Here is a 72089-nt window from a genome sequence, read left to right as displayed (position 1 = left end):
GGATGTGAGTCTGAGTGAACTCGGGGAGTTGGTGATGGACAGGGAGGCCCGGCGTGCTGCGATTCATGGGGTCGCAAAGAGTCAGACACGACTGAGGGACTGAACTGAACTGAAGGATTTAAAACAATATAAACCTTATCCATATTTATAGTGTTAATCTTGATTAATAATAAATACAAATGTGATTAAAAAATGAATATATTGTAGAAACAAAAATAAATTATTAGAGAATTTAATCTTACAAAATAAAGTCATATTAGTTTTCCTTGTATCTAAAATACTGTTTTGAATCTGTTTTAACATTTTTTCATATGTATTTGTAGTTGTTACTTATTTTCATCATTGAAGTGTTATTGATCCCATACTTTATATCACTGTGGATTTAATTTTAATTTTTCTAAAATAAAGCAATAGGAATAAAATTTTTAAAGAAAAAGATTTGCAATAAATTTTTTTTCACACCTAATTATCTCACATTAACATTTTCCCATATGTTTATATCTTTGTTCTTCAATATAACCTAGAAAATCTGCATCTGGAAGGTGATAATTCCCATATCCACATTTCAAAGCAAAGCAAATTAAGGTGCTAATTGCAGAAATCTAATTTCAGTTATCACCATATACTTAAAAATGCAAACTTCACATAAAGAGCAAATATCACTAGATTTCATTTAGGAATATAAATATTCTAGAATTCTCTTTTAAAACTTTTTTCATCTACTTGTCCTGAGATCCCCTGGGAAAAGTTCATTAGGCAAGAGTGTTTTTGAACTTTTAACTTATTAAGTACACATTAATGAAATGCCAGAGAAAATATGGGAGGAAAGAGAACACCACATGAATTCATTTTTTATTTGACCATAGCTAAGTTTATCTGATGGCTTTATGTGGAGGTACCATGCTTCAGAAGCCACATTTCCTCCTTTTCAGGATTATCCTGCAAAGGGAAGAGGGAGAAAGAATTGATTCACCTGCCTATTTCTCCCATTGTTCAAAGCTTTTCTTCATGGTGGTAACTTCTCTGAACTTCTATACTGTTGCAAGTGTGGCTGGGTCCTGAGATTTACAGTAGTGAGGTCAGCAGGGAGTGTTAGGGGCATGAGGTGAGAGGAGATCAGATTACATATGTGTTATGCTATGGGCACCACATAAACAGAATTTACTGCTATGCTGGTAGTTGGTATTGCTTCTTCACAATACAGTGGGAGTCTTCCTCTAGAGAAACACTCTTAATTGCAAGGAATGTGGATAAAATTACTATTTTGTTGACAAAATGGGACAGCATAAAATTTTATAACACATTAAATCCAAATATTAGAGGCTTCCAGTTTCTGCTTCAACTTATAAACAGTTTGGTATTTCTCACTCCCATTCTCATCACAAAAATAGCTAATCACACTAAAAAAACAACAACTCTTATTAGACCCATTAAAGAACTGAAGTCACTTAGCAAACTGCTATCCTGAAAGCTGGAGAGAAAGGCAGAAAGAAAGAACCACAGCTTACCGGGCAGCAAAAAACCAGGAGCAGAAACAGCTTGTATTTAGTACCCATAGAAACACAAACTGCGATTTACAGATTATCAGATGCTCAGAATGGTACTGGCCTACAAACATAGACCAGTGGAAGATAACAGAGAGCACAGAAATAAATCCAGACATAATGTGCTCAAATAATTCTTGACATTGATGACAGGAATACATAATGAAGGAAGAATAGTCTCTTCAATAAATGGCACTCAGAAAATAGAACATTTGCATACAAAAGGATGCAACTATATGTACCCTTATCTTACATCACACACAAAAATCAGCTCAAAATGGATTGAAGACTTAACTGTAAGATTGGAAATCATAAAACTTCTTAGATAAAAACATAGAGGAAGATCTTTCGATACTGATCTTAGCAATGATTTTTTGGACATGCTACCAAAAGCACAGGAAATAAAAGCAAAAGTAAGATATGTGGTTTACATTTACCTAAAAAATTTCTGGTGAATCTTATGCTCAGTCATGTCTAACTTTTTGCAACTCCATGGACTGTAGCTCGCCAGGCTTCCCTGTTCATTAGCAACCCCCAGAGCTTGCTCACACTCATGTCCATGAAGTCAGTGATGCCATCCAACCATCCCATCCTCTGTTATCCCCTTCTCCCTTTTTCTAACCATTAGCAACCCTCATTCACTTTGCTTCTTTGAGTTCAGCTATTTCAAATTCATCATATAAGTCTTATATAGTGTATGTCTTCTGTGTCTGGCTTATTTTACTTAGCATAAGATTCACCAGGTTGATCCATATTGTTGCAAATGATGGGACTCCCTTACTTCTGAAGGTTGAACAATATTTTACTGTAGTTATTTTACTGTAGGTAAGACATTTTCTTTATCCACTCGTCTGTCAATTCACATTTAGTTGAAAAGATTAATGTGAAAGTATTAATCACAAAGTACAAAGTTTCAATTAAACTAGATGAAACATCCTATGATCTACTGTATAGCATACTGCCTATATTTAACTATACTATATTCTATACTTAAACATTTGCTAAAGGGATTAATCTTACATTAGGTGTTCTTGTTACTCACACACACACACACACACAATGATGAAGAAAGAGGCAACTTTTAGAGATAATGAATATGTTTATGGCATAGATGACAGTGATACTTTCATAGATGTATATTTTACCTACAAATTCAGCAAGTGGAATACACCAAGTATGAACAGCTCATATTGGGTCATACCTCAATAAAGTAGTTTTAAAAGAAAAAATAAAATAAAAAACAAACTAGTCCTCATATCAACAGACTAAAGAGCAATGATATGATTACTTTTATTGATGCAGGAAAAAAAAATTTAACAAAATTCAATTGCCATTCATGATAAAAACTAGACTAACTAGGAATAGAGGGAAACTTCCTCAACTTAATGCCATCTACCCAAATCCTTCAGATATCAGACTCAGTAGTGAGAAGCTAATTGATTTCTTCCTAATACTGAGAACAGGCAAGCATTCCCCGATTCACATCTCTGTTGAATATTATATTGGATGTCCTAGACTGTGAAATAAAGAAATAAAAGGAAATAAAGTAACACAGATTGGTAAGGAAAATAAAACTGTGTTCAAAGGTGACACAACAATCTATAGTTTAAAAAAAAGGAAGAAAAAAATTTGTAGCATCACTATGAAGAAACCTGGCAGAACTACTTCAGCCACCCATCTTAAATTATATAGATAGTACGCTCTCTTGTATAACATGAAAATAGAAGTTTGGCTATGATCTTTTCTCAAAAACCCTGTAACTCTAGTCTAACCATGAGAAAGAGTTCAGATAATATTAACAGAATTTCATTAAAAATTTATATCATTATTATTTTTATAAAGAAGTATAAAGAAATATAAAAGAGTATAAAGCTAAGGAGAATACATTATGGTTAATGACTAGCTAAATATAGTATTTTCAGTTATTCAATTTAACTGTCTTTACTTAAATTTGGTAGCAGAACTCTAAATTAAATCTAAATCAGTGTGTGATAGTCACTCCAATTCATTTTATAAATAGAAAATATTAAATTGATTGAAATCAACTAAAACAATTTTGACAGGTCTTGATGAAGTCTTTGTCAGCTTTCATTTCAATGCATTGAATGAAATGAAATCTAAATGAAACAGAATATCAAAAGAAACTTTAAATCCAAGTGAAATTTTATAATCATAACTGCTGTATCAATGTGAAGAATATGATACAATCTAATTCATGCCCAAATAGGTCCATTTTAGAGCACACAATATGCACCCACACAGTATGAAACTGGGTGAAATTTCCCTTTGAAATCAGGCTATTACATGGTGAGTGAACTATTTAAAATATTTTCATTAACATATTGTGTTTTGATAATGTTTAATTTAGGCACACTTTTCATCATCACAAACAGAAAAACTGTAATACAGGAATTTTTTTAACAACAAAATAAATTTCTTATGATTAAAAGGAAAATGAAAGGGGAGATCCTGGTAAGGATATCCTTTACATTGCTTAAGGAAACTGTCGTTAGCAAATAGAGAAATGCCTACTCAGTACAAGTCTTTCAGTAAAAATATTTGAATAATAAAGAAATTCAATTATGTATTCTCTCTTTTGAGAAAAATATACTTTTCCATGTGGATAGGTTTTTGAGGAGATAAAATTTATGAAATATGTTCTTTTAAACAGAGGAAATGAATAAACAAAAGCTCAGATTCCAAAATCTAGCTAAATGATCAAGTGGTAAGGTTGTGCGGGGAGAAAAAACAAAGTGAAAGAGGAATAAACTACAAACTTCAGTCTGAAAGAGGGAGCATCTCTATAGGCCCTGCAGACATTAATAGACTAATAAAATAATATAATGAAAATTTTTATTTCAATAAATTCAGCCAGTCAAATGATGTTATGGGTTAAATTGTGTCCCATCAAAAATCATGAAATTCATGTGTTGATGTCCTAACCCCTAGTATCTTGAAAGTGTTAGTTGCCCAGTTGTGTCTTACTCCTTGTGATGCCATGGACTATAGCCTGCCAGGCTCCTCTGTCCATGGAATTCTCCAGGCAAGAATGCTGGAGTGGGTAGCCATTGCCTTCTCCAGGGGATCTGCCCAAACCAGGGATTGAACCCAAGTCTCCTGCATTGCAGGGAGACTTTTTACCCTCTGAGCCACCTGGAAAGCCCTAGTGCCTTATTTATAGCCTTATTTGAAAGTAGGGTCATTTAGATATAATTACTTAAGATAAGGGGCTTTTCTGGTGGTCAGTGGTAAAGAATTAGCCTGCAATGCAGGAGGAGCAGGAGACATGGGTTTGATTCCCATGGTTGGGGAAATCCCCTGGAGGAGGGCATGGCAACCCATTCCAGTATTCTTGCCTGGAGAAGTCCATGGACAGAGGACCCTGGAGGGCTACAGTCCATAGGATTACAAAGAGTTGGACACTACTGCAGTGATTCAGCATGCATGCACACAGTTAAGATGAAGTTGCATTGGAATGGGTTGGGCTCTTAATTCAGTATAACCGGTGTTCTTACAAAAAGAATATCATTTGAAGAGAAAGAGTCATGTACAGAGGGAAAATGATGAAAAAACATACAAGTTCTAGTACTAGTCATGGTTACCTACAAGATAGGGAGGGAGGCATGGGGCAGATCTTCTCCCACAACATTCAAAGGAACTAAAACTGCCAAATCTTGATCTTGGACCTGTAGTCCCCAAAAGTATAAAAGAAGAGATTTCTGTTTTCTAGGTCACCCAGATATGATACTTTATTATAGCAGTCCTAGCAAACTAATACAGATGAAATAGACTCATTTTTTGAAAGACTAAAGTTACCAAAATTAGAAAGAAGAAACATCAAAATTGAACAGGGTGATATCAATTTAAAAATTTACTTTAGAATTAAAGTCAAAAGTAAGTTCTTTGAAAGTGAAGAGATCTTTACAAATTTATAAAATTGATAGGGTACTAACAAACTTATAAAAAATCAAAAAGTAAATATTAGCAATATTAACAATAAAACATTGGATTTTACTACAAACATTGACACATTATTGAGTGGATAGTATACATATACACAATTTGATAAAATATATATGAAAAATTAGATAATGTGAATTGCTTCCTTGGTGTAGCCTATTAAATTACCACCTAAGTAGAAAATATGAAATATTAACAATTCTATATTTTTAAACTAATATAATTGATATGAATATGGTGAGAAAGAAGCAAAACTCTATTTAAAGGTGATATGGTTGCATAAGGAAATCCAAAAGAATGTACAAATAACTGGATGCATAAGTAGCTTTTGCAATGTTATCAACTCTGAAATCATAAATTCCTAGGAATAAATCTACTAAAATATTCAGAAGATATTGAAACCTATAAAATACTGCTGAGACTTTCATGCACTAGAAAACTCAATATTTACACATAAATCTCACAAATTGATCTATAGATTCCAAGCAATCCCTATTAAACCCCCAGGAGCAGTGTGTGTGTGCATGTTTTTGTCTTTGCCTGTGTGTTAAAATTAATAAGCTGAACCATAACTCCACATGAAAATGCAAAGATAAAGCATAGCCAAAAATAAATCTGGAGGACTTTACCACTAAAGTTTAGCATCTATTCTATAATAGAATATAACTATGTGCTATTAACATAAGGAAAGATAATAGGTTGATGAACAGATACAGAAATAAATTCATATATATCAACTCACTTATGTTTTCACTGGTTTATAAACACAGAAAATTGGTCCATTTAATGTATGCAACTTGATGAATATGCATACACCTATAAAGCCATTATATAATCAAGGTAATAAAGATATCTGTCACCTTCAATATTTCCTTAGCTCCTTTGTTTACTTTTTATGGTAAGACTACAACTTGAGATGTACTCTCTTATAAAGATAGGCGTGTACATCTTACTTTTATAAAAATATAAAATACTGAATTGCTAACTGTATTCACTCTTATGCTAGGGGTCCTTTGAATTATTCATTTTGTGTAACTGAAAATTTATATCTGTTGAACAGTAAGACTCCATTTTCCCATCCCCCTTCACCCTAGCAGTCCCCATTCTGTTGTCTGCTTCTTTAAGTTTGACTATTCTAGGTGCTTCATGTAGGAGGAATCAGGTAGTATTTGACCTTTTGTGATTCATTTCACTTAGCATGTCTTCTATGTTGTTGCAAATGGTATCATTCCTTTCCTAAGGTTAATATTCTATTGTTTGTTTATACCACATTTTCTTTTTTCATTCACCTGTCCATGGACATTTCAGTTGCTTCCATATCTTCATTAGGTACTGTGAATAATGCTGCAATGAATTCAGGGGTGCAGCTATCACTTCAAGATTCTGATTTCAGTTATTTCGAATTTATATGCAGATGTAGGCATGCTGGATCATATGGTAATACTGCTTTTAATTTTCTGAGGGACCTCCGTAATGTTTTTATCATAGCTGCAGCATTTTACATTCCCACCAACAGTACAAAAGAATTACAATTTCCCCACATTCTCATTTAACACTTATCCTTTTTATTTTCGTAATAGTCAAATGAATAGGTGTGATGTCATATTTCATTGTGGTTTGCATTTCCTTGATGCTTAGTGGTTGTTGAATACCTTTTCATATACCTGTTATATATCTGTAAGTCTTTGGAAAAGTGTTTACTCATTTCCTTTGTCCATTTATTTTTGGCCCAGATTTATTGAGAAATAACTGAAATAAATCACAAATAGTGTCATCTGCCTATTTTGTAATCATGTTATTTGATTTTGTGCTATTAAATTTTAGTAATTATATACTTAGGATTTTGACTCTTACTCAGATATACAGGTACTATACTGAAAGCACTGGCAACAAAAACAAAAACAGACAAGTAGGACAACATCAGTCTTTTCTGCTCATCAAAGGAAATCATTAGCAGAATAAACCAGCAGCTTATGAAGTAGGAAGAAATATTTGCACACTGTACATTGGATAAAGAGCTAATATCTGAAACATAAAAGTCACTAAATTTACAACAAAGCTGCCACTATAATTTATGAGGGAAAAATAATTATTTAAATAAGTGATGACAATTTTCTAATCCTCTCTGCTTGGAAGATGGTCATGTGTCATAATTTTTGCATTCTCACAAAGTCTTTTCCAGCTTCTTAATGACTATATTACCAACTGAATGCTCATTTAATTTTTCTTCCTATTTCTTTCGTTCTGTTTTCTTTCCCATTTTCTTTTGTATCTTTCTGTATACCCTTTCCCCTAGAGTTTATATTTTTATTTTTATATTTTCATTTAAAATTGTGTTCAATTGGTAGTTCACTGCCACCTACAAGAATTTCTTGATTCTATTTTTTTATGGGAGCTAAAAATGATTGATCCTACTATAGAATTATTTCCAAAGCAGTAGTTTGGTGATGATGATCCAAAATCATTACATTTTCTTAAACGATTACACAAAATTTATGGAACTATTCCATGTTCTTTAAAAACCTGAGTTAAAGTATATGCATGAACACTAAATCATGTGATTTTATTTATTAGTATAAGTATGCTAATTTAACTTGAAATAATATTACCTTCCTGCACTATGTTTCTCAGTCAGTAAGTTCCTTCTTTTATAATCTATGTAGTATTCATATATTTTTCACCCAAGGCGGGGCGGGGGGGGGGAGGGGTGGTGAGGTGGGGAAAGAAACAGGCAATACATACCTAAGTGGTGTTTGATAACATCATTACCTGTTAACATGCCATTAATAATAAATTCTTAGCCTTGATAACAAGTCATTTTTAAAGCCTGAGGCTTTAAGATCTGATCCAATCAAGACTTTAAGTAACATATAATTCCATATTGGAGAAGGGAATGGTTACCCACTCCAAGATTCTTGCCTGGAGAATTTCATGGACAAAGGAGCCTGGTGGGCTATGGTCCATTGGGTCACAAAGAGTCCAACATGACTGAGGCTACTAAGCACACACATAATTCTATATATGATATATATCATATAATAAATTAACACTTTTAATTTTTCTAGTAATCATTTTATATAAATTACAATAAGGATCCTACTTTTACATTTATTTGAAGGGAAAAAAAAAGACTAAAAACTGTGAAAGTTAGACAGATGCATATATACTCTTTCTATTGTATTTACACTTTAAAGGGAATTTGAAATGATATTGACCATGCCACAGTTTTGGAATGAGTTAAAACTTAAGTTCCTTTTACTATTCAACTCTAAATTCATATCAAGACATTTTGCTTTTCAAACAAAATAGACCCAATCCGTCATAATTACCAAAATTTTTCATATTTGTCTGTATTCAAAGGCAAAAAAATGCTATAATGTATTTTATTTAAACTTAGAAACAGCTGTTCTGCCATATGTTTCATCATTTTGAAGATGCCCTGTACATTTTTATCAGAGAGAACAAATACCATGACATCATTATCAGCCAGTAAGATTTTGCTCATCAAATACATGCAGGCAAAAAGGAATATACATATTGCTTAATCATTTGTTTAATCAAGGCTTAAGGCAGGCATTGAAGAAGATATCAAAATTCCTTTACAGTTATAATACCTTATATATCCATTGACATACTCAAATTATACTCTAACTTTTCCTCTTACGTATTCCTCATCCCAATGTTTCCTTTAAGCATTTAGTCTTCCTTTAAACTTGTACATATACCCTGCTTGTCATGCTTTTAATTTACTGTAAGCTCTGTCCAAATAAACTATCCTTTCACATTTCTGTCAATTCCACAAACTGAGTTACTCTCTCAAATTCCTTGATAATTTGACACTTACACCATATTCAGCCCATCATCATGGGTACATAAAAAGTCTATATCTGTGTCCTATTGCTCATTATTTATTGCCTTTTAGTTACTATCTTCAATGATAACTGCTGGCACACCGTTCTAGCCACCTGTACCTGTGGCCACAATGTCAAGCTTGAAATTCTCTGAAAATATTTTCATTTTGTCCTTCATAGATTTTCGCTGGAAATATTGCCTATTTTTCAGGTTACACAGTTTCTATTCCAGTCTCTATTGCAGTTACAGAGTTTCTATTTCAGCACTCCAATAGTGGAGTGCTTGAATTAAGGCCCCAAAACTAACTCTCGGCACACTGTTTTGAACATTGAAACTAATCTATGTCGTATTTTTCAGATTTATCATCAATATTTAGCCTGACAATGTCACATCTTTCATCAGAAAAGCAACGAAAAAATGGGCTAATAGACAAAATAAATAGTTCATTCTAAACTCCTGACTTTCCACATAATCTTCTGGTTTTGAGAGTTAGAATGCGATGTTATGGGGAGGGAGGTGGGAGGGGGTTTCATGTTTGGGAACACATGTAAGAATTAAAGATTTTAAAATTAAAAAAAAATAAAGTTCTAAAACTGAAAAAATAAATAAATAAATAAAAGATACATGCACTCTTTGTTCATAACAACAACAACAAAAAATTTGGATAAAACCTTCTTCATCTCCTTTTGCTCCACACCTAAATGAGGCAGTCCGGTTACTCAATGTGCTATCAGCCACTTCCTGAGTAATAATGAGGAAAATGGAGTGAATATATACCCTGTTTGAAATTTCAGAATTTCATCCAATATTTTCTGCCCATGATGTTTCTTTATTTCTTCTAAAGGCAACGCTAGCCTACCCTGTTGTTACAACCAACAGGAGGTAGCTTAGGAAAAGCAAGCTTAGGGCACTGAATTTACTTCTGGTTTAGCTGCTTGTGTGCATACTAACTCACTTCAGTTCAGTTCAGTTGCTCAATCACGTCCGACTTTGTGACCCCATGAACCGCAGCACACCAGGCCTCCCTGTCCATCATCAGTTCCTGGAGTCCAACCAAACCCATGTCCATGTGTTGCTGATGCCATCCAACCCTCTCATCCTCTGTCATCCCCTTCTCCTCCTGTCCTCAATCTTTCCCAGGATCAGGGTCTTTTCAAATGAGTCAGCTCTCCACATCAGGTGGTCAAAGTATTGGAATTTCAGCTTCAACATCAGTCCCTCCAATGAACACCCAGGATGGATCTCCTTTAGGATGGACTGGTTGGATCTCCTTACAATCCAAGGGACTTTCAAGAGTCTTCTACAACACCACAGTTAAAAAGCATCAATTCTTCGGTGCTCAGCTTTCTTTATAGTACAACTTTCACATCCATGCATGACCACAGGAAAAACCATAGCCTTGACTAGATGGACCCTTGTTGGCAAAGTAATGTCTCTGCTTTTGGATATGCTGTCAAGATTGGTCATAACTTTCCATCAAAGGAGCAAGTGTCTTTTAATTTCATGGCTGCCATCACCATCCGCAGTGATTTTGGAGCCTAGAAAAATAAAGTCTGACACTGTTTCCACCGTTTCCCCATCTATTTCCCATGAAGTGATGGGACCGGATGCCATGATCTTCGTTTTCTGGATGTTGAGCTTTAAGCCAACTTTTTCACTCTGCTCTTTCACCCTCATCAAGAGGCTCTTTAGTTCCTCTTCACTTTCTGCCATAAGGGTGGTGTCATTTGCATATCTGAGGTTACTGATATTTCTCCCTGCAATCTTGATTTCAGCTTGTGCTTCTTCCAGCCCAGCGTTTCTCATGATGTACTCTGCATAAAAGTTAAATAAGCAGGGTGATAATATACAGCCTTGATGTACTCTTTTCTTATTTATAACCAGTCTGTTGTTCCATGTCCAGTTCTAACTGTTGCTTTCTGAGCTGCATATAGGTTTCTCAAGAGGCAGGTCAGGTGGTCTGGTATTCCCATCTCTTTCAGAAGTTTCCACCGTTTATTGTGATCCACACAGTCAAAGGCTTTGACATAGTCAATAAAGCAGAAATAGATGTTTTTCTGGAACTCTCTCGCTTTTTCAATGATTCAGTGGATGTTGGCAATTTGATCTCTGGTTCCTCTGCCTTTTCTAAAACCAGCTGGAACATCTGGAAGTTCATGGTTCATGTGTTGCTGAAGCCTGGCTTGGAGAATTTTGAGCATTACTTTACTAGCATGTAAGAGGAGTACAATTGTGCAGTAGTTTGAGCATTCTTTGGCATTAACTTTTTAGGGGATTGGAATGAAAACTGACCTTTTCCAGTCCTGTGGCCACTGCTGAGTTTTCCAATTTTGCTGGCATATTGAGTGCAGCAGTTTCACAGAATCATCTTTTAGGGTTTGAAATAGCTCAACTAGAATTCCATCACCTCCACTAGCTTTGTCTATAGTGATACTTCCTAAGGCCCAGCTGACTACACATTCCAAGATATCTGGCTCTAGGTGACTGTGATGATCACACCTTTGTGATTATCTAGGTCATGAAGATCTTTTCTGTACAGTTTTGTGTATTCTTGCTACCTCTTCTTAATATCTTCTGCTTCTGTTAGGTCTATATCATTTCTGTCCTTTATTAAGCCCATCTTTGCATGAAATGTTCCTTTGGTATCTCTAATTTCTTGAAGAAATCTCTAGTCTTTCCCATTCTATTGTTTTCCTCTATTTCTTTCCATTGATCACTGACAAAGGTTTTCTTATCTCTCCTTGCTATTCTTTGGAACTCTGCATTCAAATGGGTATTCTTACCTTTGCTACTTTGCTTTTCACTTCTCTTCTTTTCACAGCTACTTGTAAGGGCTCCTCAGACAACCATTTTATTTTTTTCATTTCTTTTTCTAAGGGGTGGTCTTGATCCTTGTTTCCTGTACAATGTCATGAACCTCCATCCATAGTTCATCAGGCACTCTATCAGATTTAGTCCTGTCCCTTAAATCTATTTCTGACTTCCACTGTATAATCCTAAGGGATTTGATTTAGGTCATTCCTGAATGGTCTAGTGTTTTCCCCCACTTTCTTCAATTTAAGTCTGAATTTGGCAATAAGGAGTTCATTATCTGAGCCACAGTCTGCTCCCAGTCTTGTTTCTGCTGACTGTATCGAGCTTCTCCATCTTTGGCTGCAAAGGATATAATCAACCTGATTTCAGTGTTGACTATCTGGTTATGTCCATGCGTAGAGTCTTCTCTTGTGTTGTTGCAAGAGGGTGTTTGCTATGACCTGTGTGTTCTCTTGGCAAAATTCCATTAGCCTTTGCCCTACTTCATTCTATACTCCAAGGCCAAATTTGCCTGTTACTCCAGGTGTTTCTTGACTTGCTATTTTTGCATTCCAGTCCCTTATAATGAAAGGACATCTTTTTTGGGGTGTTAGTTCTAGAAGGCCTTTTAGGTCTTCATAGAACCATTCAACTTCAGCTTCTTCAGCATTAATGGTCAGGGCATAGTCTTGGATTACCGTGATATTGAATGGTTTGCCTTGAAAATGAACAGTCACTTCAGTCATGACCAACTTGTGACCCTATGGACTGTAGGCCACCAGGCTCCTCTATCCATGGCATTCTCCATGGAATACTAGAAGTGGGTTGCTAGGCCTTCCTCCAGGGGATCTTCCTGACCCACAGATACAGTCTGGATCTCTTAAGTCTCCTGCATTGGCAGGTGGGTTCTTTTACCCCTAGAGCCAGCTGGGAAGCCTCTCTGGTTTAGCTACCTATATGCTTTTGTTGGATTGACATGATAATAGATAAAAAATAAAAAGAATAATAAGCACTTGGTTAAGAACTGTTCATCAAGTTCCATTATAGTGGTCCACATGGTCCAAAGTGGGGTACATAATGTGTCTCTGTAAATTTTATAAAAATGTTCTCAGCGTTTCTTCAGTTAACTCTTTTGAACAAGAAATACAGGTGAAAATAGGGATAATTGAGGAAAAGGTAAAGTTACAGGTACTGTAATGGCTTACATTGATTTTGGAATGGTGGAGAGAGAATAGGAATCCATTCACTGAGGAAGGGAATATCATAGATTTCTAAAAATATGAGGAAGGGAAGAATATTAATTATCTTTCGTAATTCAAAGCTATTTCTGGAGACTTCTTTAGGAGGAAAACAAATTGGATCTTACAAACTGTTTCAAGTACCTCAGGTATAATTCTTGGTTCTGCTATTCTAGTAGGATGGTTCTAACATGACTTGATAGGTAATGTTCCCTTAATGTTATAATCAGAAACACTAAGGTATGACCCCAGCTCTGGTATCTCTCACAGAAAACAAACAAACAATAAAATCATCACTGTACTCCACCAGATATTTTCCCTACTCCTATTCCTTAGACATCATTCATCCATTTTGTACAGCAATCAAATGCTGCAAATGTTGGGTATGGACAAATATGTGATTTGACTCCTGCCCATAGGGAGTTCCTCTAAGAACACTCAACTAGTTCAACTGAACTAGGAACTCTAAAACCTATCAGTTAGGAGGCTACATTTAAGGCACTATCAGCCTCTCAGTTCAGTCAGTCAGTTCAGTCACTCAGTTGTTTCTGACTCTCTGCGACCCCATGAATCGCAGCACACCAGGCCTTCCTGTCCATCATCAACTCCCGGAGTTCACTCAAACTTGCATCCATCGAGTCGGTGATGCCATTCAGCCATCTCATCCTCTGTCGTCCCCTTCTCCTCCTGCCCCCAATCCCTCCCAGCATCAGAGTCTTTTCCAATGAGTCAACTCTTCACATGAAGTGGCCAAAGTACTGGAGTTTCAGCTTTAGCATCATTCCCTTCAAAGAAATCCCAGGGTTGATCTCCTGTAGAATGGACTGGGTGGATCTCCTTGCAGTCCAAGGGACTCTAAAGAGTCTTCTCCAACACCACTGTTCAAAAGCATTAATTCTTCAGCGCTCAGCTTTCTTCACAGTCCAAATCTCACATCCATACATGACCACAGGAAAAACCATAGCCTTGACTAGATGGACCTTTGTGGGCAAAGTAATGTCTCTGCTTTTCAATATGCTATCTAGGTTAGTCATAACTTTTCTTCCAAGAAGTAAGTGTCTTTTAATTTCATGGCTGCAGTCACCATCTGCAGTAATTTTGGAACCCAAAAAATGAAGTCTGACACTGTTTCTACTGTTTCCCCATCTATTTCCCATGAAGTGATGGGACAAGATGCCATGATCTTTGTTTTCTGAGTGTTGAGCTTTAAGCCAACTTTTTCATTCTCCTCTTTCACTTTCATCAAGAGGCTTTTCAGTTCCTCTTCTCCCATTTTTAATAATTGCTATCAATACATTCTTTCTAAGGTTGTTATATGTACTCTCAGAATTGTGCTTTTATGTGGAATCCAGGCATTGCCTTCCTCCCCAAAACATAAGGGCTTGCACACTATGGGTTTTCATAAGAGACCATAAGTATTTACAGAAACACGACCTCTGCCATGGAAGACAGTTGAAAGTGAAAGTGAAAGTCACTCAGTCATGTTCCACACTTTGCGACCCCATGGGCTATACAGTCCATGGAATTCTGCAGGCCAGAATACTGGAACGGGTAGCTGTTTCCTTCTCCAGGGGATCTCCCCAACCCAGGGTTTGAACCCAGGTCTCCCACATTGCAGGCAAATTCTTTACCACTGGGAAAGCCCAAGAATACTGGTGTGGTACCCTATCCCTTCTCTAAGGGATCTTCCCAACTCAGGAATCAAACTGGGGTCTCCTGCATTGCAGGTGGACTCTACCAACTGAGCTATGAGGGAAGCCGTTTGGGTCAGCCTAAACTCACTGGACAGGGTTTCCTAGGTAGCTCAGTGGTAAAGAATCCACCTGCCAATACAAGAATCCATCTGCCAATACAGGAGATCCCCTGGAGTAGGAAATGGCAAGCCACTCCAGTATTCTTGCCTGGAAAATTCTATGCTCAGAGGAGCCTGGTGGACAACAATCCATGGGGTCGCAAAGAGTTGGACATGACTGAGCACACACACACACGAACTCCCTGGCCAAGTTTGTTTTGGGTATTAAAACTGCTCTACTCTTCTTCCCTGAGAGTCAAGGGAGCTTGTGATTTTTTTCATCTGGTTGGATCTGAGACAGTAGGTTCATGTTTGAGGTTAATAAGGCATGTCGACCTCATTTTTCCTTCAAATTCTATGAATAATAGCCTGAATTAAATGCTGCATAATATAAATGTAATGATTTTTGTTCTATGCTCTTTTAGTCTGATGAATTGGATTGGGTGATAAAGTAGCATACTCATGGGACAATTTTTTTTCCCCCAGAAACCAAGATATTTTAGAAAGGAGGATTGGATATTATTGGAAACAGTTCTCCATGGATCTCTCACCTTTTTGCATATCTTATAAAGAGAGACACTGTCTTGTTCTGAACTGTTGTGTTTTTTTTTTTTTTTTTCTATATCTTATACAGTAAAAATACTTAAAAGATAGAGATTTGCCTCCTTTAAAATTGAAAGTCAGTTTATCTACTGTAAGAAAGATAATGTCTCCAGCTGGGACAAAGTTCAGGTAGGTATGCTTGTGGCCCATAGGCCTAGGCATATACATAAACAGCATCTTTCTGGGCCATTCTGCATCACCCCGTAGTACTTGACAAAGAAAATGGGCATGAACTTGAAGATTATGCTGCCTACTCTGTAACAAGTAAGGAAGTTCTTTGATTCTGAGCCAGAAGTTCTGTGTTTTCTAACAGCATTTATGAACCAATAGCAGGCTAACATGTTAGCTTGTAAACAACAAAATTTCAGCCTCTCCACTGCTTTGGGCATTAACTTCATATATTCAACCTCAGTATTTAAGGGGGGAATTCACCATCTCCTGATATTAGGACATTTTATAGCTATGACTTACAAATATTTGTGGTGAAATATATGCAGAAGCAGGCTTCCCAGGTGGTGCTAATGGTAAAGAACCTGCTTACTAAAGCAAGAGACTCAAGAGATAAGATTTTGATCCCTGGATCAGGAAGATCCCCTGGAGGAAGGCATGGCAACCCACTCCAGTATTCTTGCCTGGAGAATCCCATGGACAGAAGAGCCTGGAGGGCTATAGTCCATAGAGTCTCAAAGAGTTGGACAAGAGTGAAGCAACTGAACTACATACCCACATATGCAGAAGCAAGTAAATATATTTTATCTTAGAGAGCTGATAGTACAATCTGAAATTTGATTTCTTTTCCCTATACTTTGAAATCTATCTTCAATCACATTTTCATGTGAAAAAAGTAATATTAATTTTGTTTTCCTCTTTGTAATAAATGTGTATTTGCTTTTACATAAAAATAACACGTTATTTATTACATTGTTTACCATTTCTACTACTTAACTTGCTCTCTAAGCCTCCCACCCCATCCAATTTTCATATAATATTAACACACTTGAATGCTCACTGGCTCAAGGCTCTTTATAAACTAGTGGACACCACTCATCAATCCTCTGATAGTTGGTTTGGCTAACATTCCAAATGATTATTACATGGTAGTTGCAATATTCACAATCTCATCCCCAAATTTCCTGATTCTCTGGAGTCATGTGGAGAATCAGTAATTTCACTCTGAGGAATGAATGCCTCACATGGTATTTTCTCTTTGCCTGACTGTTTGCTAATTTTTAATGTATTTAATGACTTACATTGTCATATTTTAAAATAGAACAATGCAGAGACCATTATTATTTTTGTTCATTATTAATCTAAAAATAATTTTCAAAATCATTTGCAAGTTTATTGTTTTAAGTCATTCTCTTATCATTTTTTTTGAGACAGATCAAATATGGAATAAAGTCTCTGAATTATTCTATTATAAAGATATAGTTAATGCATTCTAAAGTATAAGTCTAAAAATTTTTAATAGAAATAAAATTTACTTAGAAATGGTCAATGAGTTATTTTAAGTTTGTTCAATATAACATTTATTGGGGATATATTATTACTAAAGTGATTTTGACAATTTGGAATTGGTTCACATGAATATAAAATAAATATCTGCCCTTAAAAATGCTATAGATTAGTAATTAATGAAAGTTCATGGGACACAATAATATGTGATAATTGACACAAGACAGTGGGGAAAAAAACCACATATATGGATGTTCAAAGAACAGAATCAAGGAGTGAATGATGAAGGATCTGGCATTTAAGATACATCCAGATATATGCCAGGATTTTGAAACTTAGGAATTTAGAGTGTGTTCTTCTAGGGGTGAATATTAACAGCCATCAATATTTAGGCCAATTATCATATAATTTTAATTGTAAGAGTATAAGAATAAGGGAAAAAAATAAACTCCCTCTATGAAAATTGACCTCTCAGCAATTACTTTGGGGAGAGTATAGAAGAGTGATTTGTTTTGTTTTTGTTTTTTCACTACTGAGGCAATTGAAGGCAACAGGCACAATATGGGGATAAGAAGCTGGCATAAGGTAAGGAGACAGGAACTAGGCACCAGATTGGAGGTGATGTACTGGAAAGTAATTTTAGTCTGTTGGTGTTTTGTGCTACTCAGGAGATTCCTTTAAACCAACTGTCACTGCTCAGAGGATGTTGCCTTGTAAATTAGAATATATGGCAAAGAATATTTTATATTCCTTTCATTTTAATCAGGTACTTAATGTTTTAAAGGCTGCTTAAAAAGATGGTTTGGCATCTTCAAGTATAATTTTAGGTGAATAAAATAGAATGTTTATCATATTCAGTCAATTTAATAACCCTTTTTTTTTTTTTTTATCTACTTCAGTGACTTGTGGGCAGTAACATATATGCCCTGGACCTGATATGTTACTACCACAGGGCCATCTGGCTAATCAGATGTCAGTTTTCCTTTTCTATCAGAAAATTAATTTTTCTGCTGGAAAGGAAGTGAATATTGCTAGCACACCTTCAGAGATATGATTACCAAACCCTTATCAGAGTTCTTGTGTAATAATACTATTGCTTCTGCATTTCTATCAGTTTTATGTTTCCTTTTCATCTAGAGTAGTTGAAGATGAATCAATGGCTTGAATAAAAGTATATATAATTATATATAATATAATATACAATAAAAAGGAAATTATGGCATTTAAAATACATAGTGTAGGGAATATTACAATTACTCCTGGGTATGAATATAAGCTCTGCCTATTAAAATTCATGACATTGAAAGGGATTTCCTTCCCCTTTTTTAAACTTCAGTTTCCACAGACTGTAAATCCCCTACACACAAACCTTCAAATTATGAACTTTTCAAAGATGAAAATGTGTATCTGGTTCCAGCAAGGAACCAGAACCTGTACCATCAATGTCAGGCATGAGTGAAATTGCAGCTTGCCCTCCACTCCTATTGCTGATGATACAGCAGCTCTATCTTCTTCCACCTTCTGTCCCTCCTGCAGTCGGTAACTTTTTGCCTGTTCACTGGATGCCAGTCCCTGTGTGCCAGCCGTTGTACTGTAGTACTGTACTTTTCAAGGTATTGTACTGTAACATTAAAAATGTCTTATCTTTTGTTTGTTTTCTGTGTCTTATTTGTATGAAAGTATTACAAACCTATTACAGTTTAGTACTATATAGCCAATTTTGTTAGTTGGGTACCTAGGCTAATTTTGTTGGACTTACAAACAAATTGGACTTATGGATGTACTCTCAGAACAGAATCTGTTCGTATATAGATTTACTGTCCATAACTCACATCAACCTTACCCAAAATGTAAGATAACATATTTGAACTTATTGAGCAACTAACACACACACACACAACATATTTGAAGCACTCCTCGAGACTTCCTGGCCAGACAGTTGCGTAGTACAGATATCAGCCTACAAATTTAGTGAAGGTAGGAAGTGCATCATTATTCTCATTACTATATCTTGGTTTCATAGTACATATAGCAGGGACTCCATATAAATATTTGTGTAGGAATAAATGAATAATGCAATGACCCAAATTCAATTTTAAAGTTAGAAAGTGTTTATATTCTTTCTCCAAGTTAAATTCTGAAATCCATTTAGTAAAATTGATTGAGGATTTTCTATTTTGATGTTCCAGAAAAATGGAATTGCAGTGGAACATATATCTGCATGACTTACTTTAAGTTTCTGGGTGAAGAAATCACATAGGAAATTCTCTATAAATATTTGTGAAATGAATAATGCAATCATTCAGTTTCAGTTCTAAACTTGGAAAGCTTATATTTTAATATCTGTAAGTTCAACTCTATTCCTTTTTGTTAAATTGATTGTGGATATTTGGTTTTGATATTCTAGATATTTGGTTATGGAGTACTGCATTGAGCCTTCCAAGTATATTTCTTTTAATCATATCTTCAGTTTGTACCAATGTCACATAATAATTTTGCATCACTTTTTATTTAATGCATATAACTGTTTTCCCAGTATAATCAAGAACTGGCTCTGGAAAAGCAAAAAGTTAAAAAATGGTATATAATAGAAACATACTGAATTTCTATAAATGCTGACAATCACTTTTTGCAGTACACATGAAGGGAAAGTTGTGTATCAACATATATTTAGACACCTTGTTAAAATACATATGCATATTAATGATAAAGATTATTATTATTAATTATTATTAATTAATTATTTAATGATAAAGATTAGGAATCACACTGTTGTATTCACTGATCAGTTCATTCCTTTATGCATAGCTTTGGAAACTCCCCTCTTTTACCCATCTCTACTCTTTCTGCTTTAGTGAAGATATCTTTTGCCTAGATTACATTAGCAACCTACTGATTGGATCATCTCCTCTAGTGCTGCCTGCCAATAATGCATTATTCATACTCTTGCCAAGTAATCTTTCAAAGGCCCACATAAGATCCTCTGGTATTCCCATTTGTATCTTTCAAAAGTAGCTTTCAGGGGGAAAAAAAAATCTAAATTTTCAGTTTGTGATGCAAAGTCATTTATAATTTGGCCTCTGTTTAACACTCCAATCTCAGAACCACCGTCTAACCTGAGTACACACAACCCTTGAGATGCCCTGCTCATATTCTATATGTCACAGGGCTTTGAGTGGTTCAAGCTTTTCCATGTCTCCATACCTTGGCATACATTTCCCCTCTATTTAGAACACACCATCTTTACCCTACCATTTCTTTCTTTGACCTACAATCATTTATTCTCTAAGATGCAGTAGAAATGTCACCTCACAGAAATTCCAAGACTGTCTTATTTGTTTCTATCTTATTTCATGATAACACTTTATACACATGTGTTGACTGAGCATTTCAAAAATGAGTAGTAATACCGGAGAACAGAGCTTTTAGTTTTATTTATTTTTATGAATTTAAATTTAAATAGATATATTTGGATAGTGATTACTCTATTGGATATCGCAGAATTAGAAGAAAGGTATACTTTCCTGCTTTTGCTACTAACATATATATTGGTTTGAGTAAGTAATTTAAAATTACTTTGTTCAATCTCAAAATGCTACTTACTTCAATAATAAAGTGAATACTTCAAAATTAATATTCCTCACAAAGTTTAGAGCAATCTCAAATAAAATCATATATGTGAAAACTTAATTAATTTCAATTCATTATGTAAGTGCTAGTTATAACTGAATGGAGAAAGCAATGGCACCGGACTCCAGTACTCTTGCCTGGAAAATCCCAGGGACGGAGGAGCCTGGAAGGCTGCAGTCCATGGAGTCGCTGAGGGTCGGGAACGACTGAGCAACTTCACTTTCACTTTTCACTTTCCTGCATTGGAGAAGGAAATGGCAACCCACTCCAGTGTTCTTGCCTGGAGAATCCCAGGGACAGGGGAGCCTGGTGGACTGCCGTCTATGGGGTCGCAGAGAGTTGGGCACAACTGAAGTGACTTAGCAGTAAAGGCAGTTATACTGAAAAGACTACGAAACCAACCTTTAAAAAACTTGCTGTTCTGTTATCAAACCTTCAGTCTTAAGTAATGAATAAACTGGTGAGAAATATATTGATTTAATAATGACAAATTATCATTTCCCTACATGAGGTCATTGTACTGTGCTGCCAGTGCATAATTCAATATTTCATACATTGTTGGAGATAGATTGAATATAAAAGCAATACATAAATACAAAATCCAATTTGTCTCATTAACATTATCTTCCCCTCACTGAATAGCTCCATGTTTTTCACACTCTATTGACTTTTCAATAAAACTAAATTTGAAATATATGTAAATAAACTAGAGTTTTCAAATGAGTTAGTTTTATTATATATGTCACTTCATATGTTTCTCTGTTTTATACAGCCACATGAGGAAAACCATATAATATTAAATTTAAATGGGGTCTTCAGTTTTCTTCAGCATAAAATATTCTATTGAAAATATTACATTTTGTTTGAACATTATAAAGCAATTATCCTCCAATTAAAAATAAGCAAATTAGAAAATAAAATACTACATTGTGTTCAGTAACTGTTGAACATAATTTAACTATGTCGATTGTGGGAAAATATAAAATAGTTTGAAATCTCTTAATAGGAGTCATTAAATAAAGGAGTAGCAGAATGAATATTCAAACAAATAAATTTTTCAAAATTCCAGACTTAATAAAGAAAATCAACCCCTGGATCAAGTAACCTCAATGAATTATGCAAAATAAACACAAAGACATGCACAGCAACACACATTAAAATAAAATTATGAAAAACCATGGAGAAAATTAAGATCTTAAAAGAAGTTAGAAATAAAAAAAGATAAAATTACATGTGGGGAAATAAAAGAAAGTAACTAATGGAAATTTATTAGCTAATATGTCAACAAAGAGGCAATGAAATGATCATTTGAAGTGCTTAATGACAAAAAAACTATCAATGCTCTTGCATTTATCTATTGCTGTTATAATAATACAGTAAAAATGTGAATCTATCAAGTGAGAAATCTGTTGGAATTAGTAAGATCATTTCTCCAAATTGGTTCAAATTTTTCTTTACCTTTAAGTGGAGGTGTAAGCTTGGTACCCCATTGGCCACTGCTAAAACCAGAGGAAAGTCAGGGAGAGTAGAGTGCCACCACCAGCCACCTTGATAGTGTCACTACCTTACCCTTATTGATGCTAAATGGATGTGTAGACCCAGTTTTTACTGGACCCTGCTGACACCAAGAGACAGGGTAAAACTTAGTGTCAACTAGCCCTGTCTCTAACTAACTCATATATTGCTTACCCAATGTATTGCTATTGCTATTATAGCAATACATTGCTATTATAGCAATATATTAGGTAGCTAATTACTTCTCTGGAGGCTCAGACGGTAAAGTATCTGCCTGCAATGTGGGAGACCCGGGTTCGATTCCTGGGTTGGGAAGATCCCCTGGAGAAGGAAATGGCAATCCACTCCAGCACTCTTGGCTGGGAAATCCCATGGATGGAAGAGCCTGATAGGCTACAGTCCCTGGGGTCGCAAAGAGTCGGACACGACTGAGCGATTGCACTTTACTTCACTTCACTTCACTTCACTTCAATGTATTGCTTAACTACATTAAGCAACGTAACTGTTGAATGGAGGTGGAGGCTCAGCTTACTAGTGGATGATCCATAGATCATCTGTGATTAATGACAGATGTCTTTGATTAAAACATAAGCGATAAAGAGGTAGGTATCTGAGACATTCAATTTTATTTTTATTTATAACAATTTTATTGACAGTATTAATGTTTATAACTATGTCTTATGTTTATCAAGTATATCTGAAAGTTAGTTTTGACAAGTTAAAACTATAGGTCAGTCACTTTAAGCATGTTTTTACAACAGCAGTTTCATTTTATAAAGATCATACATGATAGAAATAGGGGGAACCAAAACAAGGAAATGGTTTTAATCACACAAAATAAAAAGTGTGCTCATAAAACTCCAGTACTTTTAAAAGAATTCAGCTTAAATTCATAAATAAATGTATTTTTCAGGCTTTCAAGTGCCATATGTCAAAATTCACCTAAGATCCAAAAAAAAAGAAAGATATCTGAAGTGCCTTCAGTGTTTTGCCATTGATCATATTGAGCTCAGAGAGTTTTCAAGATTGACTTAAATGAATGACTATGTTTAGTCACTGATGACTAGTGGGAAAAATGAAAGATAATTTTACTTATTTGAAAGATTTAGGGTTTCTGCAACATCTCTTTAGAACTAATGTCTGCACAAAGCATCTATACTGTTATTATTTTCTTAATCAAATTGTTGTTGGTAACAATGGTATTGTCACAGACAAACATTGTTGGTTTTATATCTAAAGGAAATAACACTTTTCCTAAAACTTTAATTTCATACATGAGTGAAAAGCAAAATATAAAGCCAAGTAACAGAAGACATTTAAGGCATTCTATCAGACTGAATGGTCTTTAAGCTGCTCATGTCAAAATGTCAAATAGAAAACAGATGTTTCACTAATATTCATCAAATTCCTTCTATCCTATTAAAAAACAATAAAAATGAAGATGGATTCATTAGAAGCAAGATTTCTGATAGAATAGAGTGTAGCCTTACTAGTAAGATTCCTTTCTAAAAGCAATTTTTGTAAATTATTAGGTGTCAACATACATTAAAAACCTTGTTTTTTTCCTGAAAAAAAGTCATGCTGGTAAGCCTTTGCTGGTAAGTCTTCTAAAAATAATGCAAGTGAAACTATAGCAAATTGTTCTATCTGAATTGCAGTGTGTCATCCAATCAGATAAAAGTTAAACACATCAAAATTGTTCAGTTCAGTTCAGTAGCTCAGTCGTGTCCGACTCTTTGCAACCCCATGAATTGCAGCACACCAGACCTCCCTGTCCATCACCAACTCCCAGAATTCACTCAGACTCATGTCCACCCAGTATGTGATGCCATCCAGCCATCTCATCCTCTGTCATCCCCTTCTTCTCCTGCCCCCAATCCCTCCCAGCATCAGAGTCTTTTCCAATGTGTCAACTCTTCGCATGAGGTGGCCAAAGAACTGGAGTTTCAGCTTTAGCATCATTCCTTCCAAAGAAATCCCAGGGCTGATCTCCTTCAGAATGGACTGGTTGGATCTCCTTGCAGTCCAAGGGACTCTCAAGAGTCTTCTCCAACACCACAGTTCAAAAGCATCAATTCTTTGGCCCTCAGCTTTCTTCACAGTCCAACTCTCACATCCATACATGACCACAGGAAAAACCATAGCCTTGACTAGATGGACCTTTGTTGGCAAAGTAATGTCTCTACTTTTCAATATGCTATCTAGGTTGGTCATAACTAATATTGTATTATTCATAAAAAAGACATATTAATACTACATTTTATTGTCTACATTCCAAGAATCAGTAGAGACAGTAATTATTTACTATTTTTCTTTAATAGAAAATATTTATTTACATAATTGCAAGATGATGGTACAGTCTGGGAGAAGGCAATGGCACCCCACTTCAGTACTCTTGCCTGGAAAATCCCATGGATGGAGGAACCTGGTAGGCTGCAGTCCATGCAGTCGCTAAAAGTCAGACACGACTGAGTGACTTCACTTTCACTTTTTATTTTCATGCATTGGAGAAGGAAATGGCAACCCACTCCAGTGTTCTTGCCTGGAGAATCCCAGGGATGGGGGATCCTGGTGGGCTGCCATCTATGGGGTCACACAGAGTTGGACACGACTGAAGTGACTTAGCAGCAGCAGCAGCAGTACAGTTTGAGTGGCTACTATAGTTGTGATTTCAAACAAAAAATAATCACAGTTACATTTTGTCCAATATCTGCTGCTTATGGTCTTGATGACAATCATAGATAACTAGATAAAGAGATAGGCAGAGAGGTAGATAGATGAATGGACAGGTAGATAACTAGATAGATTTCATATGTATATCAACTATGGACCTGTATGTAAAATGGTTTCTTAGTAAGATCCTCTAGATACCTCAAAAATTTAATAAAATATATGCACTAACATTCTGCTTCATGTATGAAAAGTTAAAGAGGGGTTATCCAATTATTACTCATATATTAAAGCTGGAGAAGGTATTTGCACCTGAAGAATCCCATGGATAGAGGAGCCTGGTAGGCTACAGTCCATGGGGTTACAGAGTTGGGCAGGATTGAAGCAACTTAGCATGCACACACACATATATTAAAGCATCTTACACCTTTAGTTATCAATGAGAATGTAAAAATATTGTGATAAAAATATTTAAATGTTAAAAAGATTAATATTCTTCATATTTTATTGAAATCAAAGGAATTATCTTGATTTATCAGAGAAAATGTCATTAGAGCAAAATTAATAATCACTTTGTGCTTTTTTGAAATATATGTTATCAATTCAACTTATATAAAAAATAGAGTAAATGAAGAAACAAACATTATTTTGATCTTGAACTTATTTTTAGAGATCTTATTAAAGAACTGAGTAAAAGAATATATTGTTAGTCAGCCTATTATGGAAATGGCCATTTATAAAGACTTCTTTTCTTTTAGCTAAAAGTTTATATTCAGAAAAATATTAAAGCATTCCAAGTACCAGATACAAAAGCACTGTTTAAGAATTTTTTCTTTATTAATTTTCTTCATTACCATTTGCATATGTCCTAAAGAGAACATATAGACATTTGTCCACAAAGTGATGTCTCTGCCTTTTAATATGCTGGCTAGGTTTGTCATAGATTTCCTGCTGCTGCTGCTGCTGCTGCTAAGTCACTTCAGTCGTGTCCGCCTCTTTGCGACCCCATAGACGGCAGCCTATCAGGCTCCCCGACCCTGGGATTCTCCAGGCCAAGAATACTGGAGTGGGTTGCCATTTCCTTCTCCAGTGTATGAAAATGAAAAGTGAAAATGAAGTTGCTCAGTCATGCCCGACTCTTAGCGACCCCTTGGACTGCAGCGCACCAGGCTCCTCCGTCCATGGGATTTTCCAGGCAAGAGTACTGGAGTGGGGTGCCATTGCCTTCTCCGATAGATTTCTTACCAAGGAGCAAGTAAATGCCTTTTAATTTCATGGTGGCAGTCACAGTCTGCAGTGATTTTGGAGCTCAAGAAAATAAAATCTGTCATTGCTTTCACATTTTCCCCTTTAATTTACAATGAAGTGATGAGACTGGATGCCATGATCTTAGTTTTTTTTTTTTTTTTTTTTTTTTTTAATGTTGCCTTTCAAGTCAATCCTAAAGGAATTCAACCCTGAATATTCTTTGGAAGGACTGGTGCTGAAGGTGAAGCTCCAATACTTTGGTCATATGATGCAAAGAGCTGACTCACTGGAAAAGACCCTGATGCTGGGAAAGGTTGAAGGCAAAAAGAGAAGGGGGCAGCAGAGGATGAGATGGGTATATAGCATCACCAATTCAAAGGATATAAATTTGAGCAATCTGCAAGAAATAGTGAAGGACAGAGGAACCTGGTGTGCTGCTGTTCATGGGGTCACAAAGAGTCAGACTTAACTTAGCAATTGAACAACAACAACTGAAGAGGCCAATTTCAAATGTCATTTATGAATACTGTTTTCATTTTTATGAGGTTTCAGTGCAAATACAGCCTAAGGTGTCTCTCATCTCTGATTTTGAAATGCTCCTCTAATGTACTGTAGCAAATGGGGCCACCCTGGAGGTACCTGATAGAGATTTTATTGTTGAATCAGAGAAAATTTTGTACGTGGGCTTATATGAAGCCCTAGATGTCACTGTGTGGTTTGTCTAAAGTAGTAAACTTGTCTAGGTACCATACCTCATGGCTATGCTATCTGGAGAAAATCTGTAAAGATAATGTCTGTATAAAGAAAATAAAGCAATTTTATGAATGAAGAACTCTGTGAAACATAAACATCACTTTTGGTGCCCAGGTAACTGTGTAAGATGAGTAAAGAAAGGAGAGTTCTTCCCACTTCTATGTGGAAGAGGACATGGGTTGACACCATACAATATCAGTGAGTTCAGTTCAGTTCAGTCACTCAGTCATGTCCGACTCTTTGTGACCCCATGAACTGCAGCACGCAAGGCTTCTCTGTCCATCACCAACTCCTGGAGTTTACCCAAACTCATATCCACTGAGTTGGTGTTGCCATCCAACCATCTCATCCTCTGTCGTCCCCTTCTCCTCCCACCTTCAATCTTTCCCAGCATCAGGGTCTTTTCAAATGAGTCATTTCTTTGCAATGGATGGCCAAAGTATTGGAGTTTCAGCTTCAACATCAGTCCTTCCAATGAACACTCAGGACTGACCGATCTCCTTTAGGATGAACTAGTTGGATCTCCTTGCAGTCCAAGGAACTCTAAGTCTTTTCCACCATCACAGTTGAGAACCCCATGAACAATATGAAAAGACAATATCAGTGAACAAAAGGACTTTTGCCAGTGTCATACATTGTTGTAATGGAGAATATCAACAGTGACAGGAATACCATTTCAGGTGACTTATGAGAAGTCAGTGAAGAAAACTCGAGCAAAAGGACACAAGAAAATTATGTGTGTGACATACTCTTGAGAGACTAAAAAGTATTTTGAAGTGAGGAAATTGAAGGAATCTGATATTCTACCTTATGCAGATAGGGAAATATTTCTGTGAAATTTCCCTGGTTACTTTTAATGTGGCTCAATTTATACCTATTCATGAAAAAACAGTAGATCACATCAATAATTACAATTGGACTCATTAATTAAATCATCAAAGCACTTTCTTTCTTAGTCACATTTAACTTGGATAAGATTTCAAATGTACACACAGTAATGGGTATCACTCCATTTTACCACCTAATATCCTGAGTGTGGATACATATTGTATTCTTACTCAGTTTTCATAACTATAAATATGATCACACTGGCCTTAAGTTATGCCATTAACATGATTATCAAAATATGTAAAAAATATAGTAATATTGTCTCAGTATATTGGATAAAAGTTGTATGAGTCAATTTAATTCTTATATACTACATATATATTTCCTTCAGAATTTGATATAAATTTATACCATTCATTCATTTGTTCATTCATTCATCATGTAAACTGCTCAACTGTATATCATTAAAAACATTCCATCTTACACTAAAAAAGTAATGCTACTTGTGCATATTCTATTTTAAAACATATTAAAAGTAAATGTGCAATGACATTTTATGCTTATGATACCAAAGAAACCATTATGATAATACCATCTGACCTTCCCAGCTCATCTTTACAGTATTAAAACACTTAATAGAAATGACACTTATATTTCTTGAGATCCAAATCCACAGGGAAGGTCTTATACTGAATAGCATAGAGTCAAATATGAAAGATGGATTGTTATTGCTTTGGGAAAATATAACTTAAAATTTTATAGTAACAGATGAAGTACAAAGTGGATCAGATTCTGGAACTATGTTTAAGTCTGTTCTGGTTGTTCTAACGATGTTCTGATTCATTCATTCATTCGTTGAAATAAATTATCAAGTTAAAGGCTGTCAACCATAAGGAAAGCATAAGATTTTTATAAAATCTCAGGGATGAAATGTAAAAGGGGTCATAGTATTATAAATGTTATTAAGGTCAAAATCTATTGTGTGAGAATGTTTTCCTGTTATATTTTGTATCTGGAAACCAACTACTACTCATTTTAAGAGGTAAGCAAGGATAGAAGAAAACTATACTTAATCCTTTGCAGCATCTCTGAAAGAACTCCAACAACTGTTAACCACCTAAAGGAAGAAAATAAACTGAGTTAATGGAGGCAGTAGCCCACTCCAGTGTTCTTTCCTGGAGAATCCCAGGGACAGGGGAGCCTGGTGGGCTGCCGTCTGTGGGGTTGCACAGAGTTGGACATGACTGAAGTGACTTAGCAGCAGCAGCAGCCTCAATTGTAGAGACGAAAATTCTTAGTAAAGACATATTTTGAGAAAATTTCATTGTTTAAACAGCCAGCTCTGAGATATCTCTGTGAGAGCAGTGATAGTGTTCTAGTAAACTATAGAACTGAGGAACAATTACATTTCAGCCATTATGCCAGGTAGACCTACTAGCAGTGCTCTCCAGTCTCTAAAGACCCTGAATTCGACTATGTTAAAACACAGTTCAGAGAATTAGGGGCACAAAGGAAAGAAGAGCCTTTATTTTTTTCCCCCAAAATAGGTTCAAAAAGGCAAAAGGGTATAAAATTAAGCAGGCAGACTTGGTAGATGAGACTTCCAGAAATACAGCCTAAATTATATTTCACAGACTCCATAAACTGAGATGAAGTTGGAGCTTATGCTAATTAAACATTTTTAAAAATGTAACATGCAGAATAGTGGTAACTATTGAGTTTCTGGCATTGTTCTTGGTGCATTATGGCCATTACTTCATTTAAATTACATACTGATTTAAAAAGTAAGCATTTTGGCTATTCGAGGTTTTGTGTATTTCCATACAAACTGTGAAATTATTTGTTCTATCTCTATGAAAAATATCACTGTTAGCTTGATAGGGATTGCATTGAATCTGATAGATTCAATTGATAGATTCATTGATAGATTGCTTTGGGTAGTATACTCATTTTCACTATATTGATTCTTCCGATCCGTGAACATGGTATATTTCTCCATCTATTAGTGTCCTCTTTGATTTCTTTCACCAGTGTTTTATAGTTTTCTATATGTAGGTCTTTAGTTTCTTTAGGTAGATATATTCCTAAGTATTTTATTCTTTTCGTTGCAATGGTGAATGGAATTGTTTCCTTAATTTCTTTTTCTACTTTCTCATTATTAGTGTATAGGAGTGCAAGCGATTTCTGTGTGTTGATTTTATATCCTGCAACTTTACTATATTCACTGATTAGATCTAGTAATTTTCTGGTGGAGTCTTTAGGGTTTTCTATGTAGAGGATCATGTCATCTGCAAACAGTGCGAGTTTTACTTCTTTTCCAATTTTGATTCCTTTTATTTCTTTTTCTGCTCTGATTGCTATTGCCAAAACTTTCAGAACTATGTTGAATAGTAGCAGTGAAAGTGGGCACCCTTGTCTTGTTCCTGACTTTAGGGGAAATGCTTTCAATTTTTCTCCATTGAGGATAATGTTTGCTGTGGGTTTGTCATATATAGCTTTTATTATGTTGAGGTATGTTCCTTCTATTCCTGCTTTCTGGAGAGTTTTTATCATAAATGGATGTTGAATTTTGTCAGAGGCTTTTTCTGCATCTTTTGAGATAATCATATGGTTTTTATTTTTCAATTTGTTAATGTGGTGAATTACATTGATTGATTTGCGGATGTTGAAGAATCCTTGCATCCCTGTGATAAAGCCCACTTGGTCACGGTGTATGATCTTTTTAATGTGTTGTTGGATTCTGATTGCTAGAATTTTGTTAAGGATTTTTGCATCTATGTTCATCAGTGATATTGGCCTGTAATTTTCTTTTTTTGTGACATCTTTGTCAGGTTTTAGTATTAGGGTGATGGTGTCCTCATAGAATGAGTTTGGAAGTTTACCTTCCTCTGCAATTTTCTGGAAGAGTTTGAGTAGGATAGGTGTTAGCTCTTCTCTAAATTTTTGATAGAATTCAGCTGTGAAGCCATCTGGACCTGGGCTTTTGTTTGCTGGAAGATTTCTGATTACAGTTTCAATTTCCGTGCTTGTGATGGGTCTGTTAAGATTTTCTATTTCTTCCTGGCTCAGTTTTGGAAAGTTATACTTTTCTAAGAATTTGTCCATTTCTTCCACGTTGTCCATTTTATTGGCGTACAACTGCTGATAGTCGTCTCTTATGATCCTTTGGATTTCTGTGTTGTCTGTTGTGATCTCTCCATTTTCATTTCTAATTTTATTTATTTGATTTTTCTCCCTTTGTTTCTTGAGGAGTCTGGATAATGGTTTGTCAATTTTATTTATCCTTTCAAAGAACCAGCTTTTGGCTTTGTTGATTTTTGCTATGGTCTCTTTTGTTTCTTTTCCATTTATTTCTGCCCTTTAAGCAATCTTGAGAAAGAAGAATGGAACTGGAGGAATCAACCTGCCTGACTTCAGGCTCTAATACGAAGCCACAGTCATCAAGACAGTATGGTAGTGGCACAAAGACAGAAATATAGATCAATGGAACAAAATAGAAAGCCCAGAGATAAATCCACATACCTATGGACACCTTATCTTCAACAAAGGAGGCAAAAATATACAATGGAGAAAAGACAATCTTTTTAACAAGTGGTGCTGGGAAAACTGGTCAACCACTTGTAAAAGAATGAAACTAGAACACTTTCTAACACCATACACAAAAATAAACTCAAAATGGATTAAAGATCTAAATGTAAGACCAGAAACTATAAAACTTCTAGAGGAGAACATAAGCAAAACGCTCTTCGACATACATCACAGCAGGATCCTCTATGACTCACCTCCCAGAATACTGGAAATAAAAGCAAAAATAAACAAATGGGATCTAATTAAAATTAAAAGCTTCTGCACAACAAAGGAAACTATAAGCAAGGTGAAAAGACAGCCTTCTGAATGGGAGAAAATAATAGCAAATGAAGCAACTGACAAACAACTAATCTCAAAAATATATATGTAACTTATGCAGCTCAATTCCAGAAAAATAAACGACCCAATCAAAAAATGGGCCAAAGAACTAAATAGACGTTTCTCCAAAGAAGACATACAGATGGCTAACAAACACATGAAAAGATGCTCAACATCACTCATTATCAGAGAAATGCAAATCGAGACCACAATGAGGTACCATTTCACACCAGTCAGAATCGCTGCGATCCAAAAGTCTACAAGCAATAAATGCTGGAGAGGGTGTGGAGAAAAGGGAACCCTCTTATACTGTTGGTGGGAATGCAAACTAGTATAGCCACTGTGGAGAACAGTGTGGCGATTCCTTAAAATACTGGAAATTGAACTGCCTTATGACCCAGCAATCCCACTGCTGGGCATACACACCGAGGAAACAAGAATTGAAAGAGACACGTGTACCCCAATTTTCATTGCAGCACTGTTTATAATAGCCAGGACATGTAAGCAACCTAGATGTCCATCAGCAGATGAATGGATAAGAAAGCTGTGGTACTCAGCCATTAAAAAGAATACATTTGAATCTGTTCTAATGAGGTGGATGAAACTGGAGCTGATTATATAGAGTGAAGTAAGCCAGAAAGAAAAACACCAATACAGTATACTAACACATATATATGGAATTTAGAAAGATGGTAATGATAACCCTGTATGCGAGACAGCAAAAGAGACACATATGTATAGAACAGACTTTTGGACTCTGTGGGAGATGGAGAGGGTGGGATGATTTGGGAGAATGGCATTGAAGCATGTATACTATCATGTAAGAAACATATCGCCAGTCTAGGTTCGATACAGGATACAGGATGCTTGGGGCTGGTGCACTGGGATGACCCAGATATGGGGAGAGAGGTTGGTTGGGGGGAGTTCAAGATTGAGAACTCATGTACACCCGTGGTGGATTCATGTCAATGTATGGCAAAACCAATACAGTACTGTAAAGTAAAACAATAAATAAATAAATACATAAATAAAACGTAAGCATTTTTACTTCCATGCTCTGGAAGTGGATGCTCTGAAAGACTCCATATCTTGAATCATTCATAGATAAATTTGGCTCTGATACTCATTCTGCTTTGTAAGCACAAACCTTCACCACAGGAAAGATTCAGAGATTGGATATTTAAATGGAATTGAAACAAATGGGGACACATTGTAACAAGCCTCTTAAGTGATGGAAGCTTGAGAGCTTGTGATGAACTCTAAATTCAACATATATTTCCCTTCACTGTCTGGATACTTTACAAAACATGATATTATTCCATATCCCACCTTGGTTATTTAATTGAAATATAGAAACAACTAGGCCCAGGGCTAGTATTCAATATTAGATTCTAATTAAAGACACAAAAGTTTGTCTGAATACTCCAGACTGTACAGTTTTCAAATAGAGTATAAATTTCTGAGAACAAGAATATCTTTTTCACTTGTAGCCTTCATAATCCCTATTCAGTAACATGGAAATAGAAGACTCTTTAGTTGGTTATTTTATTTTTCCTACTATATTTAAAGTCCTCAAAAAGAGTTGAGTTTAATTCCAATAAGAAGTAGACACTATAATTTTAGTGGCTTAGAGCACTGTCTTCCATATCTGATTCCCTTTGTTAGAATTCTTGCTCTAAACATATTATATCTGTCTGTGCTGTGCTGTGCTAAGTCGCTTCAGTAATGTCCACTCTTTGTGACTCTTTGGACTGTAGCCCTACAGGCTCCTCTATCCATGGGATTCTCCAGACAAGAATACTGGAGTGGGCTAACACGGTCTTTTCTAGGGGACCTTCCCAACCCACCCCACCATCTTTTATCTCTCCTGCACTGGCAGGTGGCTTCTTTACCACTAGCACCACCTGGGAAGCTCAGATCTGTCTGGGCAAGGTAAAACTTTCATAGTCTCTCTTTTGACATTTGTAAAATGGAAATGATAATCAAATCTATACATAAAGAGTTAATGTGTTTGCTAAATTAAAGAAAGTGAAGTCACTCAGTCGTGTCCGACTCTTTGCAACCCCTTGGACTGTAGTCTACCAGGCTCCTCTGTCCTTGGAATTTTCCAGGCAAGAGTACTAGAGTGGGTTGCCATTTTCTTCTCCATGGGATCTTCCACCGCAGGGATCCAACGCATGTCTTCCGCATTGCAGGCAGATATTTTACCATCTGAGCCACCAAATAAATGTTACGGTTAATTGCTAAATTAATTGCTCAATTAAACATAACATTTATTTGACTTACTGCTTAGCACATAGTAACCACTTAGCAATGGTTCAATATGCTGACTTCACTTATTAAGATTATCTTAGAATTTTTCAATTTGAGGTACTTACATATTTCCTACTGCTCCTATAACAAATTACTACAAACCTAGTGGCTTAATACAACACAAATTTATTATCTTACAACTTTGGAGGTCAGAAATATGGAACAGGTTTCATTGAGCTAAAACCAAGTTATTGATAGAGTTGTATTCCCACTGTAGGCTCTAGAGATAATCTGTTCTTTCTTTTCCCAGCTTCTGGAGGCCTCTTCATTTCTAGCCTCATGGTCCCTTCCTCCACCTTCAAAGTCAAAAGCACAGCATCTTCAATTATCCCTCTGACTCTGACCCTCTTGCTTCCCTCATTCACTTGTGAGGACTCTTGAGATTTTATTAGGTTCATTTTGAAAACCCAATATAATCCTTCCATTTCAAGATTCCTTATTAGACCTGTAAAGGTCTTTTACCAGTTAAGGTAACATTTTCAAAGGTTTGGGGTTTTTTAAAGTGGATATCTTTGGGTGTGGGGGGGTGGGTGGTAATTATTATGCCTACCACAGGGCCTGTGGTGGTTCAATACTGGCTTTATTACTTCTAATAAACTCAGTATGATATATAAACATCAGTAGTGATGAGATGGGCTTCCTGGTGGCTCAAATAGTAAAGAATCCACCTGTAATGCAGGAGACCTGGGTTCGATCCCTAGGTTGGGAAGATTCCCTGGAGGAGGGCATGGCAACCCATTCCAGTATTCTTGCCTGGAGACTCCCCATGGACAGAGGAGCCTGGCGGGTCACAGTCCATGGGGTCGAAAAGAGTTGGACAGGATTGAATGACTAAGCACACAGTGATGAGATATATTAAGTTCACTTCTACAATATAGATGATTGCTTATCATGATTAGATACCCATTTTGGTGTATTTTAAATAGTTATTTAAGTGTAGAGTATTTAATACAGGATATAAATCATTTTTTGGTTTCTCTAAAGCAACACAACTGCTAAAGGTAAGCTGAGATTGATTAAGTGCACAAGCATGAAATCTTAATGGCATCTCATTGATACCCACTTAATTGTTCCTATATCCTGGGGATGTCTCTGTGAGTGTTACTCCATTATTCAATAGGGGAAGGAGGTACTTTGTGAATGCCATCAAAATCAATTACTGTTTGTCTACTTTGGGGGGCCAATGAGGCAGAGAATTAACCTCCAACTAATTTCCAAAGTCATTTATGAGCTGATGGTTAAATCATTCACTCCCACAGGCACTAGGGCTGGGAAGCATTAGCAAAAATCCAAGTTGTAGGATGCAAGAAATATATGAGCTGTGTCATGGCATTATTTAAAGCATATTTGGTTATTTATTTTAAGCCATCAAAATTTCCTGAAATCTAGGATCTATATATTTTAATTTTATTATTAAATATGTCTCTAAAGCCAACAAGAGGTTGCTGTGTTCTTTAAAGCAAATTAAAACCCTCCAGTCAGTTGGTTAAATCATTCCAAAATGTACGTCACTATTAAAGTTAAATGTTAAGGTCAAAATCTGAATCTAGACTAATATCACACTACATTCCTTTGATAATAAGCATGGAACACTTGTGAATTTTGGCTTCTATAGAAGATGAATCATATTTTAAAAGGCAACTGTGTAACACAAGAACAAATTTTGTAATATAATAGATTTCATGGTTCAGTAACCTTTCAGCTTCTAAGATATTGCAGCAGATAATATAAATATATTAAATGAAATTCTAATTGGTAAATAAAATCATTTTAGAATTTTATAATTTGGTTTGAAATTTTAAGTATTAAAAGAAATACCTGGTGTTTTCCACTCTGACAAGTACTGAGCTTGGAAGTTATCACTTCCATTCTCATAACAAGGAAAAAACTGAACAACTGAAAATCAATTTTTTCTTAGATCCATCAGAGAACTGAGGTCAAAGAACAAACTAATACTTCCAAACAGGTGAGATAGAGAGTCAGATAGCTATTTGTCTACAACCTACCAGAAGTAGAAACCCAGGAGCAGAAGCCCACAGCTGCAACCAGTATTAATAGGATGACTAAACTGTGAATTGAAATTGCTGAAGGCTCAGTGCAGACTAGCTTGAAACTTAAGCATAGGACTATACAATGCTTCTCCTCTCTCTCACACCTACCACTACATCAATAGGTATTGTATAACAGGAAATAACATCTTAAAAATTACAAGCTTTAGACTCCATGAGTCTTTAGAAAATTCAGTAACAGGTGACAAAAGCAAAGACAATAGAGAAAAATTAAGTTTCTGATACTACAGCTACAACAAAGAGTATACATAGTTTAACTCCTAACTAGATAAACATAAAACCTCACACTAAAGGTCAATATTCTTCAGTAAATGCGATAACATCATTTCAGCTTTCAAGGAAAACTAAATTATAAGGACTATCAAGAGACAAACAACAAAATCTGAAAAAGAAATGCAAACATCAGATCCAGAATCAGATATGGCAGAAATTTTGAAATTATATCAGATAGGGCATTTAAAATGGCTAAGATTAATATGTTAAGGAATCTGTTTCAAAAAGTGGACAACATGGATGATATAAGCAGAGACATAAAAACCAGAAGAAAGAATCAAAAGGAAATGCTGGAAATTTAAACACTGGAACAAAAATGAAAAATACACTTTTGAGCTCACTGATAGACTGGATATGACCAAGGAAAGAATCAGTGAGCTAGAAGAGATATCAATAGAAACTTCCAAAACTGATGTGCAAAGAGAAAAAAGAATGGAAAAGATGGAACATAATACTTTCACACAGGGTAACAATTCCAAAAGTATATTTGTGATGAGAATATCAGAAAGAGATAAAACAAAGGAAAATAAGTACTTGAAATAATAATGGCTGGGAGTTTTGCAAAATTAATGACAGACCTCAGAGTACAGACACAGGAAATTTTGAAAATAGTTAAATTAACTTTCTAGCTATTTTATTTCTTAAAAATCTCTGTCATTTTCTTAAAAATCTCATGAGGTAAACACTATTATCACTATTTCACAGAGAAAATCACTGAACTTAGAGAGTTAATGAGCAGCTACAAGGAAACCACAACACAAGTGACTTTGTTACTTCTAGCCTTACAATTATATTTTAAATTGATGTTACTTATGGTTACTGATTTTCCTTGTGACTTTTCCCAAAATGATTCAATACTGACTACTCATTTAAGACTTTCAATACTTAAAATTTCAGAAAACTAAAGATAATCAATAATATGTTTCATTTTTCCTACAGGCATTCTCAGAGTTATTTCTTATGTTTATAATTTGTAAATTTAGGATTTAAAAAAATAGTGCATATGAAATTCTTCACACTGCTTTTCAACTCTTTCAATAAATCATTTCATAGAGACAGAAATTCTGAACATACAATGAAATATTATAAAGAACTAAATTGCTTTTTATCACTGGAGAGTGAAAATGTGCCTCATATACTTTGGGCTCCAAATTTGTAGAGATGTGGATTTTGGAGCAAAGAGAAATATTTGAAAATAAAGTTATCCTGGCTACATACAGGCCATTTAAGAACAAAAGCTTCAGTCTGTTTGAATATCTCTATAAAATTCAACATCCCATTTCTTCTATATAAAGGCCATTTCTACTCTTGTATAGGATGATATGGAGAAGGCAATGGCACCCCACTCCAGTACTCTTGCCTGGAAAATCCCGTGGACCAAGGAGCCTGGTAGGCTGCAGTCCATGGGGTCCCTAAGAGTCGGACAAGACTGAAGTGACTTAGCAGCAGCAGCAGCATAGGGTAATAAATAATTATTCATAGAAAATGTTTATTGAATAAAAATAGGCTAGGGACAAATGCTAACAAAATGTCTGTCAGTTTAGGATTAAAGAATGAGAGCATTTACACTATGAAATCTTCCTTATGAATCCTGACAGAAAGCTAAATTGATCCATATTCTCCAGAAGAAGAAAGATAATGAGGACACAAGTGAAATAAAATTGATAACAGGTCAGAAAAAAAAAAAAAAAGAATAAATGAAGCATTTGGTTGGAATGTCTTCAGACTACTCTTGCCACAATTGGGGAATCAAATGAGACTTCAAATATTTACATTTTCAAGAATCTGAAAGTACTTCAGTAGTAGTTTTTTATATATAAAATTACCAGATACAATGTTTCCTAAATCCTCCTGGTGAATTGTTATTTAATGAATTTAGAGATTTAGTTACCTATTACAGAAGCTTTTTTTCTGCTTAAAATTATCAGGTAGTGTATGTAGAAAGTACTTTCAAGACAGTTACTACATCAGGTAAATATATTTGGAAAGATGGTTAGTGAAATTAGAAATGCTAAATTATAGAGCTAGAGGAAATGGACAGAATGACTTGTAGATTACTGTGAAATCTTCATTTCCCTGTGTACCTTCTTCAACACATGACATACTCAACATTAAAATCAATAGCATATTACTGAATAAACTTTGGACTAAACTCAGTATGTCTATGAGAAAGTTGCATTTAAAATGCCTGAAAACTCACAGCAGTGGGACAGTTCAATCTGTGCTGGGATAGGAAAGTCGGAGGCTAGGCTAGTAAGATGCTAGGAAGGTTAGGTTTTTCCCCAAATGGCAGAGAGTAACAACAACACAAATACTATACTTCTTATAAGCATTGTGCCAAAAGTGATTTTTACTATTTAGTTTTCTCTGGATCAGTGGATGGGAATTTTAGTCACTTCACTCAGTTCAGTTCAGTTCAGTTGCTGAGTCGTGTCCGACTCTTTGTGACCCCATGAATTGCAGCATGTCAGGCCTCCGTCCATCACCAACTCCCGGAGTTCACTCAGAGTCACGCCCATTGAGTCAGTGATGCCATCCAGCCATCTCATCCTCTGTCGTCCCCTTCTCCTCCTGGCCCCAATCCCTCCCAGCATCAAAGTCTTCTCCAATGAGTCAACTCTTCGCATGAGGTGGCCAAAGTACTGGAGTTTCAGTTTTAGCATCATTCCTTCCAAAGAAATCCCCGGTTGATCTCCTGTAGAATGGACTGGTGGGATCTCCTTGCAGTCCAAGGACTCTCAAGAGTCTTCTCCAACACCACACGTCAAAAGCATCAATTCTTTGGCCCTCAGCCTTCTTCACAGTCCAACTCTCACATCCATACATGACCATAGGAAAAACAATAGCGGACCTTAGTCGGCAAGGTAATGTCTCTGCTTTTGAATATGCTATCTAGGTTGGTCATAACTTTTCTTCCAAGGAGTAAGCGTCTTTTAATTTCATGGCTGCAATCACCATCTGCAGTGATTTTGGAGCCCCCAAAAATAAAGTCTGACACTGTTTCCACTGTTTCCCCATCTATTTCCCATGGAGTGATGGGACCAGATGCCATGATCTTCGTTTTCTGAATGTTGAGCTTTAAGCCAACTTTTTCACTCTCCTCTTTCACTTTCATCAAGAGGCTTTTTGGTTCCTCTTCACTTTCTGCCATAAGGGTGGTGTCATGTGCATATCTAAGCTTATTGATATTTCTCCCACCAATCTTAATTCCAGCTTGTGTTTCTTCCAGTCCAGCATTTCTCATGATGTACTCTGCATATAAGTTAAATAAGCAGGGTGACAATATACAGCCTTGACGTACTCCTTTTCCTATTTGGAACAAGTCTGTTGTTCCATGTCCAGTTCTAACTATTTCTTCCTGGCCTGCATACAGATTTCTCAAGAGGCAGGTCAGGTGGTCTGGTATTCCCATCTCTTTCAGAATTTTCCACAGTTTATTGTGATCCACACAGTCAAAGGCTTTGTCATAGTCAATAAAGCAGAAATAGATGTTTTTCTGGAACTCTCTTGCTTTTTCCATGATCCAGCGGATGTTGGCAATTTGATCTCTGGTTCCTCTGCCTTTTCTAAAACCAGCTTGAACATCTGGAAGTTCATGGTTCATGTATTGCTGAAGCCTGGCTTGGAGAATTTTGAGCATGACTTTACTAGCGTGTGAGATGAGTGCAATTGTGTGGTAGTTTGAGCATTCTTTGGCATTGCCTTTCTTTGGAATTGGAATGAAAACTGACCTTTCCCAGTCCTGTGGCCACTGCTGAGTTTTCCAAATTTGCTGGCATATTGAGTGCAGCACTTTCACAGCATCCTTTTTCAGAATTTGAAATAGCTCTACTGGAATTCCATCACCTCCATTAGCTTTGTTCATAGTGATGCTTTCTAAGGCCCACTTGACTTCACATTCCAGGATGTCTGGCTCTAGATGAGTGATCACACCATCATGATTATCCGAGTTGTGAAGATCCTTTTTGTACAGTTCTTCTGTGTATTCGTGCCATCTCTTAATATCTTCTGCTTCTATTAGATCCATACAATTTCTGTCCTTTATCAAGCCCATCTTTGCATGAAATGTTCCCTTGGTATGTCTAATTTTCTTGAAGAGATCTCTAGTCTTTCCCATTCTATTGTTTTCCTCTATTTCTTTGCATTGATCGCTGAAGAAGGCTTTCTTACCTCTTCTTGCTATTCTTTGAAACTCTGCATTCAGATGCTTATATCTTTCCTTTTCTCCTTGGCTTTTCACTTCTCTTCTTTTCACAGCTATTTGTAAGGCCTCCCCAGACAGCCATTTTGCTTTTTTGCATTTCTTTTCCATGGGGATAGTCTTGATCCCTGTCTCCTGTACAATGTCATGAACCTCATTGCATAGTTCATCAGGCACTCTATCTATCAGATCTAGGCCCTTAAATCTATTTCTTACTTCCATGGGAAGTCAAGAAACACCTGGAGTAACAGGCAAATTTGGCCTTGGAATACAGAATGAAGCAGGGAGAAGACTAATAGAGTTTTTCCAAGAAAATGCACTGGTCATAGGAAACACCCTCTTCCAACAACACAAGAGAAGACTCTACACATGGACATCACCAGATGGTCAACACTGAAATCAGACTGATTATATTCTCTGCACCAAAAGGTGGAGAAGCTCTATACAGTCAACAAAAATAAGACCAGGAGCTGACTGTAGCTCAGATCATGAACTCCTTATTACCAAATTCAGATTCAAATTGAAGAAAACAGGGAAAATTGGTAGACCACTTCACTTTAGTAAAATAATAATCACTAATACAAAACTAATGACTTAATGTAATTAGTGTAGTAATATTGATAAACAAACACACTAACAAGAATTCAAACTTGTCTTAAATTTTTATACTCAGATATTTACATACAAACACATGCATCCCATCAATACCAGCTATTAGGCTTCAATTAAACAGTTACATCAAAGAAGTGCAAATCATTTTCAAAGTAATCTCTAGAATAGGAATTCAGTAGGTCTTAAGAGGAAATTTATCTCGTGGTATTTAAAATATGTATTCTAACACATAATCTGAAATTGTGCCACCATTAAGTAATATATCTACAAAGATTTTACATACTTAAGATCATAGGAAGAAATATTATAAACATTAAAAATATAAGCAGCTGTCTAAGATATTCAGATCCTTCCCATTTGATGATAAAAACGTCACTGAATTTGATCCTGTAAAGTGAAACAGATGGCAAAATTAAATTGCTTATACCAACACATATCATGTGTAAAAGGTTAATTGAATTACCCCATTATCAATTCAGAAAACAAATATGTAATACCAGACTCAAAACACTAGACATAAGTCAAGATTCTTTTTCTTTATAGTCAATTCATCTAGTGTGGTTACATTAATTATAATGAGTTTAGCTCCACTAGAAATGAACATTTAAAAGATTAGTTCATTTGAAAAATCAATTGTTTTTTGACCTCTTAAAGGAGCATGTTATGCTCAGGACATTGCAAATGACCTTCAGATATGCTTTCAATCACTTAATATGATTGAAGAGCAACCCTTAGCCAATGATAGTGGCAATTTGTTGATCTGCTCCCTGTGTAAAAGCTAAAAAATATTCCAGCCCAGGAAATTCTCTCAGACACCAGAAATAATACTGAAGCTGTTCAAAATGGTGAAAAGATGCTAGTGGTAATGTGACTGGCTCTACTCTACCAAAGATGTGAAAACAAATTAGTGGAGAAAACCAACCCCATGTCACAAATTTCAGTGCTACAGTCAGTAAACATCTTACTTTGCACATTTTCATATTTTCCTTTTCCTTTAATAGTTTTATATCATATTCTTTTCTATGTTACATTTAAAATTTTTAATTAGTTCTATAAATGGAAATATCCTATAAAATTCTCATCTCAATGTGTAAAATTTGAAATGGGTATATTGTTTTAGTGTGTGTGTGTATATATGTGCATATGTGAGTCTTTAAGCTTGAACCCTTCAAATTCCTTATGAAGAAATTCCTAACCATACTCATATTTATATCTTCCATGTCTGTGATAATGACTGATACCTAATTGTTGGTTTAAGTGATTTTCAAATAAATATTTATGTTTTTAGGTGTTTCAAATTATAGAATACTTACCAGTATCATGTGTGCGTGTGTGTGTGTGTGTGTTCAGTCACTCCCAACTCTGGAACCTCATGGACTGAAGTCTACCATGTTCCTCTATCCATGGAATTTCCCAGACAAGAATACTGCAGTGGATTGCCTTTTCCTTCTCCAGGGGATCATACTGACCCAAGGATTGAACCTGTGTCTACTGTACAGGTAGGCAGGTTCTTTACTGCTGCACCACCTAGGAAGCCTACTTCAGCAGTACTATAGGATCATGTTAATCAAATTGACTTCACAATATCTTTCCCAAGCTCCACATTCACATTTTGGAATTACTAATGGACATTATATAAATGGGCTTCCTCAATGGCTCAGCAGGTAAAGAATCCACCTGCAATCCAGGAGACACTGGAGACTTGAAAGACACAGGTTCATTTCCCAGGTCAGGAAGATCCTTGGAGGAGGAAGTGGCAATCCACTCCAGTATTCTTGCTTGAGAAATCCCATGGACAGAGGAGTCTGGAGGGTTACAGTCCATGAGGTCACAAAGAGTCAGACACAACTAAACGACTACACACACATATAAATACCTCAGCTGAATCTCAAACTTGAAGCTAACTAAACTAAAACATACTACTTCCCCCACCCCCCTGCCCGAAATAAGCTGTATTCCCTTAGTGTCCTAGGGTTAAATGTTTAGTCACTCACCATGAGTTTCCCAACTACTGCTGAAATAGGCCTAAAAATAAATTTGTTCAGTCCATTCTACTTCCCAAAGATTTTGATTTGGTTTCTACAATGTGTCCCGGGCTAACTGGAACCACATTTTCTCTTCTTCATGCACTTTTACTTCCAGCCACCATAATTTTTGCATAAAATGTTTTGCACTTTTTCACTCCTAAGCCTTTCCTCAAATTGCTCTTTGTAAGTGGAAAATTATCTTTCTCTTTACCTCTATACCTTTGATTTATAATAATACCACTCTTTTACTATCCATCTAAAATGTCACTGTCAGCTTGCCATTCATCTCTTTAGCTCTAAGTAGTTACTACCCAAGTTTTTATTATGTCAGAAGCTCTGGATACTCTACTTGCATTATAAGGATACAAAGCCATGCTTCGACTCTGTAAACTTACAATTTAATAAGAGGATATATATATATGAAAATACAAAACTGAAACACAACACTTTTTATCATGTTAAATAATTGTCTCAAAGGACTATGTACTAAATCTAATCAGTAAGACACTAACTAGATCTCAAACTTTTTATTAATTTCAGCAATCTCTGACATATTTCAAAGATGTTTTTCCAAAACAACAAGTTTGTAGGTGCTGTATATACTTTGTTCTAAATCACACAGGTATTGTGCCAGGGGATATTTTTAGGGAGACCATCAGTAGGGATCGGCAAAATACAACACATATGCGAGAAGCCTAGTATTAAAGTATTTTTATAAGTCTATTCCATTATTACAAATATTTATATAACCACACAATTACAGGAAGAAATATGTGACAAAATGGAAAGCTCTTTTTATGGGAATCCTACATTAACATCTTCAGTTGGATTATATCTCTCTTTCATATTATATAGCAATTTGTTATACTACACAATACCTTGGCTTTTCTTTCCTCTCTTAACTGCAAACTCCTAGAAGAAATAACTGACCACCATCATTTTATAGCAACAACTCTTGTTAAAATCATCAATCATGCTTTTCTCTTCTCTGTCCTTATTTCATTTGGTCATTCATGAGCTATTATTGGAGTAAGTACTGCTTACTTATTATAGTAAATACTACCTCTTCTTGGCACTATTATCACTTGACCTTGCTGGAAATATTTTTCTTATTTTCTCCTTTTCACTGATTTATTGTTTTTTTCTACAAAATATTTAATAGTCTCGATTTTGCTGAACTTCTTTTTCTTTCTCTTCCTCCTCTTTCTCTTTCAGTCTCTCACTCTCTCCCTATGAGGTTATTTTTTTATGGACTTCTATATATTCTTATGGCTGATGAGTGACAAATTAAAAAACTTTCTAACATCCACATTAAGTATGTAATTGTATTTGCTTGTCTCCACTTTGATGTCTAACAAAATACCAGCATTTAGATGGTTAAAGAACTCTTTTCCCCTCAAATTACTCTCAAAGTTGCATTCTGCACTGTCTCATCACAAATAATCTTTATCCAACCAGCTTTTCATGCACAAATATTCTTTCTTGTGTCTCATACTTTTTCTGTTCTTTCCCCACTCTCTGTGTTCAATTCATGAAAAATTTATCAATTCACCCCAAATTTAATCTTGAAAATATATCCTTGTTTGTTTTATGTATATATATAGCTCTACCATTTTAGTTTTGTTACCATCATTGCATATGTGCATGAATCAACTGCATCTTAACTAATCTCCTTGCCTCTTTGTTGCTTCTCTCCAATTGATTATGTGAACAATGGCAGAAGTTACTATCAATATAAATTAGAATATGACTCACGCTTTTTAGAACAAATCCCTTCAATGACTTCTCAATACAACCAGAAAAAAAATCCTAACTCATTTCCATGGCCTATAAACTACTGAGCACTGAAAAATTGATGCTTTTGAACTGTGTTGTTGGAAAAGACTCTTGAGAGTCCCTTGGATGATGGCAAGGATATCAAACCAATCAATCCTAAAGGAAATCAATCTTGAATATTCATTGGAAGGACTGATGCTGAAACTGAAGCTCTAATACTTCGGCCACCTGATGCAAACTGACTCCCTGGAAAAGACCCTGATGCTGCGAAAGATTGAAGGCAGGAGGAGAAGGGGATGACAGAGGATGAGATGGTTGGATGGCATCATCAGCTCAAGGGATGTGAGTTTGAGCAAGCTCCTGGAGCTGATGATGGACAGGGAAGTGTGGCATGCTGCAGTCCATGGGGTCACAAAGAGTCAGACACAACTGAGCAACTGAACAACAACAACAAATGATTGAATAATTTGTCCCCATCCAAGCATTTTCCTTCTCTTTTGTGCCAGATTATTATTGCACATCTTCAAAGGCATTAATCACTAACTTCTGCTGTACGTTCTTGTTAAGAATATGTGCATAGCAGGCAGCCATGGATAGTAAAGACAGAGATATCTCATTCCCTTAGAGCTGATTGGCATAATATTCCAGAGTAATAATGTCTCTCTCCAGAATGTGGAGATAAACAAATTCACCAGCAGTCCCTAAACAATGTTGAGCTTTGTAATATTCTTTCTAATATTCTAATATTGCTTTCCTGTGGCACAACTCACTGAGTACAGGGAACATTTGACCCTTAGCACATTGCTTGGTTGGAACTGACACTTAGGGAACTGACACTTACTCTGGCTTCTGTTACTGCTGTGGGTAATAAAGCTGTCTTTTGACTCAGACCCAGGAGTCTTGCATCTTCTGCTGTACCTATACACTCTGGCAGACTAATTTGTCAGCTTGCAAGTAGGTTAATAATCTTAGATGCCTTCTCACTTCCTGACTTGACAATTATCTCTTCATCATAGTATCTAAATTTCAGTTTCACAAACAACTATCTTTTTTTTAAAATATATGTTCAGTATATTTGTACATGGTTTCTTTTCAGCTAGATTTTTTTCCCTCTCTCTGTTTAACATATTTAACTCTATTTTGGTCTTAGTTTAATGATATCACCTCAGATGGCTCTTCTCCAACAATCTTACCTAAATTATTATTATTTTATTCCACCTATTTCAAACCACGTTCATGACTCTACTTCACAATTATTTCCCCCATTTTTGCTCTTTCTGTAGGAACAATTAGCATGAGAAGCAAACAAGGTCAGGAAGCTACTTTGGCTTCTTCATACCACATCCCCCAACAGAGTCTGACATTCACCAAGCAACCCAGTCCTATGAAGGATGTTATAAATTATTGTAAATGCTAAGTAGATGCTTGTAATTTTTTATGTCACTTTCAATTGAAATCAAGTATATAGTAATGAAATTAATTTTAAAAAAACAAAAAAAACTGTAAAATATATTCTGGTTGGATTTTATATAGTATACATAATAGAGTATTTTTATAAATTGTTAGTAATAAATAAATGTTTTTCCTTCAGCTAGAAATTAAATGACTCTTTTTGTTAGTTTTATAAGGATTTTACAAAGAAAATTTACAATATCAAGTGTTTTATTTACAAGAATTTAATATTTCATTTGTTGAATATTTTTAATTAATGAAATTAAGATACCTTGATTTTCTGTCATGCCAATTTATCATTATGTTAGCAAAATGATTTGGTTTTATCATATGTGGCATATATTCAAACTATCAGTCATAGTCAACATTTAAATAGAGCTTCCTATGTATCAGGCATTGTAATCACATTCTTACTTGCATTTAACAGAAACCTTGATCATAGGTGCTCTAATAATCTCTTCTGAACACTGTTTGAAAATAAGACTACCATGTGATTTCCCTACCCCAAGTTGGCTTTGCATCTTCCAGAAACTAGGATTACCAAAGGATTTTCAATAAAATATCCATGACCACATGAATCTGGGCTCTGTTATCACAGATGACCTAATTATGTAGATACTATAAAAGAGGAGGAAAGGATAAGCAATATCTAGGCATCAAAAGATAGTATACTTAGTGAATCTTAAAGGTAAATATCTACCCTTACTGCTTTAGAGATGTAGAAAAGTTCTAACCTCATGTTAAAGAAAATATTAATCCCAAATGAACTATTTGCAGCTCATCATAACATTACCCCAGAATCTGCATTTCCTAATTCCTGCACAGCCATTAAACACCTTCATGCCCACAGCTTAATTACAGCTGACTGAGTAGTCCACTTGCAGGACTTGAAGTTGTTGCTCAGTTGAAAAGTTGTGTCTGACTCATTGTAACTCCATGGACTGCAGCACTCCAGGCTTCCCCCCTGTCCATCACAATCCTCTATTGTTCCCTCCTCCTGCCTTCAATCTCTCCCAGCATCAGGGTCTTTTCCAATGAGTCAGCTCTTCACATCAGGTGGCCAAAGTATTGGAGGTTCAGTTAAGCATCAGTCTTTCCAATGAATATTCAGGGTTGATTTCATTTAGGATTGATTGGTTTGATTACCTTGCTATCCAAAGGATTCCCAAGAGTCTTCTTCAGCACCACAATTTGGAAGCATCAATTCTCTGGCCCTCAGCTTTCTTTATGGTTTAACTCTCACATCCATACATGACTATTGGAAAAATCATAGCTTTGACTAGATAGAACTATGTTGGAAAAGTGATGTTTCTGCTTTTTAATACATTGTCTAAGTTTAATACATTAATACATAAATTAAATACTAATTTAATACATTTAATACATTGTCTAAGTAAAAGCTACATTTTCATAGCTTTTCATTTCCACTGTTTCCTCGTCTATTTGCTATGAAGTTATGGGAGTTGATGTCATGAACTTAGTTTTTTGAATGCTGAATGTCAAGTCACCTCTTTCAGTCTCCTCTTTCCCCCTCATCAAGAGAAGGATAGACAGAAGAAGCAAGAACTACAATCCCACGGCCTCTAGAATGAAAACCACAATCACAGAAATGTAATCAAAGTGATAACATTGATCATAGCCTTGTGGAATTCAATGAAGCTATGAGCCATGATGTGCAGAGCTACCCAAGATGGACAGGTCATGTGGAGAGTTCTGACAAAACATAGACCACTGGAGAAGGGAATGGTAAGTCACTCCAGTATTCTTGCTTCGAGATCCCAATGATCATTATGAAAAGGCAAGTCTTCTTAAAAATTCTTTACTTCTTTTCAAGTCTATCCAATAATATAATTCTCTATTTTGATCACTGAGTATTAAGTAAAAAAATCTTAGTCACTCAGTCGTGTCCGACTTTTTGTGACCCCACGGAGTGTAGCCCGCCAGGCTCCTCTGCCCATGGGATTCTCTAAGCAAAAATACTGGAGTGGATTGCCATTTCCTCCTCCAGGGGACCTTCCCAATTGTACAGAAAGGAGACTTCATTAACGTGTGTTAGAGAGTACCCCAGGTTAACCTGTTATAGAAAATAGTCTCTTGAGTCTTTAAATTCTATACCAATTCTATACCTCTGATTGTTTGTTTCTTTATTTAGGTTTTAAGGTGAATGACCTGAGGCTATTTGTTTCCATCAACCTGATTGCAAATCTAAAGGCGCAGTTGAAATGTCCATTTTTCTTGCTGATAATCCTCTGAAGAGATTTCTGCAAATTTACTGTATGATTTGCAAATCTACTCTGTGATTTGAAAATCTAATCTATGATTTGATCACTGAACTCTTACATTATTGCCTGTACCTAAGGCGAATATCCTGTTCTTATAAGGTGTTACTGAACAGATTTTCATCATGTCCTTTGGTATGTAAAATCAAACTTTATCTTTGGTGCACTTTCTGGGGTGTCATTGGTAATCTAGTTTATCAAACATCTAGGCTCTCCCTAGGATATCACTACCTCAATTTGTGATTTCCTTTATCCTAGAGTAGAGATTTCCCTTGCTCAGTTGACTATACTTTGTAATATTACTCTGTTACTACATTTCCACCCCAACAAAATCCTAGATGATGAGTAAATTCCAGTTCTTCCTAAGTCAACCTCATCATTATATAATTCTATAAATAAACTATATGTTCTGCCTGACACAACTGGGAAAAATGATCCTCAAGCACTAAGTATGTTGTAGGTACCTATACTTTTAAAAGTTTTGTGGGTCATGATGCATCATTTGGTATTAGACACACCCACTCACCATAAACAAATGAAAAATTGGGCAAGAATAGCATTGGTTGAATAAGCAATTATAGTCAAGAAGGTAAAAGAATGTTCCTCTTGGAACTACCAGGAATCAGTACTGAGTTAGGCTGGAGACTGAAAATAAGGATCAGGACAGAAAAACTGCAAACAAGATCTTCACAACTATTTTCAATAGTCACAACTATTATCAATAGCTGTGAGTCAGGGAAATTGAAGTTCATACTGAGGGAGCACTGGGGTAATGTTTGGATTTAGTCTGATGACCAAAAATGGGATAAATCCAGTGAATCTTCTGATCTATATGAAACTCTCTAGAGCATAATAGAAAGCTCAGTCATATCTGATTCTTTGCAACCCCATGGACTGTAGCCTACCAGGCTCCTCTGTCCATGGAATTTTCCAGGCAAGAATACTGGAGTGGTTTGCTATTTTCTTCTCCAAATAGAAAGCTACTTTCATCCTAAATGGGTTTTAAGGTTAATTCAGTTATGCTCAATTCATAGACTAACCCCTTGAAAACTTAACTACTCAACTGGATTTAAAGAGAAATAAAGGATGATGATGAAGGGGAGGTGGAACTGGCAACTGGAGAAGCAATAGCAGCCTTAGTGGATGAATATTGGGATCATAAGATTCCTTGTCATATAAAACCATTTTTAATAGAAAAAAATAAGAGACTTAATCAATACCCAAATTGAATCGATTACTAGTCCTTAACAGAATTGGTAGACCATTAAAAACCATGATAGGGGTTACTAGATCACATTCAGCCAACCACAAAAAGCAGCTAATCTAAACTGTTAGCAAATAAGTAGTTTCCTATGAGTTATTATTTTGTGCATGTGTATATAAAATGCACATACCTGAGCATACTTGTACGTTGTTATGTTCCCTTACAATCAAATTCCAATGGTGTAAATTTGTTTTCATTAATATTGTTAAATTTAATGCTATTGACAATGATGACAATACTATTAATATATAGTATGTGAAATAGCTTTGAAAAGAAAAGGAATCTTATACTATACAAAACTCAGTAGACTTGACTTTATTATTGCCAATCTTGCACTTGAAGGACCAAATTGGAAGGCATTATATATATATATATATATTCCAGGACATTTTAGTGTTGAATTACCAGAATGTGAATTACACATCTACTCACAAGTACTCTATATCATTAAATGTTAGAATAAGTGCATCTGAACTTCACCTGACAAAAGTATGTGAAAGTCCCTTAGGCAGTATTCTGTGCACTGAAAAGAGAAGCATTGCAAACAAAGTGAATGTTCTCCTGACAACCACAGTGTGAGAATGTATTGCTTCCTAGCAATACAAGATCTTATTTTTGAGGTCTAATTAGAATTTTTCAGGCAGTGAGAGCTTAGAAAGATAATGTAACTCTGAGCTATATCTGCTTACTGAAACTCTAAAAAATGGAAATATTAACACTGAACAATCATCAGAATGTCATTAAGGACATACTGTCTGAAACCAAAAGGAGTGCTTGCAATTTGAAATAGGTTTGCAATGCTAATTTTCTTAAAGTCAAAATAAATAAAAATGACTTTTTTCAAGAAAATATCTTGACATTATTAGTATTAGCTTACCCTAAATTCATGTAAAAAAGGCAAAAAAAGTTACCCTGAAAATGTTCTTAATTATGTTTATTTATGTTTTAAATAAATATATTATTTGTGCCTCTACTCTAACTTCCATTTCATTAAAATAGCATTATGAACATGATCCAATGTATTTACTTTTCTTTGTTGAAAATTTAAAAAATAATCCATTTCCTGGTGAGAACACTCTTGGTATCATTAAAAACATCACTTTAGCACACCTTTTTATAAGACAATAAAACCTTAGTCAGTGTAAATGTGAACTAAATTACCAACAATATTTCAATATTGCCATGTATAAGTGGGCTTCCCAGCTGGCACTAGTGGTTAAGAACCTGTCTGCCAATGCAGGAGATCTAAGAGACCTTCAACCTGGAGTCAAGAAGATCCCCTGGAGTAGGAAATGGCAACCCATTCTAGTATTCTTGCCAGGAGAATCCCATGAACAGTGGAGCCTCATGGGCTATGGTCCATAGGATCACAAAGAGCCGGACATGACTGAATTGACTTAACACAGCACATGTATAATTATAAAAACTAGCTTTGATGATAATAAGAAATATTTATTCATATATGTGCCAGTCCTTTTCCTCAGGACACATGCTCTATTCCCAGTCTGAAAGAGATATTATGCTCTGTTTGAATAATCCAAGCCCTCAATAGATGCTATTGAGTTTCTTCTCCCACCAGGATTCCCTCTAAACATTTGTAATTTTCTCTTTTAGTGAGGATAACGATGAAATATAAACCATCTTCTTTACCAAATGCCCAAATAGGAATGTACTTTGAGCTGATAAATGTTCTGAATATTTAAAGGGAGTAGTGAGGCTTACATTCAGCCCCACAACTGAACTCCTACTATTTCAATCAAGCAATCCTAGCAGTTGCTTTCGGTAACAACCCAAGAATTGTAGCAGTGGTCTCTAAATAATTTTGGCTTTGCTGTTAATACCAGCCTTCGTTATTGTTGGAAGCCATTTGAACTCAGAGCATCAGTATCTCCTGCAGCTAAGCCTATAACTTCTGCTACCCTTTCCTGAGAAGTTCCTGGATTATTCATGCTTGAGAATGCAGAGCATCATTTTCTATAAAACACTGCATAGAAAATATCACTCAAGAGTCCCTAGTTCCATGGCAGCTCTTTTAGGAAATATTGTTTTTCCATCTGTTCAAAATTCCTAAGTGTTTCATTGTAAAAGTAATCCCTTCATTTTCTCTCTATATTTCTGTGCATATTTTATAATAGTCACACATATCCTCATCCTTTCTCCATTTTATAGATAAGAAAGCCATATCTCAGCTTACCAGGTCAATCATCTATTAAGTTAAAGGATTAGACTATAATTATGCTTCTGTCTCACATTCTTCCTGACAGATCACATGACCCTTCATATTTTATGAGATAAGCCTCACCACTCTAGTGTAACTAAGTATCAGTTGCTCTTTATTACTACAACATATTTTAAAAGCAAATTTGTTTTTCTTTAATATAAAGGATGCAATGGCAGGCACTGTTATTTACCAACTCAGTGTCCATTCCTTCCTTATATTCTGGTGAAAGTGAAAGTGAAGTCGTTCAGTCGTGTCCGACTCTTTGTGACACCATGGACTGTAGCCTACCAGGCTCCTCTGTCTATGGGATTTTCCAGGCAATAGTACTGGAGTGGATTGCCATTTCCCTGGTAGCATCCTTGTTTTATTGTTTGAAGAAACCAAACAATACTGTGCCAAACACAGTATGACAAATTAAAAAAATAAATTAGGTCATGTGTGCAGTGAATTTTCTTTGAAAAAATTATCTCCCTAATTAAGGAATAAGATGAAATCAACAAGAAAATAATGAATCAGAAGAAAGAAAAATAAGAGGAGGAGACAATCAGTCTCTGTCTCTTTGGATGATTTTGGGACATTGATACCCTGAAATGATCAGCCCTACAACAGCCAACTACTAGTGTGATATCAGAAAGTAGCCCTGATGGTAAGATATTGTAGATGTATATTCTCTGCCTTGCAATTAATGGCTAACTGAACCTGATGCTTATGATTAAGAATTTATGAGTAACATGGTAAAACAGCTCAAGGAAAGTAACTTTTCTGAATTGGAAGAATTTGATTCCAGTTTCATCCACCTCATGGCGAGGGGGTCTCAGGATTGGGAACAGGTGTACACCCGTGGCAGATTCATGTTGATGTATGGCAAAACCAATACAATATTGTAAAGTAATTAGCCTCCAGTAAAAAAAATTAAAAACTAATTTGATTATACATTTTCTAAAGAAATGTTCTAAGAGGTCAGTAATAACTATATCACTGAGCCATTACTTAGCTCCTGAATGAAAGCTTTTACATCTTTGAGATCTTCTCCATGACTTGCTTTTTGGCTTCTATATTGTAATGACTGTTTCTTAAACTAATCTTTGGGCTTAAAAATCTAAAAAAAATTTGAAAGTTTACAATTTACATAAAATAATCCTATAAACAGTATTATTCTTTTAAATTTGTATTCATTTATCAGTTCCTAATAGTTAAATTCAAATCCTTTTTGTTAAGGATAATTTCAAGCACCTACTCATTTTTGGTCATAATACTTCTGTGGATACAACATTACACATAAAATAAGTAACAAAATCTTCTTGAGTATCTCCTCAAAGAGAATGTATGTCTCCTTATAATAATTTTATTCTCAGAAGGAAGGAGAGAAGTAAAAAATAGAGGAAGAGGTAAGAAAAATAAAGGTATTGCAGAATAGGTGGGAAGGAGGAAGAGCAAAGTAAGTGAGGGAGAAAGTACAGTGACCTGACACATTCTTTCTTTGCTTTGTTTTATATTTTCTGTAAAGTCAAGGCAGTATTAGACATAGGATAGCTTATTAATAAACATATTTGCATTAACTTTAAAAGTGCAAAAGTATCCAAATGGTCATCTCGATGAATAAAAACTTAGAGCAAAATGTTGTCCATATATAAAGTCATGATTGAAGATAATTTTGAGTGGGCAAAGACTGTTATAGAAACATGAGTTGGGAGTGAGTACACTTTGTGTGTGTGTGTGTGTGTGTAGAGAGAGAGACTGTGTCCATGCATATTTAATTCTCAAGAAATGGCCTTTAAAGAAAGGGCATGAAAAATTTTGAGTACTGCCTAACAGGTATAATTCAGTAAACATAGGTTAAAGGTTAAAGTATGATTTATTTGTATCTCTTTCATTTCTTTGGAAAAGGCTATTTCTGGTTAACTGATTTTCACAGCTAAATGTCACCTTATTTTTTTAAGTGATGGTTTGCACTTGAATGGTTTATATCACCACATGAAGCTTAGTTTGTATCAGTGTTAATTGTAATTCCTGTTGGAGGTGTAAATATTCCAGATTTACTATGTCTACCTTTCCTTGAAACATTAACACATCTCTAACTTTGTTGGGTCAAACAAACTTTCCTGGTCATGATTACTTGGCATCAAATTGAGTACAGAAAACCCTCTGGAGGTACACAGCTTCATGAAATCTGAAAGGTACAAGAACTTTTAGAAGAAAAGCAGCTAAAAAGTTCTAAGATGTTTTGCATCACCTAAATCTATGCTTAAAGTAAAATGATTTGCATCAATCTTGGTAACCAACAATGGCAAAATTTCATCTCTTTGGATGGTGTAACTGACTAATATAAAGAACTAGAGGAAAACGTAAAGAAAACAATATTGAGTGAGTGGAATACCAAATATCACAATCTGTGGTACTGTTGCCTTTTAAGAAGAGGGTGTTCAACACTGGACATGTAAGAATGATATAAACAGTTTTGATAACTTTAAATGGTTTCAATGGTTATAAAATGTCCTTCAAATTTATTGATACTTGGCTTGTAAATGGATTATCTCATTTCTAAATACTTGATAAAATGGTAAGCTGTATCACTGTAAGTGACACAGACATGTGGGAACATATTTGAAGCTGGACTAAAGAATCAAAAAAAGCAAATTGAGGAAAAAAAGTTATTTTCTTTCCAGAAATAAAATAAATAGAATTGAAAGATGAAGGGATGTAAGTGAAAAAATAGTTCGTGTATTTTCAATCAATAGGTACTGCTATAGGAAAAAGCAAAACATTTCATTAAAAGCTAATTCATAAGTAATAGTGGTGGCCATGTCTTCTGTGATTGAGCTCTGTGAAGATAATTTTGCTTCCTTGCTCGATATGAGCAGAGAAAATCCTTTTACAACATATAATTTTGTGAGTTCTTGCTGACCATCTACACATCTGCTCTTGCCCCAGGTATAATTGTTCACCTTTCCTTTGTATTACCTCATAAAACTCTAATAGATTTTTATAATAGCTTCATCCACAAAATAATTGCAACAACAGATTTACATAGTCCTTTTTTTTCCTGTAAAGCCCATGAAGGTTGAGACTATTTCATGTTCTTTTTCAGACCTTTTATCAGGCACTCACATAATGCCTGATAAATTAGATATCAGTAAATAATTATTAGATATATATGTATGAAATAAGTCTATTTATCCAGAAAATATTCATCTTCATTTTTAGGACTAACTGAACTTGTTGCCCTTGTCTATACATTTACTATCTATCTGTAAATGTATCTTTTGAAATGCTGATACAGACAAACTGCAGGTTCAAATTCTACTTCTCCCTAATTTATCTCATTATTACCTTGTTGGAAACAAACCAATCATTAATTAAATCTTAGTAGGTTTTTGAGGAAATAAAGCAGTGGTTTTTTTGTCTGTTTGTTTGTTTGTATTTTTTTTTTTTTTTAGCTATCATCCAGTATTATATAAGCCATTCCTCAAGTAAGTGTCAGAAACTAACATCCACATTCACGTCCAAGTTAAAACACTTCTAGACAGTGATGTTGACATAGTGATGGTACTGTGACTGAAAGAATAGGTCATTGTACTTTGGAATATTTTCAAAGCCTAATTCATCCCAGACTTAATTAAGCTGCTGGAAATAAAAAAAAGATGACTACCTATTTGAGCTGTCTTGTATATTCTACCTCTGGAAAAGCCATATCTGTCCATAACATTCTACAATACACAACCTCAGTTACTCTGAATTATTCAAGGTCTTCTAAATTATGATCCAAAGGTACTGGGAAGGGATTTTCTGCTATGTGTAAGTGAAATGGTCAATAATCCCTTTCACCCTGCCAAAAAAATACAGACAAAAAATTAAAAAGATAATCCTTTCATTATTCCAGATATCAACCAAAGGCTAACAAATTATATAAAAAACATTTATTCTTAAAATTGCTTAAATGCAGATAAGAGCATTGGTAGTCTGTGACATTGTTGGGTCCATTCTTCTCAAGTTCCCTCTATCCGCAGCTCAGTCAGACAGAAGTTCAGCCAGGATAGAGCAGTCAATCTTCACAGTCAAGATACTGTTGTTGTTTAGTAACTAAGTTGTGTCTGACTGTTTTGAGATCCCACAGATGGTAGCCTGCCAGGCTCCTCTGACCATGGGATTTACCAGCAAGAATACTGGAATGGATTGCCATTTCCTCGTCCAGAGGTTTAGATTTGGAAATGATACTCACACCCAGTGGCACTGTGACTGGAAGTGACAATATAGATGCAAATGATCAGGGAACATCAGTGACTGTATTAGCCTGAGGATGCTATGATTGCTAGACTAAGGATATTCCTGGTCGATGTATGTGTGCACAGTAAAGATAAGATGTATATTTTTATTCTTTGAGAAACCACCAAAAAGTAACTAAAAATACAGTACAAAAAAATGAATAGAAATTTGAAAGGTACACTAAAATAATTACATAACATAAACAAAGTCAGTAAACAAGAACAAAGAAACCAAACAGAGAGAAAACAGAGAACAAAGAGTAAAACTGTAAATGAAAATCCACCCATATAAATAGTTACCTTAAATGTAAAGTTCTCAAAAGGCAGAAATTATTAGACCAGGTAAAAAAGCAAGAGCCAACTACATACTATCTGTAAAAGACATCCAATAGATTCAAAGTGCAAAGAGATTGAAAGCCAAATATGGGAAAAGGCATATCAAATAACAGATACATGTTAGAAGGCTGCTGCTGCTGCTGCTGCTGCTAAGTCGCTTCAATCGTGTCCGACTCTGTGCGACCCCATAGACGGCAGCCCACCAGGCTGCCCAATCCCTGGGATTCTCCAGGCAAGAGTACGGGAGTGGGGTGCCACTGCCTTCTCCGTGTTAGAAGGCTAGAGTGGCTTTATTATTATCAGTCAAAATATATATATTACTATATATAGACAATATAATTATACTATATATAGACATAATATTCTTAGGGAGTAACTTTTTAACCTAGGGAATAACTTTTAAAAAACCATTTTTTAAAATATATTTTGTTACAATGTTGTGTTAGTTTCAGATGAATAGCAAAGTGATCCAGCTATATATATATGTATTGTTTTAAAAATTCTTTCCCATTATATGTTATTATAAGACATTGAATATAGCTCTTCCCTATGCTATATAGTTTGTCCTCTTTATTTAATCCCAAACTCCTAATAAACTCTCCTCATCCCATGCCCTGCTATCCACTTGGGAATTATAAGCTTATTTTCCATGTCTATAAGTCAATTTCTGTTTTGTAAATACATTTATCTGCATCATTTTTTAAAGATCCACATATAAGTAGTATCATATAATATTTGTCTTTTCCTATTCAAACTGCTTCACTAAATTTAATAATCTCTAGGTTCACCCAAGTTGCTGCAAATGGCATTATTTCCTTCTTTTTTATAGCTGAGTAATCAATTCATTAAGAAGATATAAAATTGTAAAAAGTATACACAACCAAAAAATGTGTCAAAGTATGTGAAACAAAAATGGATGAAACAAATGAGAAAGAAAAAATTTGACAGTAATTATTGGAGATTTCAACACCCCACTCTCAGTAACTGACAAAGAAAACTAGAATTATTATCAGCAAGAATACCAGGAAAGCATTGACATATATAGAATACACAACTCAGCAACTGTAGGACATGCATTCTTTTCAAGTACTAGTGAAACATATTCCAGAATAGATCATATGCTAAGTTATAAAACAATTCTCAATATAATTGAAATAACAAATCATACAAAGTATGCTCTGACCTGATTTGTCATTCTTGGTTCAGATAGAATTATCACTTCTTTTCAAAATCACAAACCTGATATCTTTCTTGATTTTAATTTTCTTTTCTTATTCACATCAATAGCACAAAAATTCAATAGCCAGTATATATTTTTACAACTCTTACTACTCCTCTGTCTTAGTTATTCATAGCCTATTCGAAGCACCTCATATTTTACAGAACAACCTTATGGTCTTTGGCCTTTGGATTTTTTCCCATTCTATTCATTCATTACTCTAGAGCTGGAGTGATTTTTGTAAAATACTAATCTGCTTATTGTATTCAGGACAAGAAGCAACATTTAGAACTGGACATGGAACAAACTGGTTCCAAACTGGGAAAGGAGTATGTCAAACCTGTCTATTGTCACCCTGCTTATTTAACTTATATGCAAAACACATCATGCAAAATATCCAGCTGGATGAAGCACAAGCTAGAATCAAGACTGCTGAGAGAAATATCAACAATCTCAGATATGCAGATGACATCACCCTAATGGCAGAAAGGGAAGAGGAATTAAAGAACCTCATGATGAAGGTGAAAGAGGAGAGTGAAAAAGCTGGCTTACAACTCAACATTCAAAAAAATATGATTACAACATCTAGTCACATCACTTCATGGCAAATAGATAGGGAAAAAATAGCAATAAACTTTATTTTTTGTACTCCAGAATCACTGTGGACAGTGCCTGTAGCCATGAAATTAAAGGATCCTTTCTCTTTGGAAGAAAGTTATAACAAACCTAGACAGCGTAATAAAAGCAGAGACATTACTTTGCCAACAAATGTTCATAATAGTCCAAGCTATGGTTTTTACAGTAGTCATGTATGGATGTGAAATTGGCACCATGAAGAAGGCTTAACACCCAAGAACTGGTGCATTCAAATTGGTGCAGAAGAAGATTCTTGAGAGTCCCTTGGACAGCAAGGAGATCAAACCAGTCAATTCTAAAGGAAATCACCCTGAATATTAATTGGAAGGACTGATGCTGAGACTAAAGCTCCAATACTTTGGCCACCTGATGCAAAGAGCGGACTCTTTGGAAAACACCCTGAAGCTGGGAAAGACTGAGGGTAGGAGGAGAAGGTTGGATGAGATAGTTGGATGACATCAGTGATTCAATGGACATGAGTCTGAGCAAATTCTGGGAGAGAGTGAAGGACAGGGAAGCCTGGCATGCTGCAGTCCATGGGGATGCAAGGATTCAGAGTGACTGAAAAACAACAGTCTGCTTATTGAGACTTCCCTGGTGGCTCAAATGGTAAAGAATTTGTCTGCGATGCAGGAGACCCAGGTTCCATTCCTGGGTTGGGAAGATCCCCTAGAGAAGGGAATGGCTACCTGCTTCAGTATTCTTGAGTAGTCTGCTCTAGTATTCCTCCCTGAGAATTCCATGGACAGAGGGACCTCGCAGGCTGCACTCTGTGGGGTTGCAGTCAAACATAACTGAGAAACTAACACTTTCACTTTTCAATCAGCTTATTCATTTCACAAATAAAAGCTCCTCAGTGACTTCCTATTTCAGTCATCAAACATTCTAATTTTCCTTTATATGGCTGAAATGCTACTTGTATCTTGTTCCACCTCTCAACCCACAGATCAACCAGCTGAAATCAGAATGTCCTGTATTCTTGCTTGCTCTGGATCTTTATATCTGTTGATTATTCTACCTTAAACATCCTGTTTCCTATCTCATCCAACATTTTCTCCCCCTTGCTGACTCTACTGGGCTAATTCCTACTCATCTCTTTAGACTTAGCAGAGATATAATTTTGTCTGAAAAGTCTTTCTTGAAGTCCTTCAGAACAAATATCCTGTTATGTACTCCCTCCCACTGTATTATTAATCTGTGGAGTAATAAGATCTCCAAAGCATTGTACATAGCAAATGTTCAATAATTGTTTAACAAATGAATGAGTAAAAGGATCAATGAATGAAAAACATGAATAACACTTTGAATATAGTATTAATGTTTTAGTTGAGCAAAGTTTAATTTAGACCTTTGAATCTTGGCATATTGGTTAAAGTATGTGCACATTTCCCAGCTCTGGCCAACTTTCTATGATTAAAACCATAAATTAAAGAAGCAACTTGCTGACACTTTGTCAGCATTCAATCAACTCCCCCCAGTGATTATCTAATTTTCTTTTCAAATAAATTTTCTCCTTCCACACTCCCTCAGGCAATAGAATGAGTAAACAGATGAACCTTGAACTGAATTCGTAGGACATTTAGACTATTTTAATATGGAAAACCAATTTTAAAGTTAAAAAATTCACATTCTTACTTCTATTATTTATATCTCTGTACCTGAAAATGAAATAAGTATCACAATCTAATTCTGTCATCAGTGGATTAAACATATTTCTTAATTTTATCTATTAATAATTTACTTTGGTATTATGGATAAGTAGGAGTTGGTATTTGGGTATATTCTTTGTTGGCAATAAATAAGTCCTGAAGGACAACTTATCCAGTGACTTTATAAGCACAGGAAAAAATTATAGCTTAATACATTCTAATTTTCATAACTAAGGTATTTAAGAGCTCTAGAGTAAATATATCTGGAAGGCAGTAGGGTAAGTGTTGATTAATGAGCACTTCTATGTGGGAAATGATAGCTTTTATTATAATTATATAGCAAATAAATCTTAGGTATTAATATAACAGCTATATATGTTATTAAAATCTGAGAAGCACAGGTATGTCTATTAGTAGTGACTACATAGTGGCCTAGATAGCACATTGAAAAGCAGAGACATTACTTTGCCAACAAAGGTCCGTCTAGTCAAGGCTATGGTTTTTCCAGTGGTCATGTATGGATGTGAGATTTGGACTGTGAAGAAAGCTGAGCGCCGAAGAATTGATGCTTTTGAACTGTGGTGTTGGAGAAGACTCTTGAGAGTCCCTTGGACTGCAAGGAGATCCAACCAGTCCATTCTGAAGGAGATCAGCCCTGGGATTTCTTTGGAAGGAATGATGTTAAAGCTGAAACTCCAGTACTTTGGCCACCTCATGTGAAGAGTTGACTCACTGGAAAAGACTCTGATGCTGGGAAGGATTGGGGGCAGGAGGAGGAGGGGACAACAGAGGGTGAGATGGCTGGATGGCATCACTGACTCTATGGACATGAGTCTGAGTGAACTCTGGGAGTTGGTGATGGACAGGGAGGCCTGGCGTGCTGCGATTCATGGAGTCGCAAAGAGTCAGACACGACTACACAACTGAGCTGAACATAGTGGATTGCACTAGAGTAGATAGTCCCATTTAAATTTTTTTTCAATTGTTTATGTACATGATAAGAGGCATTTCCTCTAGAAAATGAAATGATACTGAAAGAATGCAATAGCAGTTTTACAAAGCTTAGGAAGAGAAATAGACTCAAATAATACTTTTATATATTTCATTCTATTTATGTATATTATGAATGCATATACATACATACACACATATACACACTCAGTGAAAGTAAGGCAAAGTAGTGTAGCCTGACGGGATCTTCTATCCAAGGGATTTCTAGGCAAGAATACTGGAGTGGGTTGCCATTGTCTTCTCCAGGGAATATTCCCAACCCAGGGATCAAACCCAGGTCTTCTGCATTACAGACCAATTCTTTACTATCTGAGACACCATGCAGGCCCCAAATACTAACTTATATTTGAGATACATTCTGCTATATTTAACAGATGCTGAATGACAAGTTGATGTTAAGATGATGGTTATGAGTTGAACTGTGTTCTGCTAAAATTTGTATATTGAATTCCTAGCCCAAAGTACCTCAGAATAAGATCTTATTTCGAAATATGGTCATTTCAGATGCAATTTGTTAAGGTGAGGTCACGCTGAGTGGGGCAGGTTCCTAAATCAATCTGAGGTAACCTTATAAAAAGAAAGATATATGAAGAAAAAAGACACATACAGGAAGACCATGGAAAGGAACAGTAATAATGCTACCTACAAGCCAGGAATGACAAAGATTGTCAGCAAGCCACCAGAAGCTAGAAGGGAAAGATGGAAGAGACTAACCCTGTGTACAAATTGATCTCAAGACTTCTAGCCTACAGAACTTGAATACACTTCTATTGTTTAAGTCAGCTGGTTTGTGGCACACTGTTACAAACAGCTCAAGCAATTCAACAGAATCGCTAAATACCTATGATGCTTTATATGTATGACAACTGGCTAAGAAAAACTAGTTGTGTTGAGATCCAAGTGTTTTATTCAAAGAGATGTTAACTCAAGAATACTGAGGGTGTGAATAGCTTGCAACATGCATGCACTTGTGTGAGGTGCACATCAATCTTCTGTATGTGAGAGTTAATTGGAATGATCATCTGTGCTAGCTTTGTCTCTTCAAATTATGTTTCAGGCCTCTTAGTATGCCTTGTGATTTTCTTGATAGCAGGACGTGATGTCCTGGGTAAAAAAAATTGCTTAAATAGGCCTTTAGTAAAGTGGTATAAAGTGTGGGGAGGAGGATTCATTCTACTGTCCTATGATTAGGTCTATCTCTTAGTGAGTATATGCCTTTGGATTGTGAACTTCACAAGTGCCCCTCGATTTTTCCTCTCTCCCTTAGTTGGGACAGAATGCTAAATAAAATAGGTTATACTTGGAAATATGGAAACTTCCCTTCTCCCTCATGGAAGGCTAAAGTGGGCCTGAGTTGGGCATTTCCCTTCCCACATGTCTATTATGCTCTGATAATACCCCCACAGGTTAGGTTTTGGTTACTTAGTTTCTTCTTGTTGAGAACAAAATGTTCTGGCATATTTCAAAATGGTTGCTTTCCCCCTACTCCTGTTGGAGGCTTCAGGAGATTTTTGTATTGTATTTAACTGTGAGAATCTGATAGTATATCCCCCCCAAACTGTAGGAACCTCTCTCTGAAGAGATTCTCATGGAGTTTTCAGCTCTCACTGTTGTCCATCCTAAACCTCCAGAAATTCATTGATTACAGTTCAGGTTTCCCTATGCCAGGACTGGTTCCTGTAGAAGTTTGCACTCATCTCCAATAAGCTATGATTCCTTGTATTCACCTGCCTCTCTTAATCCATGGGGACAGTGGTTTGCCCTGTGTTCTCCCTTCTCTTATGGATCCAAGAAGAGTTGTTTGTGTTCCATTCTGTTCAGCTTTTTACTTTCATTAGAAGGGATCAATGACTCCTAAGCTCCTAACATTTGGAAGCATAGCTTAGAAGTCCATTTATTTGGTTTATAAACATTAATAAAATAAGTGAAGGTGAAAGAGAAGTCACTCAGTTGTGTCCAACTCTTTGCGACCCCATGGACTGTAGCCTACCAGGCTCCTCTGTCCATGGGATTTTCCAGGCAATAGTACTGGAGTGGATTGCCATTTCCTTCTCCAAGGGATCTTCCCAACCGAGGAATTGAACCTGGGTCTCCCGCATTGTAGACAGATGCTTTACCGTCTGAGCCACCAGGGAAGTCCTTAATAAAATGAGGTCTATTCTAAAAATTATAGGGCTTTCCTGGTGGCTCAGATGGTAAAGTGTCTGCCTGCAATGCGGGAGACACAGGTTCGATCCATGGGTTGGGAAGATCCCCTGGAGAAGGAAATGGCAACCCACTCCAGTACCCTTGCCTGGAAAATTCCATGGACAGAGGAGCCTGGTAGGCTACCCCTGGTAGTCCAAGGGGTCACAAAGTGTCAGATACTACTGAGTAACTTCACTTTCTTTCTCTTTGTAAAAATTATGGATGGTATATAGCAACATCACACTTTTTAATATTTAGAGTTATACATTTGTGTCCAGAAAATGCTTCAGTTGCATAAAAACAAAATACAAATGTTATTTTAAAATTTTTCTGAAAAATCATCATAAATATAACAGCATAGAATTATGGTTCTATAATTATATCTAGTTTGTCATCTTTTGCCCAGTTTTTATACAGTGTTCCTAGTTATTTAAACATCTTTCTCCTCTTAAAAATAACTATTAAATTAAAAGTATGTGAGAAAAATGCAGTAAAAATAGTAAGTGAAAGTACAATCAAGATCAGTGCCACACTATGTGAAACTATTTCACTTCAATTTGTAACAAATTGCAACCACTGTGAATTTTCTTATATGTTTTTCTTTCTTTTTTTCATTGCTTAGAACTGGGTTATAAGACTATGGCTATTTAGTAAATGTGAAAAATGAAAATAGACATGAAGTGAATATGTTATGACAGATTTAAAACTAGTACATATAAAACATCTATTTTAAATAATTTTTCTTAATACCATTTTTCACATATCTTCTTAATTCTTAAAGTTCAGAAACTTGTAAAGAAATGGTCAATATTACAAATTCTTCACTACTAGTAATATTACTAGCTTATGAGGATATAAAATAGTATCTTCATTTCTTTGATTTAATGATCACAACTTTGTGAAGGATAAGCAAGCCCAGAGAAATTACATGACTCATCCAATTTCTAAATCTAGAAGGACAAAGGTTAGGCTGAAACTGAGATTTTCTGGTTCCAATTCTAGCCTCTGTCTGTGCCAATTTCATCTTTATATACAGAAGCATCCAGGTGGCAGGATCAGAGGGAGAACAAAAGCAAGTAGATCTAGTGGTTCCATCATAGCATTTAAACACATTTCCAAGGCAGTTTTGTGTAACTATTAGGGCTCTGTGTAGCAGTATACATACCTATTCTTAAGCAATAGTGGGGAGACTTTAATGAAGATGCAATTAAATAAAATATTGATCCAAGGAAAAGAGCACATTTCAGCCATGTGACATTATTCACTACTTTCCAGTTCAAATTGCTGCGGCTTTAGTTATTTATTAATAGTAAAGCTGTTTGCAAAACTGGTGTATCTTAAAGTAGTGCAAAAGTTATTACAGAAACTGGGGGAAAAGCCCTTCAGAGACACAAGATGGGGGAGTAGAAAGATGTGTGCTTAACTTCTGTGAGAACTCCAAAATTACAACTGGCTGCTGAATAACCATCGACAGGAGAATGTTAGATCCCACCAAAAAAGATACTCAAGTCTAAGAGCAAAGGAGAAGCCTCAGCAAGATGGTAGGAGGGGCAAAATCACATTTAGAATCAAAGTTATTATACACTAAAGTATGCAAAGAACTGACTCATTGGAAAAGATGCTGATACTGGGAAAGATTGACGCGGGAAGAGAAGGGAACAAAAGAGTATTAGATGACTAGATGGCATCATCAACTCAATGGGCATGAGTCTGAGTAAGCTCTGGGAGTTGCTGATGGACAGGGAAGCCTGGCATACTGCAGTCCATGGGGTTGCAAACAGGCAGACACGACTGAACTGCTGAACTGAAATGAACTGATAAACCAACTGCTAAGTAGATTCATAGGGATGTTTCTAGTTAACAGAATCCAATTGTTGAGATAATGAGAGCTGTTTCAGGACATCTTTGGAAGTATTAGGAAAGTTGATTATGAAACACTCCTTTGTTGAAATCTTTCTTGATCCCCATGCACAGTTAATTTATAATTCCTTTCTGCTTTATCATCACAGTAATTTGCAAATCTCTCTGTTATAACCTGTGGGCTTTTAAGGGAGCTCGTCTCTTTCTGTTATCTCTCTCTTTCTCTCTCTTTCTCGTCTCTCTCCCTACCTCATTCTACTCCCGAGTATGTAGGAGTAATACTCTGAATTGTGCAAGTGCCATGCTTGGCCTTCCAAATGGTATCTTAAATGACTTGTGTTTTCTTGTTTTAGAAGGCTGGTGAAATGGGCATAGCCATTCAAGCAACCCCAATCCCCACTCCTGGCCTCTTGCTCTCCTGTCTCTCTGTCACCTAAACCCTTCCTTCTATGAAGCCTAAGTACACAAGATGGGCTGGTTCTCCATCCTTCTGTCCTGTAGTCCAGGGCAGTGACTGGAGGCCAGCCCTGTGCGAGGAAAGAGCAAAGCTTCTCGGCTCTCTCAGCTTTGCATTTTATTTCTACATGGTATGTTCTTTCTGCACAGACTTTTTCTATCTTGTGTTGAAATATAAAGGGCTAAAGTCCAAGTGTAATTTTTTTTTTTTTAATAAACCAAAGCTTACTTTGTTTCTTTGGCCTAATGGAAACACTAACCCCACAAGAGAGATGGTCTCTATACGTTCCAATGTTCACCACCTGAATCTATCTTGAGATTTTACTCAAAAAACATACTAGTCAGTAAAATGCAAGTAGAAACAATTTGCATTCTTTTTCCACTTTGTCATATATATGTATACATACACACACATATATAAAAATTGTATGCACACATTTATGTAAAATAAGTGAACTATGAAGGATGGGATTTAAGGATTTAGAAATCTGTGCCTTAGGCTCTATTTTTTCATACTCTAAACATTCTACTTGTGAGTCATGTTACCATTTTTTGTTCAGATGGTTACCTTTTCCCTGCACTAAACTCTGAAAAGTTATGGACCATACATTACCTATACACTTCTCCCAGATACCTACATTTCTGACAGGTACTTGATTCTTGCTGAATGAAAATTCTAAAGACTGACTGAACTGAATGAGCTACTGTGTGAACAAATAAAGGGATATGAGAGTAACCTGACCAGTTTGATATCAGCATTTATAGTATTCTCTGTAGGTACTGAGGGAACCTTAAAAAGCTGTTACAAAGTCATTGTAACCATGTAGATGTGCTACATTTTAGAGATTACTGCTAAATAAAGATCAAGTTAGTTTTTGTATTTCCCCAGAGAAAATAAAGAATTGAATCTCAAAGACAAGCTGTTGCCTTGGAGGTAGTAGATGGGTTTTAATCTGCAAAGGGGAGTGAAAGAGTAAGAAATTTAATCTTATATCCTGTTTCCAAACTAAATCGGCTTACGCTTTCAGACAGATTCCTTTCACTGTTCACAGAGGGAAAAGGGGAGAAGTAATTCCCAGCACTGCTTTCCTCTCCCTGACAGTCTCTGTATCAATGTCACCAGCCTGCAGATCTTCACAGCTGAGGGAAAACATTAACCTCATTCTCTCCAAACATAGCAAAGGCCTGGCATGTCTTTTTTCGCTTTGGCACCTCAGGCTACTTTCAGAACAGTCCTGCAATGACAGTGTTCAGACTGCAGGAAATCAGGATGATGTAAGCCTTCATGAGGTAGCCGCATAGCTGATTTTTGAAAAGATTGCTGCCTATGAGTTTGGAAGTACATCATCTTGTCCTGAAAGGTCTAATGCACTTTTTGAGTTGTGAAATGCTAGTGTCATATTTGGCATAGTGGGTTGCATATTTTAAAAAAGAAGTTGACAATTATCTCCAGTCATTTTATTTGTATTCACATTTAGGTGTGTGAAATCATTTTCAGTGATATTTATAGATTAATCTTGAAGTTTCATAAAATCAGTTAGTCCATTTTAGATACCAAAAGCACAATGACAACCTCATTGTTTCATTATTTAAGTATAAAGCCAAAAGATGCTGATTTTAATGTTAAGTAATTCATAGCTTACATAATTTAAAAATTACATATAAAATGTTTTAGAATTATTAAAAAACATTAATGGAGAGTTGCTATTCAGGATGACATTTTTCTGTTCTGAATATAAAATGACTAAATGTTAGTCCATCAGATCCATCCTTCACAATCTGGGGAAACAAGGTACTGGAATGAGAGAACTTAATCACAGTTTTGCACAGGAAGTATCTCATCCTCAGATCCCAACTCCTCTGGCTCTAGTCAGATGACAAAGGACACATGAATGCTCTTCCAAATGTCTCTAAATAGCATGCCTCACCTTGTACTTTTTAGGATTTTTGGTTTCTTTATTATTGGCCTTTAGAAAATAGAAAGTATTGATAGTCACTATTTCATTGTCGCCTAGATCTGAGTGAGATCTCTACATCCATAAAGTCTTCTCACTCATTTTCCACCTGCTAACATCTTAGGCCAGACAAAATAGAGAGAGAAGAAGCAGTCAGCCTGGTGAGTGTTCGACAGGTGGCATTCAAAAAGTCCTGCTTAAATGGTCACCTCATACAGAAACACACTTTAAATAAAATCCTTGGCAAATCATAGTTTACCTCATGAGGTTTGTGAAGTATGATGTAATGTACTTACTATTCATTTTTTCTTCCTCCTTATGTATCTCAGAGAAGCACTTCTCATATGATAATTGACAGAAGATTGAGTTTAAATGTGCAAAGATAAAACAAAGATTATTATCAAAGAGAATATAAAAATCTACTATGAAGTTCCTGTTTTCCAGGTCAAGCAGTACATACTATTTATGGATTATTTTTTCACCAGATGCTAATGAATCAGAATAAACACTGCACCTGTGCACTCTCTCTCTTTAAGGTATAAGAATCGGGTGTTTCAGGAAATGATGCTTCTTTTGTATTTAGTTATACAATAATGGGTCATTCATTCAAGCACTGCTGCTGCTGCTGCTGCTAAGTCGCTTCAGTCGTGTCTGACTCTGTGTGACCCCATAGATGGCAGCCCATCAGGCTCCCCTGTCCCTGGGATTCTCCAGGCAAGAACACTGGAGTGGGTTGCCATTTCCTTCTCCAATGCATGAAAGTGAAAAATGAAAGTGAAGTCGCTCAGTCATGTCCGACTCTTAGCAACCTCATGGACTGCAGCCTACCAGGCTCCTCCGTCCATGGGATTTTCCAGGCGAGACTACTACAGTAGAATAAAATATACAATTTTGGAAGAGCAAAGAGTACCAGAATGGGTGAATCTAATTTAGAACACCTTTATCTGACATGTTACCTGCAGTGGGATATTGGTAAACTTTTTAAAAATTGGAAATTTAATGATTTCTCTAAAAGTTTCTTTTTGTCTTTTAACAAATGACTATATCTGTGTTTCACAGGGTATATTTTTATTTATTTCAGAGAAAATAAATATATATTAAAAACAATCACTTTCTACTTAGTGTCATGAAATAAAGATATAAACAGCATAAATAAAAATGAGGGCTCTAAGTAAGTTAAAGTGAAAGTTGCTCAGTCATGTCCGACTCTTTGCTGATCCCGTGGACTATAGTCCACTAGGCTGCTCTGTCCAAGGAATTCTCCAGGCAAAAATGCTGAAGCGGGTAGTCATTCCCTTCTCCAGGGGATCGTCCCAACCCAGGGATCAAACCTGGGTCTCCTGCAGGCAGATCCTTTACTGGTCACGCCACCAGGGAATCCCTTAAGTTGGTTAAAAACAAAGACAATCCTATGCCAACTTAAAAAAAAAAAAAAAGTCAATGCTAACTACAGGAAAAGACACAGTTGATGGCTACAGTATTCACCTGTGCTGTTCTTAGTTGCTCATTCATGTCCGACTCTTTGCAACTCCATGGACTGTAGCCTGCCAGACTCCTCTGTCCATGGCGATTTTCCAGGCAAGAATGCTGGAGTGGGTTGCCATGCCCTCCTCCACGGGATCTTCCCAACCCAGGGATCAAATCCAGATCTCCCACATTGCAGGTGGATTCTTTACCATCTGAGCCACCAGGGAAGCCCACAAGTCAGTTAAGATACCATTTGGAAGGCCAAGCATGGCACTTGTACAATTCAAAGTATCACTCTGACATAATTTAGAGTAGAATGAGGTAGGGATGGGATAATGGAGAGAGATGAGCTCCCCTAAAAGCCCACAAGTTGTAACAGAGAGATCTGCAAATTGCTGTGATGATCGAACAGAAAGGAATTATAAATTAACTATGTGCACGGAGATCAAGAAAGACTTCAGCAAGGAAGGAATATTTCATAACTGACTTCCTTAATACTTCTAAAGATGTCCTGAAACAGTTCTCTTTATCTCAACAATTGGATTCTGTTAAATAAAAACATCCCTATGGATCTACTTAGTAGTGTGCTACCCCACTACTTAGTAGTTTGCAACCCCATGGACTATACAGTCCATGAATTTTCCAGGCCAGAATACTGGAGTGGGTACCTGTTCTCTTTTCAAGTGGATCTCTCCAACTCAAGAATTGAACCAGGGTTTCCTGCGTTGCAAGTGGATTCTTTACCAGCTGCGCTACCTTCATATTACCACAATAAGTGTTAGAGAAATTTGGAAGGGGTCTTGTGATATAACAAGAAATATATTTGGTCTTTGTTCCTGATTTTTAGCACAGAGCTCCTAAAATCCCAGGAATTTCCTGAGTGATAAAAGCATCTTTTTTTATTCATAATAAGCCCTTTTGTTCACATAACTTTATGTTAATGAACTGGCTAAGGGTAGAGCTCCTAGATAGGCTGCAGATGGGGATGGTCACTTGAAAGAACAAGTGATGAGAGTTGGAACTTTAGGCCATCTGCCAACTTCCCCTGGGAAAGGGAGAGGGGGCCCGGAGATTTAAAAATAGATAAATCAATAGCATTCTTGAATAATGGGATTTGGTTTTCCCAGTAGTCATGTATGGATGTGAGGCTTGGGCCATAAAGAAGGCTGAGTTCTGAAGAATTGATGCTTTTGAACTGTGGTGTTGGAGAAGACTCTTGAGAGTCCCTTGGACTGCAAGGTTATCAAATCAGTCAATCCCAAAGGAAATCAATGCTGAATATTCATTGGAAGGACTGATGCTGAAGCTCCAAAACTTTGGCCACCTGATGAGAAGAGTCAACTCATTGGAAAAGACCCTGATGCTGGGAAAGACTGAAGGCAGGAGGAGAAGGGGACGACAGAAGATGAGATGGTTGGATGGCATCACCAATTCAATCAACATGAGTTTGAGCAAGCTTTGGGACTTAGTGAAGGACAGGGAAGACTGGCGTGCTGCAGTCCATGGGGTTACAAAGAGTTGGACATGACTAAGTGACTAAACAACAATAGTGGGATTTGTAGAGTTTCTGGGTTGGTGAACACATAAAGGTAGCCAGGGTGGTGGTCATCATGGTGGTGGGGGGATGACGGTACCAGAAAATGCACAGAAACTCTGCACACACATACACACACCACACATTTTGACCTATACCTCTCTGCCATTAGACTGCTGCCGAGATACATTCTTTATGATAAACCAGTAAATATGTTAATTCTCTTCCTGAGTTCTGTGAGCATGTCCAACATATTCTCAACCTGATAGAGGTGGGGAGGGTTTTGAGACACACCAAAATTGGAAATAAATCTGACAGAATTGCAGGCAATCTTAGGCCTTAGTCCTTGGACAGAGATCTTAAGTGAGGACCAACTTGTAGAACTGAACCCTTATATCTGGGGGTCTGAGGCTAACTCCAGGTAGTTAGTGCTAACGGGGTCGAATTGTAGGACAGCCAGTTGGTCTCTGGGGAGCTGGAAAGTAATAATTGAAAACACCCCTGAGGGCTATTTGCTTTATTTGGAAACAGAGGGAATGGAGCTTAAGTTTTTCTTTCAGTCCAGTTTAGTTCATTTGCTTAGTTCTATTCAACTATTTGTGACCCCATGGACTGCAGCTTGCCAGGCCTCCCTCTCCATCGTCAACTCCTGGAGTTTACTCAAACTCATGTCCATTGAGTTGATGATGCCATCCAACCATTTCATCCTCTGTTGTCCCCTTCTCCTCCTGCCTTCAATCTTTCCCACCATCAGGGTCTTTTCAAATGAGTCAGTTCTTCACATTAGGTGGCCAAAGTATTGGAGTTTCAGCTTCAACATCAGTCCTCCCAATGAATGTTCAGGACTGATTTCCTTTAGGATGGACTGGTTGGATCTCCTTGCAGTCCAAGGGACTCTCAAGAGTCTTCTTCAACACCACAGTTCAAAAGCATCAATTCTCCGGTGCTCAGCTTTATTTGTATTCCAGCTCTCATATCCACACATGACTACTGGAAAAAAGCATAGCTTTGACTAGATGGACATTTGTTGGCAAAATAATATCTCTGCTTTTTAATATGCTGTCTAGGTTGGTCATAACTTTTCTACCAGGCAGCAAGTGTCTTTTAATTTCATGGCTGCAGTCACCATCTGCAGTGATTTTGGAGTCCCCAAAAATAAAGTCTGCCTCTATTTCCACTGTTTACCCATCTATTTGGCATAAAGTGATGGGACCAGATGCCACGATATTAGTTTTCTGAATGT

This window comes from Capricornis sumatraensis, chromosome 5, assembly GCF_032405125.1.
Source record: "Capricornis sumatraensis isolate serow.1 chromosome 5, serow.2, whole genome shotgun sequence".
NCBI lineage: Eukaryota > Metazoa > Chordata > Mammalia > Artiodactyla > Bovidae > Capricornis > Capricornis sumatraensis.
This window is presented reverse-complemented; position numbering follows the sequence as displayed.